Source organism: Giraffa tippelskirchi, chromosome 1 (genome assembly GCF_054371585.1).
Source record: "Giraffa tippelskirchi isolate mGirTip1 chromosome 1, T2T-mGirTip1v1.2.pri, whole genome shotgun sequence".
Classification (NCBI taxonomy): Eukaryota; Metazoa; Chordata; class Mammalia; order Artiodactyla; family Giraffidae; genus Giraffa; species Giraffa tippelskirchi.
In genome coordinates, this window is record NC_137275.1 from 183,062,252 (window position 1) to 183,134,340 (window position 72,089).

Below are 72,089 nucleotides of genomic sequence, written 5' to 3' on the forward strand. Positions count from 1 at the left end.
CCCAGGGTTTACTCTTTGTCTTCCATCACCCTCCTTAGATGCAACCTTGGCAGTGAATGGGTTCTTCTATAGTCACAACTTCAGCTGGGCAAGGGTCTTTCACAGCAGGCTATGGTCAAGCCGCGGGACCTCCCCTACCAGGCCCCTGCAGATCTCGGGTAGAACTGTCTTCTAGTTTTCACTGTCCCCAGGTCCCTGGGTGCCCACATCCCTCAGGGATTCCCTTAAACCTGTCTCTACCCACCATGAGCCCTTTGTTAAAAGTCTCTCAGTAAACACTTGGTATGTATACTCTGTCTCCACACGGATATGATAATCATTTAAATTTTAATAATCTTTCTTTTTCTATGAACCTTGGAAAGGCACCAAATAACAGTCTCTGAGGAAACACTGGCCTTTCTTTCAGACATGGACCATTGTACACTTTCCTGGAACTTTTAAGTTCAATCATGAAGTTTTATCACTACAGAATGAAATGAGTGAGGCTTGCACTCAACATTTTTTATTATGTTCTCCAATTCAATTACATTTATGATGCTATTTCTGCTTCAGAAAAATTTTCTTTGTCAATTAATAAAAATTCCTCTAGGATTCACTTATTCGAAATATTGATGCAATTTTCTCTGACTTTGTAAGAAAGTGAAATCACTATTCTTTGAAGTGTTACCTAATACCAGCATTAATTACGTCCCTGGGGGCTGGAGGTGGGGTGGTTTCAAAAAAGACGTCCATTTTGCAGTATTATACATTATGTGCAAACATCAAGAAGAGGTTAGACTGTTTAATATGTCACTCTACAGTTTTCCCTACTCTTTTTTAAATCACTGATGCATTCAGATGACTCTGGACAATTCAGTTCTCTGTGTGCAACCAGTCAAAAGAAACTGCAAAAAAGCTCTATCTCATTCAAATTGTTTAAAGGAGTTTCCAAATAGTGGAATGTGACATTGTCACTTTGATGACTCTGATATGTTACTATATACCTCATACTCTACTCTGTGCCTGGTTCACTCAGGTAAATTGAAAGATATTATATTTGGATATCTGGATATTTGGAGGAAAATTCTGTACTATGAAATAAAGAGAGCAGTGCAGGTATACAGAGGTGATCGATCACTCAATGGTAACTGCTTTTATGGCCGGGACTATTTTTTGTTGTTCAGTCCCTCAGTCGTGTCTGACTGCGACTCCTTGGACTGTAGCCCACCAGGCTCCTCTGTCCATGGAATTCTCCAGGCAAGAATCCTGGAGTGGGTTGCTATTTCCTTCTCCAGCTGTGTCTATTGCTCTACTCACTTGGTCCCTGCAGCCTAATGTACCACCCACAGCTCCCACACACTACTTAATTCCCGTCCACACTACTTAAGCCTGGAGATTTCATGGATCGCTAGTGTTTTATCCCCTCAGGGTTGTCTATTTCTCAACCAGCTGTCAAAGGCTCCCTGAAGGCCCTGGAGGGACCTCAGGACAGAGAGTATGAGGGATGTGACATAGGACACACTCACAGCCAGCTCTTGGCCATGCTGGCTGCACTGTCTACCCAGTGGCTCCCAGATGCCAGTCCCAGTGCAGCGCAGGTCCAGGTCCCCTGGGAAATGAGAACAGGAAGGAGGATGTGATAGGTATTTTACAAAACCAAATTTGCTCAATTAAAAGGGCTCAGCCTTAATTCTAGGGTTAAGCCCTTCTTACACCTTGCATTAAAATTTACCTTCCTTTAGAAAATCAAAGTCATAAAGAGAGTTTAATGTGCTATATTTTGCTTTTATTTTAAATATTTTTATGTCTTTATTTGGCCAACAACAAGACTGTATCACAGCTTAATTTTGGAACACCAAGTGTTTTGTTTGTTTACTGGTCTAATAAATAGAAAACCTGAGGTCATTCCCCAGGCTGGCTGGGGGCAGAGTGTTAGAATTTGTCTCTGTGCATTCAACAGAGGTGGCATCACTAACTTTTCTCACTGTTAGTGGGCAGAATGGCAGTGGTCCCTTCCCGTGGCCCTTGGCATACCAGTTCCATGTGGCTCACCAGGGTCCCTGGGGACGGTGAGTGCCCCCCAACACAGAGGAGCCGACAGCGGGGTCTCCTTCACTATCCCCTCAGCATGTGGTGACCAGTCTCGGGTGCCTGTCCACATGGACTTACAGATGACACTGTCTGGTTATAACCAAAGGGCTCTCGCAGAATGGACAAGGGGCTTAAATTTCCTGCCAAGAACCAGCTGGCTGAAAAGGCCAATGAAGTACACATAGGGGAAGGGGTGGCAACAAGGGGATGGCAGTGCAGGTAGTGTTTGCTCCCCTACAAGTATTTCAAGTTACCGGTGAAATCAGTGGGTGACGAGGGTTGGCAAAAATTAGACATTGCCAAGAACACCTCTGAAATATGGATTTACAAATAATCCAGAAACTACAAACGTGGCCAAGGGACTGTTGTGCAGCAGGTACACAGCCAGAGTGGTTAGCAGCAGATCCTTTTCATCTGTATCTAGCAAGTACTTAGCATCTCTTTTAGTACATTTTACTGTGGATTACATAACATATACCTCAATAGATGTGCATCTATGAGAGTGTCTTTTGTTTCTGAGATGATAAGCAATCACAGTTTTGGAGATCCCTTCCGGAGAGAAGCCCACAGATCTACTGACTCTCTGGTTCTGGTGATGAGAGAGATGCTTGTGCTCAGTTGCGTTGGACTCTTTGTGACCCCATGGACTAGCCCTCCAGGCTCTTCTCTCCATGGAATTTTCCAGGCAAGAATAGTGGAGTGGGGATCTTCTCCAGGGGATCTTCCTTGGATCTTCCTGACCCAAGGATTGAACCCAGGGCTCTTGTGTCTCCTGCTTTGGAAGGTAGATTCTTTACCACTAGTGCCAAGAATTTATTATTGGTTCTGGAAAAGCCCCTAAAAGGAGTACCATTTCCAGCCCACAGGGGCTGTTATAGTGCAGATCCCATTGCTGCCCTTAGAAGCATCACTGGAATCTTCCTGTTCCATGACCTTTACTATGGGGCATACACACTACTCTGTACATTGAGGTTGGGAGCATCATAGATGGAAACTAAATTCTAAAATCCACTGATGTGCCATCTCAGGCGGTGACACTTGGGATTTTTCCCCCTAACACACCTGGTGTTGGTGTGGGTCTAATTCACACCATCAGTGACAGTAATTTGCTGACTGTGAGCCAGGGGCTGAGGTAATAACAAAGCTAAAAAGCCAGACACTGTCCTGAGTACTGCACGTGAACTAAGTGAATATCTGTGTGCCCAGGACACAGATGTGGAAACTGTCAGGCAAGGTGGGTGAGTGACTTGCTCTGCATTACCTGCCTTGGTGGCCACAGGATTCAAACCTGTCTGACTGCTTGATTCCAGACCCTCTCTTGATTTGTGAGCCCTGGGTAGGTGTGTGTGCGTGAAAGGCCTCCTGGTCCTGCAACCACTACCCCACTCCCAGCTCTTCTTAGTGCCCTACTTCATTCATACACAGCAGAGCCCATTATGTTCCTGGGGACTCCAGGAGCCGAACCTACCCTGATCAGCTGAGCTGCTATCGTCACCCGCTAACAGGTGCTGTCCAGGCCTTTCTGCAGGAGCTGCCCAGGGAAAATTACCAGTCCCCAAGTGTCTTCCCAGGTAATCCCAAGTTCTCTGTTGGAAATGCTGAGGTTTTGTTATTATGGGGAGCACTTTAGCTTCAAATCTGAAAGAAACTCAATTTTCTATTCCTCAAAACAAAAAATCTCCAGTTGTATTCGTCAAATACATTAGTGAACAAAGAGGAATAAGAGATGCATTTCAACAGAACTCTTTGATCAACTGTTAATGCCATCCATGAGAAAAGCCCTCATGTGCAAATGAGAACAGTGTTAAATGATGCCTTACCTCCTCTCCAGAAGAGAGTCGTGAACATCCATGCATGTGCCAATTTCAGGAAGTTGTTCCAAGTGAATGAAGGTTGAGAAGTTCCTTCTTGGAAAGGAAAAAGAGACACTTTTCAATAAATCTGAAATCTGTAGCTTCACTTTAAAAAGGGACAGGGCATAGAGCAAAGTTTCTCAAACATGTTTTCTGAACATTGCAATCAGTTGAAATCGATTTCTGTGGAGGAGATCCAGTTGTTATATTGTTGACTTTACACAGTTCCCCTCCTTTGGTTTGCTTTTATTGCCTTTTTAAACTATTTTAAATAAGTGACCTCCGACTTTACTTCAAGGATCTTCCTTCTGCTCTCCCCTTTCTTATACCTGCACATCTTTCTCTAGGATCAAAGTTGGAAAGGATTTTTGATTTGCAAACAAAAATATTATATGCTTTATAGTCTTTAATACTTCTCATTACATCCTTTGGACAAACTTGAGAGAAAGAGATAAGAACTCTTTGGAATTTATGTTTGAGAAATAAAGAATTAGGCAGAATTTATTATGTGTTCATATATCTTATATTTATATATATTTATATATATTTATTTATATATTATTGTATATATATTATATATATCATATATATTATATATATTGTTATTTCCTATTTATGTCTGTGTTATTCATTTTATTTTTGTAGTTACATTTAGTGTTGATGACCAATTTTTATCAATAGAGAAAAATTGAGCAAACTGATTAGATTTTTAAAAAGCAAGTCTCATTTTATTGTCATTTGAAATATATTAAGTATATAATAGAAAATTAGAAAAAGTTTCTATAATTCAAAGGACTAAGGCTACATGGTAATTACAGAACATGAGGTCCATAGCTGACCATTAATTGGTTGTATAATGTATGTTCACATTCAATGTTAATAAGCTTATTTTTACCTTTGACGAACTAAAATTAATTTTTATTATTCAAGATCTGCTTTCATAAATCTGAATATGAGAATTCAACCTAACTCTAATGAGTGATTTGTAGAAACTACTAAGAATATCTTCTCCATTGCATATATAAAGATGGCAATGAATTATTAGTGTTAAAAGAAAATAAGATGGAGACCAAGACTGAAAATTCCTCAAGTAGTCAAAACCACTTAAGGAATGTTAGTGACTAAATGTAGCTTATTTTGTGAACATAATTGAAACTTAGGTTTTTTGTTGTTAAATGCCTATTATAATCACGAAAGAAACTTAGTCCATCATCCTGAAAATGATAATCAGTTTTAACCAGTCTTTTGCCTTTTAGAAACCCCCAATGTAATAACAGTCATTGTAAAGGTTAAACAGCTTCCTCATTTTCACTTAATAAGTCATCCTGTAATGCCAGGCCATTGAGCTCCATATCAGTTTTGAATTTGAGAGCTCTCAGTTTACTGGTATAGCTTTAGTTTTACAATTTTTGATTTTTGACAGCAATAACTTTTTAGGGAATATTTTGGAAAAATGTATAGTAAGTAGGAGCCAAGATTTGAATTCCATTGACATTTACAGGTAAATATCAATAAAATGGGGTCAAAATATATTTAGACTGTATTTTTCATATTTTCATTTTATTCATGACTTTTTTGGTATGGTTGACAACGAAAGACATCAGAATTTATACTTTGCTCATATTGTTGGTTACGACCATAGCTCAGTAAGTTATAGAATTTTGATAAATATTTTGATTAGTTATGAAAGCATCAGTTAGGTTGTATTATTATCAGACATTAGAAGACATTGTATTTCAGAAAATATTTTCAAAGCTTATTAAAGGTTACTTCAATAGTTTAGTTCTGCTTTTTTCTATTCCAATCAGTTCTTTATGATTACCTAAACTTCATTCTAATTGTTAGCAATTCCATGGAAATTGACTTTACTGTCCTTCATAGTAAGAAATATTGGTATAGCAATTATTTGTGATATTAAATATAAAGACATTGCTCATATCTTTGGATGTCTTTATAATTAATAATCATTGATATTAAACTGTACGTACAGTTTTGGTTCCTAAAAACCAAAAGAATAACCTGCAGAATCACATAATAGGTATACTCAATACCAGTAAAGCTGTTGGACTGATTTTTAAAGTCTTTATCCAGTTAGTCTATCACATAACTAACTTCAAATGGTCACTGCCTTCCTTTGATATTCATTTACTTTGAAGATCAGCATATGTTGTGCCACAACTTTGAAACTCTTTCCGCAATAATACCATAATACTTCTTTTAATGGAGAAGGAAATAGGAAACACATGGTTTTAGTTGAGCACAAACTTCTGATGGTAGTTGTTTTTGTTTTTAATTTTAGTGTGTTGTTTTGAACTATTTGAAGCCTCTGAAATACGCAACCCTGACAAAAGATCAGTGGCCTTTGCACCTGGGGCCTGAGGAGTTCCTTTCTTAGAAATCCCACTCAGCACAGTGGCAAGACAGAACCAGCAGAACCCCTGGGCCTAAGTTACACACTCAGGACACCCAAGTGCCCACATCACTGACCATAGTCTAGGAGCCAAGGACAGAGCTGGGGGAGGACACTGAGAAAATTATGGAGAAAACAATGATTGAAAGAGGTGAGCATTTCTTTAGAAAATGTTAGCAGGCGTCTTTGAGGATGAATCTTTGAAGACATCAGGTTTCTATAGTCACAAAAGTAATTGAGAACTGAATTAGTGTGAAATGATAATAATGAATAGGATTAATAAAAACTCTCAACTAGTATAGATTAAAACAGTATATCAAAAACCCCTTCAGAAGCCAGGAACTCTGTAGGGTAAACTAGGAAAAACCCCAATAAAAACAAACCTTTGCCTACAGGGTTACAAACAAGTATCTGTCTAGCTGTAGTGCCAGTGAGGATGATACAACAGAAAGGCATCACCTTCTGGGGTTGGCCAATCTGCATTCACACTTGTTGTGTGCCTAATTCTCCAGCTGAATAGTAAAGTGGTCCCTCATCTTGAGGAAAAGAATATGGCCAGAAACTGAGCCACTTGTACATATTGTGTCTGAGAACCGAGCTTGCCTTGTAACAAGGGGACAAAGCCTGTGCTGGGACCCTGGAATGTTGAAGAAATAATTACTCATGATACTTGTAAGGCTGAGTTTACTCAAGAAGTGTGGGCTGATACAATGAGGTTTTGTAGTTGGGGAGAGAGACTGGGCTTGACTTCAAATACAACAAGGAAAAGTGGAAATTTATAGGCAAGGAACAAGGTGGGAATCTGTGGATAGAAAACCAGTAAGCAGTAAAGTCAAGAGTGGGGAGTTCTTGCTAAATGAACCTAACAAGTGTCTGCTGAAGGTGAGCCAGGGTGATCAGACATCACCTAGGAGACGGTGGAGAATGAGGAACTCAATCAGATATCACAGGTGATCAGATTTCAAGGATGGGGATTCTGACTAAACTGGCTTAGCAGGATTCTTGCTAGAATTGGACTCTGCAGGGAAGGATGTTGGAGCTCAAGTTTGGGCCTACGTTTTGTCAAGGAACCACAGAGGGTCTGTGGTCCCATTCACTGACCTTGACTGGAGCAGTTCCTAGGATATGCAGGAAGGAAGGAACCAGGGCTGGGCTGGGTCTCTCAGTGTGGCCCTGCCTGGATCTTTGGGGCCCTGGCCTAAGTGCCACCAAAACTGCATACTCCTGGGATATGCATATGATTTCAGAGCAGAGGCCAACCCCTTGGGATGATTTGGGCTCTGAAAGACTCTAGGCTTCCCAAAGGCTCCTCACCTTCATCCCTACTCAGTCAGTCATGTTTCCCTTCTCCCACTCATGCCCCAGGTGTTTGCCCAGCCAGCTACTACATCTGCAAGGGTAGCTTCCAGCCAGAAACCCCCATCCAGTGGCCAGAAGCCCACTGGAAATTCTAGGCTCTACCCTGGGCTCCCTAGACACAAAAAAATCAACTGATGGTCCCAGGAACCTCCACAGACCCAGATGTGGGAAAAGAGGTGATGTAGACGGGGTGGGCTTGTGGGTGGTGGAGTGTCAGCCTGGAGCAGCTGGACCTCATGAGAAAGGACACACTAAGAACACATAGATACTGTATCTAGTGTTGTGTCAGTCGAAGATGAGGGCCAGGAAGGATAATAGAGACAGCCCCCTGGCGGCCACAGGAAGCAATTTTAGAGGTGCACTCAGGAGATCCCACTGAGGTAGGCAATGGAGGCATATGCTGCAGGTGGGAAGAACATTCCAAGTACAGTCTTTTAAGGCAAGGGTAGGATCAGGGGTGTTTGAGGAAAAGCACAGAGCCCAGCATTGATAGAATGGAGTGAGCAAAGGTATGTGGAGGTGCGAGAGAGAGACTAAAAGAGGTCTGGGGCCAGACCATGCAAGACTCCGCAAGGGACACATGCAATACTTTTGGATTTATTATGTAATCAGATGGGATGCCCTAATTTGAGGAGGAGTGACATAGTCAGACTCACATTTGAAAGGATCTCTTTGGCAGCTCTGTGAACAGGCCAGGGAATGGGGATGGACACACAGCAGTTGGTTAAGTTATTGGAGCAGAGAGAGAGAGAGACTGGTGGGTTGAGGGTCTGGATGGGTTGTCTCCCTAACTTTGTTCTTGACATTCCAAAAACTGCACAACTTCAGATGTAGGAGACTCAACGATATCCTCTGTCTCCCCAGCAGACTAAAATTTGTTCCCAGGACTTTCCCTGTAACACACTTTTCTGAGGATTGAGAGAGAACAAATGTATATCTCACTGGGAAGTTATCTGACAATAGCTTCATTTTTTCCATAGTTATAGCCACTAGTTGTGGTTGCAATTTTATAGCTGTGAGGTTATTTGTTGTGTGTATGGTTTTTGTCTTGGACTATATGTTTCACGGAAGTAAAAGAATTAGAGTGGGGTTACCACTGTAACCCCAGTTTTAGCACAGTGCCTGACACACCAGTTCCTCAAATTGCAATGGGTTCCTATATGTGTGGTAGTGAGAGAGAGAACACCACAAAGAGAAAGACATTGAATACATTCTATAAGTAGAAACTTTGTTGTATTATCCCCATTTTTCCCTTTAGACTTTTGATTTTCTTATTTCTTTTTATCTACTCTGTAGTGATCTTTTCCTTACATCCAAAAGAATGAGAAAAGATTTCTAACTAGCATCAATTCAAGTTCTAAAGAGCCTCTTGATGAAGGTGAAAGAGGAGAGTGAAAAAGCTGGCTTAAAACTCAACATTTAAAAAACTAAGATCATGGCAAATAGATGGTGACAAAATGGAAACAGTGGCAGAATTGATGGTGAACTGTAGTGTTGGAGAAGACTCTTGAAAGTCCCTTGGATAGCAAGGAGATCAAACCAGTCAATCCTAAAGGAAATCAACCCTGAATATTCATTGGAAGGACCGATGCTGATGCTGAAGCTCCAATACTTTGGCCACCTGATGTGAAAGCCAACTCACTGTAAAAAACCCTGATGCTGGGAAAGATTGAGGGCAGGAGAAGAAAAGGGCTATGGAGGATGAGATGGTTGGGTGGCATCACCGACTCAATGGATATGAGTTTGAGCAAACTCAGGGAGATAGTGAAGGACAGGGCAGTCTGGCATGCTGCAGTCCATGGGGTCACAAAATCAGACAGGACTTAGTGACTGAACAACAACAACAAACTCAATACCCTGGTGGGGAATTGATAGTGAGGGAGGCTATGTGTGTGTGTGTGTGTGCAATGGGTGTATGGGTGTCTTCTTAATTTTGCTCTGAATCTTAGACTTCTCCTAAAAGATAAAAAATATTTAATCACAATTTATTCCTGAGAACATACTAGATACTTTCTCCTTCACAAAAACATGAGACTGACACTAGGGCAGGGACACGACTTTTTCTGAGTGTCTCCAAGTAAAGGTCAATCACTTACATCTAGTTACTGAGTAGAAAACTATTTTACACTTGTTAAAATGCAAATTTACTTTGGTGTAATTTATGTCACCAAAAGACATTGGAAGATTCTTTAATTTTGGATTAAACCTTATTCAGTTTAGTAAACATAGCTAGTATGTGTGGTCTTCTTTAGAAACTTTCAAGCATTTCTTACACAGTGACCCCAAAGTTCCTGAAGTTTTTCTATGAAAAAGCAAAGAAAAATAAGTGTTGTAATTTAGATAGATCTTGGATATAGTCTGACTCTCCTATGTCTTCCTTTGCATATGGTGGTAAAGTCACTGAGAAGTGACAGCCCCCCACACCCCCTCTCCACACACACAAATTGAAAGGATGACAACTCTTTTTTGTTTGACCCAAATTTCCAACTTCTTTGGCCACAGAATCTTTTTATAAATCAGGATTCTTTATCGTCTACTTTGAGAGCTTTTGCTCTACCATATATAACACAGCATTGCTGAATTACTGCAGCCTCCCCAGTAGAAGGTGATTCTAAAATGGAAGATTCACAGGAAAGTGAAGAGTGAATGACATTATAAGAATTGTTTTTTTTTCTTTTTGCATTAGAAATGGTTTTCAAATTATATTAGACCTAAATAAGCATATTTGACCTTCTTACTGCTTTAGTAGAACAATTGCACTTTGAAGTCATTTTGGATGAGATATTTGTTACTAAGAAGATGTCATCAAAGGACATGAGCACTACTAGTGTGTGGCTGCCAACCTTCCCCCCTCAGCTCACTCCTTTCAGGGCTCTTCCAGCCTGGACAAGATGATCTTTAGTTCTGTGACTCTACGAGATTACGTGAATCTATGGAGAGTGACTTCTGCATGTTACCAACTCTCAGAGGCTTTGGTCCTTAAGATAAAATGGTATCTAATACCGTCATTGCTTCATCTTGGGTCCCTGGGACCTCTGGTCAGATTGAGTTGGCTATAAAACTAAGACCAAAGTTACAGAAAAAAAAATTAATGTACTTTGTTATTTGAGCAAGATGATTTTCACATTGGTTATCTACTTCTATGCTGAGATTGTAAGAGGCACTGATAAATATGACTTCAGCATGTGTGTACTGTGTCCTATCAAACAGAGCTGGTTCACAATATAAAACCCCTCAGTTAGAGATGATGTCATGTGTCTATCTGGATAGCACGAGACAGCAGCTCCCCACATTGTCCTGAGCCTGAGAAAGAGATCCATGGCTTGAGGGCCTACATGGCAGAAACACACAAGGCTGGGGGACCCACAACAAAATACGAAGGAGGAATACTACTCATCAGGCCCAGATGCATTGTGTCCTTCATTCACTGTTCGTTAGTGAAAATTCTTTTAGACAAATACAAATTGTTGTTCCAAAATAAATATAGTGTTGGACCCTCTCCGTACTAGAAAGTTAGCAGGACCAATATTTTTCTGGCATCTCTGTTGGATGAAATTTTATCATTGAAAAGTCTCAGAAAAGAATTTCTTGTGCCAATGCCTTCCCTGAACTAGTCAAAATGTCATCTGGTCCCCAATATTGAAGAACTCACCGGCAGGTAAACAGGTGGTTGAATGTGATTTAATACCCATGTAAATAAAACTGATCATATTTATTATCTGAAGGAAAATACAGCTAAGCCTCACAGCAGTGATAACAGACATTGTTGTCTCTCTGTGAGATCCCGTCTCCTCTCAGCCTTAAAGCACCTTAGTGGAAAGGTGGGGTGTGTGGGGTGTGTTAGTCACTCAGTTGTGCCTGACTCTTTGCAACTCCATGTACTGTAGCCCACAAGGTTCCTCTGTCTGGGGAATTCTCCAGGCAAGAATACTGGAGCGGGCAGTCATTCCCTTCTCAGGGCATCTTCCCGACCCAGGGATTGAACCAGGGTCTCCTGCATTGCAGGCAGATTCTTTACCATCTGAACCACCGGAAGGACAAAAGTCTCAATTCTGGGAATGTCCTGTGCTTCTGCTGCTTCTTCTCTGAAGTACCCAAAGCCTTGCTCTCCACACAGAAACAGTTTCCACTTATCAGAGGTATAGGAGGGAATCATGATCTTGTCAGATGACTCTTAATTCCAATGATGTGGCTTTTAATTTTCAACATTCTTTCTGTTCCTAAGGTTTTAGAGCTTTTCACTAACCCATGAGGAACATCTAGAAAAGGTCAGGTGACTTTGAATGGTGATCCTGAAATATAAATACTTCAGCTAAGTATGTCCTTAAGGCTGATTTTTTTTTTTCCTTAAGGAACTTTCTCTCTCCTTTGTGATATCAAAATAGAGAGCTTAACTTAAAAATACACAAGCGAAGTCCTTTCTAAATATTGGCATTTTCACAGCTGATTCTTAATATTTTCTGGTTTTTGTAAAGAAGGAAGAAAAAGTGGTAAATATCCTTTTAGGTAAGTGCCAATATTACATAAATAAATAGAGCCAAGCCTAAGTCTCTAAATTTCCAAGTTATATAAAATTTTATAAGCTTGTATCATAACTCTTTCTCCTGGGGATGAGAAATTATCTTTCAAATGAACTGATAAAAGTTGGTATTAAACTTAGCTGCAAATTAAAAGAAAAATCGTAAATTCAAATGACTTTGTTGTTGTTGTTCAGTCACTAGGTCACATCCGACTCTTTGCAACCCCATGGACTGCAGCACATCAGGCCTCCCTGTCTCTCACTATCTCCCGGAGTTTACTCTAACTCATGTTCATTGAGTCAGTGACGCTACCCAACCATCTCATCCTCTGCCACCTTCTTCTCCTTTTGTCTTCAATCTTTTCCAGCCTTAGGGTTTTTTTTCCAGTGAGTCAACTCTTTATATCAGGTGGCCAAAGTGTTGGAGCTTCAGCTTCAGCATCAGTCCTTCCAATGAGTATTCAGGATTTCCTTCCGATGCCTTTACCATAACTCAAAGGCCTATCACCAACCCTAGGAGGTGAGGGATCCTAATAAGAGAAAAAAGTCTTCACTCACCCAAGCAGCACCTGGAAAGAGGGACCTGTAGAATGTGCCACTCAGTTGACCATCCTCTCCTTCAGCCCCTGCAAACTTATAGGAACCTGAGGAAGTTTCAGAGAGGTGGAGATGGAGTAGGAGTTTTAGAGAGTGCTTTCAAGGTTCTGTAAGTGCACCTCCAACAGGGAGCATCTAGGAACCAACTTTGAGAACCTGACTGAGTCTTCTCAGCATTTGAGGAACCCAAGGCATGACTGTCTGACTATCCTGGAGATGTGGGGGAGAAGCTGGCTGAAGTGCCAGGAGAAACCATGTAATAAGGAAATCTGACTCCACATTAAACCTGCATCTTTAACCTTTGTATTCTGTGGTTTTTGCTTCAGGTTAAGAATGTTGCCTATAGCCTGAAATATACAGGATAGCCCATCCTCAAGACTCTGACCCTTAAAGGGTGTAACACTTTCCCATTTATATAGAGATAACATGTTGCAGAATAGAAAATAACATTTGTGTTGTTTATTGAAACAAATGAAAATAACATTTGGAGGTTTACAAGAACATCAGTAACCTGACAGTAAAGAATTCCAACATCAAGAAGTTTGCAACCCCCAGCCATACTCCCTCCCCCTTTTTAGTATACAAGAAACCTGAATTCTGACTGGAGGAAGATGGTTCTCTAGCACAGTAGTCTGCGATCTTCTTGGTCTGCTAGCCTTCCAGATAAAGCCTTTATTCCTTGCCGCAACAACTCTTCTCTCAATTGATCAGCTTGTCACCTGGCGAGCAGCACGAGCTTAGACTTGGTAACAAGTGCTCGCCCAGTCTTGGGACTGAAGGTGTTTCCCTGCTGACTTAACGTGGCCCAGCTCGAGAGAGAGGAGGAGAGGGCAACCACACGAGTGCTGCCCAGTGATGGGGAACTGTGGGGATCGACCAGAGGAGATGCTTCCCCAGGACAATGCCCTGTGAGTATGAGGCCCCTGGAAATGACGTAAAAGGCTCACAAGAGAAAGTCCACTCTCAACCTCTGACAAGTGCAGGTGGTACAATGGTGGGCTTCCAGCAGAGCACTGCAGGTAACATGAGCCTTTCTTGCTCGTTTACTCTTCCTTCCTTCCCTCCCTCCCATTTCTGGATGAAGAGAGGTCAGAATTCAGGATGAGTAATCTAGGGAGCAGCTGAGCCTAGCGGACAGGGCTGGGAAGAAGAGGAAGCAACTGCAAGTGCAAAAGGAGAAGTTCAGGTGCTCCTGGCCCAGCTCTGCACTGCAGCATCTCCACCTAAGGTGGGCTCTTCTCCTGGAGGACAGGCTCTGCCTTGCACTGAAATGCAGCGTGGCATTTTGACTGTTACTCTGGCCTGTGAGATTTAATTGCTGAAATTAGACTTCCTCTTGTTACTGAAAATAACTAGAGGACCCCTGGATTTTACCTGAGACCTGGGGGTTCAGCACCAAGGAGCATGTATGAACAGGTAGAGAGAACAGAGTTGGCTTTGAAGCACCCAGTGCGTACAGCTTGTTCAAAGTGAAAGAAGCAATGGCTTTGGGGTTGCAGAAAGAGACATTTAAAATTAACCTACTTAATATTTAGTATTTGGAAATCTACTAAATACTGTGTGGCAAAAAAATGATTTGAAAATTATTTGAAAGAATATTCAGTTTATTTTCTCAGACAGGATTTTTAATTTTTAATACATATAAGACAGTAGGCTTTTGTGATAGAAAATTTTCATTGCTTAATTCTATAAAAATAGTTAATCGTGTATACTTTAACAAATAACAAGCAACTTGGTAATAATAATATGAAAAAATAAAAACAACAAAAGTAACAAAATGATTCAATATTAGCCATACAGTATTTTAATATTCTAACTCATTTTCCCTTCGCTGCAACTCTGTTAACTTCGAGCCCCATTTTCCAAAGAAAGGAAATGAAATTTGGAGGCTCTGAGTGACTTGCCCAAGTCGTAGAACTGGTAGGTGAAAAGTTTATCTAACTCCAGGGACCATTCTCTGCAAAATAAATTTGCACACTCTATGAAATATTTATTGACACTGGAAATAGGCATGTGATGTGTCACCAGCATAAAACTGTGGCAGGAATGAAAAGAAAAGATGGTGGTCTTACTTCTGAAGTTTAAGGGCAATATGTGAGCTGGGAGAGGTCTGTTTGGTTGCAGTGTTCATTGGAAACAAAGAGCAGAAATTGTGAAGCCACATGGAGCAGGTTGTACTGAGTGCAATTTCAGGATTCAGGGGAGAAAAGAAGAGCTGCAGACATCGTTACAGGGAGTGAGGGTGAGAAACTGGAAAGCAAAAAAATGCTTCAAGTCAGAGAGCTGTGTCACCCATGTTTGCTATGAAAGAGAGGGCATGTTCTACATCTTCATCTAATGGGTCTGGCACAGCATGATATTGTAGCTACCTGAAAGTTATTTTCTTAGGTGCCACTTGCCTATCTGTGGTACAGTGTGGTGGTGGAGAGCACAGATTGCTTATCCCTGGAGAAATTGCTCTACTGGTCATCACGGTGTGTGGACACAGCCTGACTACAGGATGAGGGAGGGTGCCACAGTAAACCTGGGTGATGGAGACGTGCTGTGCTAAGTCACTTCAGCCGGGTCCGACTCCATGCAACCCTATGGACTGTAGCCTGCCAGGCTGCTCTGTCCATGGGACAGTGGGTTTCCATGCCCTCCTCCAGGGGATCTTTCAGAGTAATACGACCTTATGCCTTCTTGGGAAATGGAACCATTCACATGGATAGAGACCAGAGGCATAATGATAAAGAAGAATCCTGTTCCAGGAATAATTATGAATCTAACTGATCTCAGAAAGGCAGTGTCAGTTATGAAGATGTTGGATCATTCAGACCTTGATGTTCCCTGCTCAGTCCGTGGTGTTAGTATGGCAGAAAGTGTAACTGTATATATGCGGGAACACTGCCAACACACTTCCTGTGGGAGCTCCTTATAAAGTAAAAGTGAACACAGCATTTTAACCTATCGAGGGGAGCTCTTCAGAATTAACATTGTAGATGACTTTTTGTATTTCTTTTCTTGTTTATTCATTTGGAAAAAAAAGTTACCCCCTGGAGTATTAAGAAGTCATCACATAATTGCACCCTCTGCTTTTTTTTTTTTCCCTAGAATGCCTGGTTCATTATAATCAGTGTGAGAACTATTTTAAATATACATCGATTCAAACCAAACTGACAATAGATCCTGAATATCATGGAGACAATCTTTTATCTGTAGATTAAAAACCACTTCATTTTCAGTAAAATGTTTTCATGTGAAAAATGCCAAAAGAAAAGGATTTCCTTTTGTTACTTTCTCCATTATCTTATTTTTTCTATTTGGTATATATACATGGTAAAAAGTTTACAGATTTTCTGTAGGTGAATCTTGTTAACAATAAACAAGTGACCATAAAGCCTGACAATACTGACAATGTTTTTATAATAGAATCCCCTTGATTGTTTCATCCAGGGTAAAGGTGCAAGTTTATGCCATGAAAATTGGACACACAACTCATTTGAGGTAACATGTGATAGATGCAGGTGCAATGATGGATGAGAATGTTGCTTTAATGTACATTATTCATTGCAGTTTTGCACAGTTTATTAAACTATGCATTGCTTCTGAGGGACAATCACATACACATGTTATCACAATAAACTATGATGGACATTTGTCTATGTTTTCAGTTTTAAGTTTGTTCAACTTAAATTCAAAGGACTGAACAATAATCAATATAATACCGTTAAGACAGTCAACTTGAAAAGCACATTTGGTACTCGCTAGGGTTATTTCTCTGGTAATATAAGGTCTTGGAGTCAGTGCTCCCACTCCAAAAGCTTAGGGCTTGAGCTCTTTATCTAGGACTGATGAGATGAAAACAACCACTTTGTTTTTCAGAACTCCTGTTGTAGTTATTTCCAAAATCTGGTGGACTACATCTTCAGTTTCTCTGCATCCAGCGTGCCTCGGGAGCCACAGTTCCTCTATATTGGCCTTATTTGTCATTTTGATGGATGTGAAGTGTAGCTCATTGTTGTTGCTATTCTTGCATTTGCTTTATTTAACATTTTCCCTTTTTAAACTGTAGATTCAGATCTGACTATAAGATTGCAGAGTTTTAGGTATTTTTTTCTCTGCAGAATTATAAATCCTTCATCAGGTGTAGGTATGAAATATAAATTGCAAAAAAGTAAATTATTCCATTTTCATTGCAAATTTAACTTTAATCCTGTTTCTATCACAGAATGACTTTCATGAACATAAACTATTATATAAAAGGTTAATTTGGTCCTCTTGCTTTAGAAGTTGGTGAACCCTCCACAAAATTTTAGTCAATAGAAAATTATATAGCAAGCTTGTGTTTTTAGTATAAAGCTAAACTGGGGCTTTCCTGGTGACTCAGTGGTGAAGAATCCGCCTGCCAATGTAGAAGACCAGATTCGATCCCTGAGTTGGGAAGATCCCCTGGAAAAGGAAATGGCTACTTATTTCAGTATTCTTGCCTGGAGAATCACATGGAGAGAGGAGCCTGGAGGGCCACAGTCCACGGGGTCATAAGAGTCAGACACAACCTAGCAACTAAACAACAGCAATGATTTTAATTATTATTTGGGAATTCTACTTTGACTAGAGTCTATATAAAAGGACAAGAAGTAAAAAAGCATAAGAAAATAGACCCTTTTTCTGCTTAAATTAACAGATTCACAGTGAGCTGGAATAGAAACAGTAGTGCTCCTCAGAAACTCCAGAGTTTTGGATTGAGATCACTGGGTGTTCTTCCACAAGCCATTCATCAGTGCCCCAAATCCTGAGCTGAAGGATCAGGGTGAGCCAGTGTGGCATTTCTCATGCCTGTTCAACTTTCTGATGATTAAGCTCTCTGTAAAGGCTAAAAGCATTCATATTTCATAAAATCCTTGAGTGAGACCTCTCATTCTCTGTGGTTCCTTCTGTTCTAGGTAGGATGATGTCATCTTTGAAGTTGTTCCTAAAGACAGAAGGTGGATGACCAGGACTAGAACATGAGCCACAACAGATTTGTGTGAAGAGAATGTACATAAGATATGTAAGGCAGAGGCTTTCTACCTCTGGGGCAGGGGGCATCAAAAACACCTGTGCAACTTTCTAAAGGGCTTAGACCCCTTTCCCTTCCTCCAAAGATGGTGTTGCCGGCAAGTGTGTCTGGGCAAAATTTCATTGGCTTTCAGATGTGTGCTGGAGAACAAATTATAGGTATAAAGTTTTTGCCAGAAGCATTCGCAGCCTGTATTTTGCAGAGCTGGAGATGACTGACCAGTGGTGCATTTTACAAGACTGCTGTTTTAAGAATTACTTCTTTGGCCATCCTGGGGGAAGACTGCACAGAAAACGGTATGCATAGAATGTTAGTTCTCTTCATCACTGAAGTTAGGATCTTAAATGCGCCCTTGCTTGTCACTCTGCTTCTCTTATGTGGTAAAGCCAGGATGTTCATTTTGAATTCTTTTTGTAGTTAGTTTGATGAAATATTCTTCTGGTTTTAGTGCTGCTGATCCCTTGTTTTAAAGCTAAAGCAATAGTAATCACTTTGTAATATATAAAAGTACTGAATCATTGTATTGTGTACAGTGTTGTGGGTCAATTAGACTTCAAAAACCAAACAGAAAAATTCCTAGAAAAAGAGATCAGATTTGAGGTTACCAGAGATGGGGGAATTGGATGAAGGGAATCAAAGGGTACAAACTTCCAGTTATAAGATAAAAAGTACAAGGGTTGTAATACGACAGGATCGATATAATTAACACTGCTGTGTGTTATATATGACAGTTGCTAAGAGAGTAATTCCTAGAGTTCACATCACAAGGAAACATTTTTTTTTCTATTTTTTTTTTGTATCTATATGAGAAAATGATGCTCACTAAACTTTTTGCGGTAATTGTTTCATGACACATTTAAATTAAATAACTATACTGTAAGCTTAGGCAGTGCTACATGTCAATTATATCTCAACAAAGCTGGAAAGACAAAAATAAAGATAAAAGGATTTGTACGTCCTGAAAAAGAGAGACCATATTGAAAACATTCACCTTAGCAACTACTGATAGAGAGACAAAACTGATTTTAATTTACTACTGATTTTTATCAAACTTTTAAGTTTTAGTTTAACAGGATCACAATTCCTTTCCCCAGTTACTAACACTTTGATTGTCTCAAATTCCCAAAAAGAAGTCCAAAATATCATGCTGTAGAATTTTTTATGACTTAGAATCTGCACTGTTTTTCTGCAAAGAAGACAGTATCACCCCAAAATGCCTCTCTTCACTCTTGGAGTCATAAATATTATGCTTTTCAGTATACTCTTGGACAAGATCTAGTACCAAGTAGTGAAGGCTCTAACTCCTTCTGAGGGCTTGCTGTGTCTTTGTGAATAAGTTGTCATTGGTGATCCATTCATTCACCAGAAGAATGTTGTTCTGATGTTTTCACAGAACATCTGATTCACAGATGAATTTCTGAACAACAGTTCCAGCCTGGGTAATACCTATGAGCTCATACTTTCTTACAATTTGGGTGAAATCCTCATTCTTCCAAAGGTTGGGATCACTGAAGGACCGCAATAAATCTGCCCTACACAGCAATGCTACCTTTGGCACACCTTTTGCTTCTGACCCCACGGATTTCTTTTGACCAAAATCTTGACTTTGTTCGGCCAACTTCCTCCTCCATTCAGGTCTGGCATAGGTGAGTCCTTCTGGTGATCACAGCTACTAGCCTCCAATTTCTCTCGATGGTGTCTGAGCACTTTAGCAGTCTCTAGCCACTCCTTCTGAAGGCTTTCCCATGCACCCACTTCCACCTACTTTGAATTCTTGGTGGCAAGATATGCAATGACAACTCGGCAATGGTCAAGGAAGAGTTTGGTGCTTCTTATATACCTTGCTGATGGGATAAATTGTGCCTTGTCTAACTATATTTTCCTATTGCATTGATGTAGTCCTTGACCAGTTCAAACAACCTGAGGAGCATGTTGATGACTGGAATAAAAAACCACAAGCAAGGAGAACCACAGCTGTCTTCTCAGAATTTTCTAGGCTAACAATGTTAAGTTGTTGGTCTAAGTGGAAAACCTTGACACGTCCTTTGTCATTCTTACGAAGGAAATTCTGTCATTCTGAAGCGTTTTTCAAGGTTGGCTATCGGAATCATTCCAACTTGTGTGTTAAAAGTCTTCTCCAAGTTGAGCTAGAACAGAGGATCTGCATCCATATTGTAACTCACACCCTCAAGGTTGACTGACGAGAATTCTTGTATCTCATTGCTTTAATTTACTTATCTTAGTTTATCAAATGGAATTTTAAAGTTGTTTTCTGGCAGTTGCCCATCCATATCCTTTGTTGATTTTTTAAAATAGGAGCTCCTTAACTTTATTGCTTTTGTGTTGTTATTTGTTGTCATCTTGTTGTTGTTGTCATCATCTTAGTAGTTCATTTGTAAGAATTTTTGGATATGCTAGACTTCGATTTATTGTCTTTTACATATGTCTCAAAAACTTACAGTGTGCTTCATATATGTTGTTCCCTGTCTGTTAAAGTGTTTTAAAACGCACTGTGGGTATCAACTGTTGTTTAAAAATGTTAATTGTCTTTAATGTTTTTGGTGTATTTATATTGTTTTCCCTATCCTTAGGTTAGCTTTGTATTTTTTTCTTACTTTTACTTTTCAGTCTATTTAGAGTTCAATTCTGTCTCCAATAACTAAATAAATAAAGAAGTGAAAAGGGAAAAAGCTTCCTTACCAGAAGACTTCCAATTAATAAATGTGGGCAGAATGAGGAAAACAGAAAATTACCATTAGAACATCACAGTTACATTGTTGCAAGCAATATCCATGGATGAATGCCAAATATTTATTAATTACTATGGTGATTGTAACATATGTCTGCAAGTTCCTTGTTATTTCTCTCCAGGAGGTGAAGGTTAATTCCCTTCTGCTAAGTGTGGGCTGGACTGTGACTGTCTTCTAATAAATAGAGAACAGAAAGGAAAAAATAATAACTTTATAGCAGAAAATGTGGGCAGACACCAATTAACCTAGTGACCTAATTAAGGTTACCAGTAATAAGTCATTTTGACATCATACATCTTCTGATAAAATGTGATGAGACAGGCAAATCACCCTTACGGTATTTTTATAAAAATAGATTCTCCCTCTAATTTTTCTAAACTCCATCTAATCAAGGGAAAACAATAGACAAACCCAAACTGAAGGACGTTTTACAAGATACCTGACCAGTATTCTTCAAAAGCATCAGGAGAAATAGGACAGATTGATAAACTGTCTGATTAAAGAAAATTTGGAAATGTGATGACTAAATGCAGTGTGTGGTCTTGAGAAATCGTGGAAAAATGGGTTACATTCATATAAACTTTAGTTGATAGTAGTGTATCAATGTTAATTTCTTAGTATTGATAAATGTCCAATGGTTATGTAAGGTAACACTAGGGGAATCTGAATGAAGGATATAAAGAAACTCTTTGTGCTCCTGGAAACTCTTCTGCAAATCTAAGTGAAATTTGTCCAAATAAAAATGTATTTCCAATTAAAAAAAATTGTTTTATAAAACCTTGCAAGTAGTATAAAAATCTCAGGGAACTTTTCATAGCATTGTGGTGTGGGAGGCATTTTGGAGACTGACAAACTTGACGAAAAAATGGTCTTTCAGTAAAAACAACAGGGCAAAGAGACATACTTTACTTAAAACCAATAGTTAATAAAACAAACAGGAGATTGTACAATACCATGCATAGAAAGGGATCTTGGATTCATAGTATCCTGGACACTCGGGATCCTGGGCACTTCCATAGGTAGAAAGGTGCTTTCAATGAGCTTGAAACAACTTCATTTCAAAGTTGTTGTGAGCATGTCTCACAGCTTTGTGCTGTCCCTGAGTGCTGGGGGTGCAAGTCAGAGTGACTCTAGTCATTGTCCACGTCTTGTCTTGAATCCTTGATTCTAAGACAATGGTCATGAAGACTGAATAGACAGCAAAGTGGCACATTAGTTTTCAGAATTTTGAGTGTTGCTGATTCCTGTATCTGTGGTGTTGCCTGTTTCCCTTTCCGGCAGCTGGGGTACTCAGAGCAGAGAAAACCACTTGAAGACAAAGTGTTGCACCTCACTTGGTTCTAAAGACCTTGTGATTCTCTGAGAGGGATGAGAAGACTAGGCAGGTGCTGTTCTGATGAAGTCAGAGGAGTATGCAGGGAGGAAGAGCTACTCTCCACCATTGTGTTCAGGCCTTACCCATCCCTCCCAATCCTGTCACAAAGGTGTTTGGGACCTTCCAGAGGGAAAGACCAGATGAGCCTTATCCCTCAGTGAAAGAGCAGGAAAATGGAACTTAGGTCACCTCTACCACACCGAAGATTGTGTGTCCCAGGTATACACTTTCTGTCTAGCTTCTACTGGGTTCTCTCCTTCTGTTGGCAGTAAACACTGCAAATGTTTTTGGAGTAAAAATCATTGTCATTTCTGAAAGCAACTGCCCCTGCAGGCTTCTTTCTCCTATTTTCTCAATCTCTAAACTGTAGGGTCATTCTTCAGATGCCTTTCAGTTATTGCAGACTTTGAGTACTCCCTTGTTAATCTATTTCCTCATAAATCCTTCTTGTAAAATCAATTTCTTCTTTTGCCCTCCTACTGTCTGCTCATATTCTTTAATTCAAACACTCATAATAATTTATTAATTCATCATACTACTTTTAGCTTCTTCAGCGTATCCTAGAAATAGCTGAAAAAAACAATTTTTTTGTATAAGCTATGGCTTGATAGGCATATTTTTCTGGTCAAATATGTGCACTCTTTATTATCTACAAGTACCCTCCTAAAAGTCTTAGTCTAGATGTCCAGCCTTGCTGTCCATTGTCTATAATATTTTTCAATATGATGTCCATTGTTTCTCAGCCTGCTTTTTATGGTTACCTGCAGGATTCACAGTAGGTAGTAAGGAGGCATAATTACCACAAACTGTATTTGTTGTTCAGTTACTAAGTCATGTCTGACTCTTTGCAACTCCATGGACTGAAGCACGGGCTTCCCTGTCCTTCACTATCCCCAAAAGTTTGCTCAAACTCATGTCCATTGAGTGAGTGATGCCATCCAAACATCTCATCCTCTGTCACCCCTTCTTCTCTTGCCCTCAGTCTTTCCCAGCATCAGGGTCTTTTCCAAAGAGTCAGCTCTTCAAATCATGTGGCCAAAATACTGGAGCTTCAGCTTCAGCATCAGTTCTTCCAATGAATATTCAGGGTTGACTTCCTTCAGGATTGACTGGTATGATCTCCTTGCTGTCCAAGGGACTCTTAACAGTCTTCTCCAGCACCACAGTTCAAAAACATCAATTCTTCAACCTTCTTCATGGCCCAGCTCTCACATCCATACATGGCTACAGGGGAAAACCATAGCTTTCACTATATGGGCCTTTATAGGTAAAGTGATGTCTCTGCTTTTTGATATGTTTGTCATAGCTTTTCTTCCAGGGAGCTAGTATCTTTTGATTTCACGACTGGAGTCACTATCCAGAGTGATTTTGGAGCCCGAAAAAGTAAAGTCTGTCACTGTTTCCATTTTTTCACTGTCTGTTTGCCATGAAGTAAGGGGACTGGATGCTATGATCTTAGTTTTTTGAATGTTGGTTTTAGGCCAGCTTTTTCATTCTCTTCTTTCACCTTCATCAAGAGGCTCTTTAGTTCCTCTTTGCTTTCTGCCATTAGAGTGGTATCATCTGCAAATCTGAGATTGCTGATATTTCTCCAAGCTGTCTTGATTCCAGCAGCTTGTGACTCATCCAGTCTGTTTCACATGATATTCTCTGCATATAAGTTAAATAAACAGGGTGACAATATACAGCCGTGATGTATTCCTTTCCCAATTTGGAACCAGTCTGTTGTTCCAAGTCCGGTTCTAACTGTTGCTACTTGACCCACATATAGGTTTCTGAAGAGACAGGTAAGGTGGTCTGGTAGTGCCATCCGTTTAAGAATTTTCCAAAATTGTTGTGATCCACGCAGTCAAAGACTTTAACATAATCAGTGAAGCAGAAGTAGGCATTTTTCTGGAATTCCCTTGCTTTCTCTATGATCCAATGAATGTTGGCAATTTGCCCCTGGTTCCTCTGCCTTTTCTAAACTCCCCTTGTATGTTTGGAAGTTCTCAGTTCATATACTGCTAACACTTAACTTGAAGGATTTTGAGCAAAACCTTACCAGCCTGTGAAATGAGTGCAACTGTTTGGTAATCGGAGCATTCTTTGACATTGCCCTTCTTTAGGACTGGAATACTGACCTTTTCCAGTCCTGTGGCCACTCTTGCGTTTCCCAAATTTGCTGACATATTGAGTGCAGCACTTTAACTGCATAAATCTTTCAGGATTTGAAATAATTCAACTGGAATTCCATCACCTCCCAGCAATCTTAGTAGTAAAATGCATTAAACTTTATCCATTTATTTTATCTATGTTGTCACATGAAGCAATGGTTTGTTCCTTTTGTTAAAGAATAGTACTCTACTGTATGGAGGTACCATACTTTGTTAATCCACTCACCTGTTGAAGTACTTCTGGATTGTTTCCACTTTTGGGTGGTTGTGAAAGAAGCTAGGTTGGAACCAATGAAGGTTGGTTATCCCTGCACATTCACCTTCCCTACTGGCCCTCCTGGCCACCAGCTGTATCTGAAGGACGAAAGATAAAGGGAAATACGGTTTTACCCTATCTGCTTCCTTGCCCCTGAGGGGAAAAGCAAATGGGCTGGGAAAAAAAAACCTTAGAGGATAGCATCAAAATCATTTACTGCTCATATAATGAAAGCCATGGCAAAATGTGAAGGTTGAATTCTCCTTCATAAGGTGAGAAAAATCAGTCAGAAAATAGAGACATATTGTAAATTAAGACTTAGAGATTATTGACTGAGGTATATTGGAGGAATGCCTCGGTCATACTTTGCTGTATTTCTATCCTTTGGAAAAATTCTCATTAAAAATGTCCCTCAAGTCCTCAAATTCTCACAAACTGTCCAAGAAGTTAGTTCTGGTTATATTTCCTTGAGTTAAGTGTGGATACAGGGTAATGAGAAATAAAACGTTAAAGTTAAGAAATAGCATAGGTAAAAAAGCAATAATGTAGGACAACAGAGGATAGTTACATATAGGTCTTGAACTAGAAAGTAATCCAAGTTCTTAACTCATTTATTCTGATGCAATTTAATAAAGGACTGAGAACTCTTCAAAAAGTTATAGAGAAATGAGATACTGCAAATTAAATTTACATTGGAAATGTTAGCACATTTATCCAATATATATCCACAGGATATTCTGCACTGAGTAAATCTTAAGGATGGATTTTTGATTTTGTAAATTAAAACACTGATTCCCACTTAAACTGGATAGTTGGCCTTAAAAGTTGAAATCTGTGACTCAAATGAAATTGTCTCCAAATCTCCTCCTCCTCCTTGTCTTCTAGTGTCCACTATATATTCCCCAGTGCCACCTCTGATCTTTGTTTTCTCTCATATGTTGACCTTGCCTTCTATCTCTCCCGTTCATTCACAACACATCAGTTATTATTACAGTGGGCAGTTAGATGTATGGTTCTTGGCCCATAATTCTATCATGTCTTCATTCATTTTGAAAACCTCCACTGACTCCCTTTTACCTGGGCAATGAACCTGGATGTACTTGACATGCAAGGCCCTCTACACTCCAATCCCAGATATTTCCTAAATGCACATTGTACCCCACACTCCAAGCAAATCAGTTATTGAACTCGACCAGCAGTCATCAAAAGTCACTGCAGGAAGCACTCTGCCACTGTTTCTATGACTGGTTATAACATCTGCTTAGAATGGCTCTTTCCTACCTGTACATATTCAAATCCTCTATATATTTCAAAATGCAGTTTGCCATAAAGGCTATTGTTATGGACTGTAGGAAATAAAACTGTACAATATGAGCCAAAGCAGTAGTTCTTATACATGTACCACCTTGTGAACTCCATCTCCAGAATCAGATCATGCACATCTGTGTCTTTTAAATATCTTTCTTAAGCGATCCTATTAACCCCAAATTCAGCCCTGTGCAGGCTCTGTCGGTGTTTGGGAGGCACTGGGTTAAAAATAAGAGGATTTGATCGATGGCACAGGTGTTCACATCAAAACTTTTGGGACTGAGTACTTTCATGAGTATATAGGGAACAGAGTAAGCTGACTTATTTACTTTGTATTGAAGCTCCAATACTTCGGTAACCTGATGAGAAGAGCTGACTCATTGGAAAAGACCCTGATGCTGGGAAAGATTGAGGGTAAGAAGAGAAGGGGACGACAAAGGATGAGATGGTTGGATGGCATCACTGACTCAATGGACATGAGTTTGAGTAAACTCCAGGAGATGGTGAAGGACAGGGAAGCCTGGCAGGCTGCAGTCCATGGTGTTACAAAAAGTTGGACATGACTTGGCGACTGAACAACAGCAAGTAAATTTCATATCAAAGTAGGAATATAAAAGCGCTGATAAAGGTAACAAGAAAACCCTGCAGCTTAAACTGTACTTAATAATGAAAAACTGAAAGGTAAGGAAACAGGCAAGGATACCTGCCCTCCTGATTCTTATTCCATATTGTACTGGAAGTTTAGCAGTTTCAATAAGTCAAGGAAAAAATTTTTGAAAAAGGAGGAAATAAAATATTCTGTTTGTGGACAACATGATTGTCTATGTAGAAAATTATTATTGTTTAGTTGCTGAGTCATGTCTGATTCTTTTGTGACCCCATGGACTGTAGCCCACAAGACTCTTCTGTTAATGAGATTTTCCAGGCAGGAATACTGGAGTGGGTTGCTGTTTTCTTCTCCAAGGGATCTTCCCAACCTTAGGATTGAATCCACATCTCTTGCACTGGCAGGCAAATTCCTCACCACTGAGCCACCAGGGAAGACAGAAAGTTCCTAGGACTCTACAAAAAAGTTCCTAGAATGCAAAAATGAGTGAGCAATATTGCAAGTTAAAAGTCAACTTGAAAAAATGAATTATGCTTCTATATTTGAAAGAGTATTATTTAAAGTATTATATATATAATATAGTATTATATTATATTAAAGTATTATATTATATATATAAGTGATTTATATATATATATATATAATTCTTAACCAGAGGTTCATAATGTCTGAAGGCATTTTTGATTGTCACAATTGGGGGTATGCATACTGCTGCTGCTGCTGCTGCTGCTGCTAAGTATGCATACTACTGACACCTAATAGGTAATGCCAAGGATGACACTAAGCATTTTGTAATGCTACAGGGTAAGCACTCATAACATAGAATTATCAAGCCCAAAATGTCAATTGTGTTGGGGCTGACTAACCATAGCAAAAACCTAATGAAATATGCATAGGATCTATATGCTAAAAACTGTAAACACAGATGAAAGCAATCAAAGAAGGTCTATAAATAGAGACACATACTGTGTTCATGTATTGGAATATTCAATACAGTTAAGATGTCATTTATCCTCAAATTCATCAATAGGTTTAATGCAATCCCAAACAAAATAGTGACATAAATTTTTATAGATAAGACAAGTTGATTCTAAAATCCGTGTGAAAATTTAAAGCAGGGGTCACCACACTACAGCCCTCCAGTCTAATTGGCCCTGCAATCTGTTCTTATATGGCACATAAATGAAGAATAGATTTTATGTTTTACAATGTTAGGAAAAAATCAAAAGGAGTATATTTTATAAGTTAAAATTATTTGATATTCATATTTCAATGATCATAAACAAACTTTTATTTGAACACAATCAATCATACTCATTTATTATGAATTGTCTATGGCTATGCCAGGCAGCTATGCCCTGATAGCTGCACTAGGTTTTGGCCTCACCTTTTGAAACTGAAGTCAAGTGGACCTGTTCCCCCACCCCATCCCTGCTCTCTGGTCCTTGGGTGGGTATGGCAGCCCTGATGATCTCTGAAGTATCTTCAGAGTCCTTCCTCCCTTGTCTTAAAGAGTTATGCGTATTCATAGCTGAATATGGTCAACCATGTAGGGTCTAAGAAGCCTGGCAGTTTTCCTTCATTTTGTCTTATTTCCCCAGCTTGCAGTACTTCCATTGGCATAATTCCGTATCTACTCCTGGTTTTTATTAAGATGATTAAGTCCCTGGTTCTCACCCACTCTATTCTCCTTATCAAAAAGTTGGTTTGCCACATTGTTAGTGTCCCTTCCCAAACAAAAATTTTTGTGATATGAACAGACTGATAATTTCTGGTTCCTTTTTGCTTAACAATTCCATCTGCAATTTATCTGTCTCCTATCCATTTTACTATAAGCAGCCAGAAAGACCCAAATGACTCATTCAACACTTCGCTTAAAAATCTTTTCAGCTAAACATCCAAGTTCATTGCTTGAAAGTTCTACTTTCTACAAAATGCTAGAGCACAAACACAGTTCAACCAATTTATTTGCCATTTTATAACAGGGATAAAAGTTGTAATCATTGTCCAATAACATGTTTCTCACATCCATCTGAGACTTCATCAGAATGGCCTTTACTGTCATGTTTCTACCAATATTCTATTCACAGTAATTTAGGCATTTGATTGGATGGCATCACTGACTCAATGGTCATAAGTTTGGGTGAACTCTGGGAGTTGGTGATGGACAGGGAGGCCTGGCATGCTGCGGTTCATGGGATCTCAACGAGTTGGACACGACTGAGCGACTGAACTGAACTGAAGAAGATGAAAACTTTCTCTACAGCTCTCTTTTATTTCTGAGCTTTTACCAGAATCATCTTTGGAAGTCTGTTCCCAGCAATCTTGACTTTGCTAGCATGCACTTCAAAAGTCTTCCAGTCTCCACCCATTCTCCAGTTCCAAAGTCATTTCTACATTTTTTACGGTATTTTGTTACAGCAAGACCCTTACCTCTTGGTAAACAATTTCTGTCTTATACAATTTAGGCTGCTATAGTGGAATACCGTAGAGTGAGAAACTTATAAGAAACACACATCTTTCATTGCTCTCTGTAGTCTCAGTACATGGGCATAATCTCTGTGCTCCAAGAGTGTGTCTTTGACCCAGATGCTCAGGTCAGGCAAGATTGGGATGGATGGTCTCCTGAGACCCCTTAGTTTCTTTAGTGAACACAGAGACCCATCTACAAAAAATTAAATCACCAATTCCCACTTTCCAAATGCTGTCATATTCAGACATTGGCACTGTTGATTATGAGTATGCCAAATGCAGAAAGCTGTGCTAAAATGGTAAAGAAATGAACTGGAAGCATTTTGGAAGTAAACATACCAAAATAACTCATCTACTTTAAGAGGGTTAGAATGTCAAAGGACTTATATTTTCTCCTACACACATTTTTAAAATTCCATAATTTTTATAACATACATTACTTTTGAAAATAAAAAAGTTAATTTAAAAAATTAACAGTGGATTCCTATACAAAATCAGACTTCCAATGTTCAACATACTTTTTGTTTGAGTATGTAATTGTCATTTTCATGTGGGTTGTGGCCCATGCTCTATTACAAGATTTGATTTATCCCATGGGGTCAAAGAGAAAATAGAAATTCCATCTGTGGGCAGCCAAGAATCCTAGGAATGTCCCTTTTCTTTTGGAGCCTCTGCCATGCACAATGTCATACCCACGTCATCATTCTCTTATTAACTAACATTTGTGCAATGTTGCACAGATCTTGACAGCACTTTCTGTGACTCACTCATGCCAAAACAAACCTGGTTCTGCACTAATTCTACAAAAGGCTGTCCTGTTGGCAAGCACATTCATATTATTAATTCATTCAACATCAGTGGTTATCTAATTTAGGCAATAAATAAATGAGAAAAGATAAAACCAATTTCTTGGCTCAGGGCAAGGAATGAGAAACATACTCCATTAGAGTAAGCATAAATATAAATATGGATACATATTTGTTATATTTATGCTGCATACCAATAAATAATACTCTGCATCTGCAGTGGTTAATGACTCCTAATTTGTAGTATCACTGTTGGTTTCTCTCCACTGAGAAACCAGAAAAGACCTTCCTCACAGTGGTTTTAAGATTCATTTTTGTTCTAGAGTTCACACTCGCTCTGCTGTACCACTCACCCTTGTGTGTAGAAGGTGTTGTTGGCACCTGCATTTCCATAATGCTAAGGGTTTATTGCTACAACTCCCAGGGCTCTGAAACTTTCTCTGCCTATGAAAGAGCCTGTCTAGCTTATATATATATGGAAGATCAGAAGTGCCAGGAAATTAATGTCCCTGGGTTGCTGTCTCATTTCTCAGTCAATGACACAACTAGTGGTGCAATACTCCAGCTACTTCATCCTTCAGCTGGGACAACTCAGGTGTGTTGTCCTTCAGGGACCCCTGTGTGACCGAGCCATTTCTCATAGTAGCCACCTGCTCATCTGTGCATCCTGAGTTGCCTTCCTTTCTTCCCTCTCAATTCGTTACATCCCCTTCTCATGCTTCTTTGGAACTATCTCCCTAATATTCCACCCACCCTCATATGCTGATCTCGTACTGCTTGGGAGAACATAGGCCTCTCTGGTCCCAAGCAGGTCTGGTTACTGTGGCTGCCATGGGTATTCAAGACTTTAACACCCATTTCAGAGATGGCTTTGTCTCTGTTTCTGTGGATCCTCAAAGTTTAGTCTTTAGCTTTAGCCACCTGATGTGAAGAGCTGACTCATTGGCAAAGACCCCGAAGCTGTGGAAGACTGGAGGCAAAAGGATAAAGGGGCAGTAGAGGATGGAGATGATTAGATAGCATCACTGACTCAGTGAACATGAATTTCAGCAAACTCCAGGAGATAGAGGAGGATAGAGGAGCCAGGTGTGCTACAGTCCATGAGGTCACAAAGAGTCAGACATAACTTAGTGACTGAAAAACAACAACAACAACAAGAGAACTTTATTTTATTGACATTTAAAACTCCATTTTGCCGCTATATCTAAAATAGATAAGCAAGAGGGACCTACTGTATGGCACAAGGAACTTTGCTCAATGTTATGTGGCAACTCGGACGGTAGTGAATTTGGGGGTGAATGGATACCTGTATAGGTGTGGCTGGGTCCCTTCGCTATTCACCTGAAACTATCACAACATTGTTAATCAGCCATACTCTAATAAAAAAAAAAGTTTAATAAAAAATTAAAAATAAATAAACTCTGATTTACTCAATAAAGTTTCAAAATACCTGTTGGTGGTCTTAGTCCAGCAGCGGAATCCTTGGTGGTCAAGCATGCAGTGTTTTCTTTCACTCCCTCAACTTCCCCTGAGTCCATAGTTCAGTGGTGGAACTTCTAGCACAAAGAGATGGCCAGATTAGGTCCACATGACCAAGCTCCCACCCAGGATTGAACTGGAGGTGTGTTTTGATGTTTGCAGTAGTTTGCTATCAATAGTTCCCCAAGTGAATGCTGTTCAGTATCTAGAATTTGATAGAGGAACCCCAGATCTTCTGACTCCTTAATCCTATTTGGTGGACATGGTTTTAAAAGTCTTTCTGGAGTTAATGTTTGAATCATGACCCAAATATATATCACTCATATGCAGGAATAGGCTGAATAAGACTGCTGCTATTGATGGGACTTTGTTATCACCTAGCAACACGCAAGTATCTGTGACCACAGGCATTATCGAGTCAGGAATAACTGAAAGTCAGGTGATGCTGGTGTTATATGAAGAATATAAGGATGTAAGGAAATTACTCTGTATTGGTTGCATCTTGGGGAGACACAGCCTGCTTCACTACTTCAAATCTCATTCACATTTACTGTTGCTAAAACAAGACTCCAGTTCATTAATGCCCTACTGTTTGCTAGATTTCTTCTAACCAAGGACTATTCAAACATCTCACAGGCAGGACTCCCCGCTGCTGCAGTTTTAAATAATGAACACACAAATGGTTTTATCTTCCCATTTGCTAAAGATTTTATAGTCTTTTCCATGGTAAATAAAAAGACTTCTAATTTTTTCATACTTTATAGCATAAAAATACATCACTATGGAGTTGACAGCAAGAGATTGGTATTATTGACCAAAATTTCTGTTATTTATACTATTTTCTTTTAACTGAACAGTCCTTTACTAATCAATGTCTATGATACATGAAGGGGATAAACTATTTTTGGCCCATATCAATTTTTTGTTAGCACTTTAGTGAAGATACTTGGGAGTTTTGAACATCTCATATTTTGCTGTTCATATCCTCTTTTGGTAATCTTTTAATATCTCCCTTGATATCTAATTTTCCAGCACTTTAATCAATGTCTGTCATCTTCCAAATCCATTTACAAGTGATTAATCACTTTCTTTACCAGCTAGAATTCTAAACAGCCACCAGTCAGTGGTCACTGAAGCTTTTAATAAAGGACTTGATCAATATTTGTTGTATCAATGAATAAGTCAATTGATAACTCAGAGCACTACTTTTCTCTAAAGTGACCTCTGACTCATTAAGGACATATTATTTTCTTTATTCTTCAGGGTGAATATTTCTTGCATTGTACTCTTCATTTAATCTGTGCATGCATGCATGCTAAGTTGCTTCAGTCATGTCTGACTCTTTGCCGCCCCATGGACTGTAGCCCATCAGACTCCTCTCTCCATGGAATTCTCTATGCAAGAATACTGGAGTGGGTAGCCATCCCCTTCTCCAGGGATCTTCCTAACCTGGGGATCAAACCCGAATCTCCTGCATTGCAGTCAGGTTCTTTACCATCTGAGCTACCAGGGAAGCTGTGCGTATAATTTAACTATTAAATTTTCTAAGTCATTATAGATAATGTACTGAACTTGCACTCTACTCTAAAATAACTATGCAAACATAACAAGCCAATTAATGAGTTATTCAGTTCAGTTCAGTTCAGTTGCTCAGTCGTGTCCGACTCTTTGCGACCCCATGAATCACAGCACGCCAGGCCTCCCTGTCCATCACCAACTCCTGGAGTTTATCCAAACCCATGTCCATCGAGTCGGTGATGCCATCCAGCCATCTCATCCTCTGTCGTCCCCTTCTCCTCCTGCCCCCAATCCTTCCCAGCATCAGGGTCTTTTCCAATGAGTCAGCTCTTCGCATGAGGTGGCCAAAGTATTGGAGTTTCAGCTTCAACATCAGTCCTTCAAATGAACACCCAGGATTGATTTCCTTTAGGATGGACTGGTTGGATCTCCTTGCAGTCCAAGGGACTCTCAAGTGTCTTCTCCAACACCACACTTCAAAAGCATCAACTCTTCAGCGCTCAGCTTTCTTCACAGTCCAACTCTCACATCCATACATGACCACTGGAAAAACCATAGCCTTGACTAGATGGACCTTTGTTGGCAAAGTAATGTCTCTGCTTTTAAATATGCTATCTAGATTGGTCATAACCTTCCTTCCAAGGAGTAAGCGTTTTTAATTTCATGGCTGCAATCACCATCAGCAGTGATTTTGGAGCCCAGAAAAATAAAGTCTGACACTGTTTCCACTGTTTCCCCATCTACTTCCCATGAAGTGATGGGACCAGATGCCATGACCTTAGTTTTCTGAACGTTGAGCTTTAAGCTGCTTTTTCACTCTCCTTTTCACCTTCATCAAGAGGCTCTTTAGTTCTTCTTCACTTTCTGCCATAAGGGTGGTGTCATCTGCATATCTGAGGTTATTGATACTTCTCCCGGCAATCTTGATTCCAGCTTGTGTTTCTTTCAGCCCAGAGTTTCTCATGATGTACTCTGCATATAGGTTAAATAAGCAGGGTGACAATATACAGCCTTGATGTACTCCTTTTCCTATTTGGAACCAGTCTATTGTTCCATGTCCAGTTCTAACTGTTGCTTCCTGACCTGCATACAGGTTTATCAAGAGACAGGTCAAATGGTTTGGTATTCCCATCTCTTTCAGAATTTTCCAGTTTATTGTGATCCACACAGTCAAAGGCTTTGGCATAGTCAAGAAAGCAGAAATAGATGATTTTCTGGAACTCTCTTGCTTTTTTGATGATCCAGCGGATGTTGGCAATTTGATCTCTGGTTCCTCTGCCTTTTCTAAAACCAGCTTGAACATCTGGAAGTTCACGGTTCACGTATTGCTGAAGCCTGGCTTGGAGAATTTTGAGCATTACTTTACTAGCGTGTGAGATGAGTGCAATTGTGCGATAGTTTATTCACATTAAAATATTCCTCTATTTTGCTAAGCAAATGAAAGCAATCCTGCTTTGTTTATAGCTCATAGAAACAAATTAATAGTTTATTTTTAAACCAGTTAGATGTCAGATTACAAAGATGAGAGAAAGATGGTGTAGAGGGACTTTTGCAATAATGTGTCTGTGCCTAGGGTGGAAGTACTACGATTTAAAAAAAATGTGAGAGGTCAAGAAAAAGAAACAAAACAGGAAGTGATTCATTACAGGGACAGAGGCATTTGAAAAACTCGAATGTTATTTGTTTAACTTGTGCTTTGGGAGAATTAATAGTTACAAATTATTGGGAAAATGTAGATGATATCGTTATTTAAATTTTTTCCATTTTTATTGAGATATAATTAACATATAGCACTGTATAACTTAAGGTGTATAGCATGTAGATTTCATTTACATACATCATGAAGTGACTATCACACTGAGTTTAGTGAACATCCGTTATCTCATATAGATAGAAAAATTTTTCTTGTGCTGGGAATTCTTCAGATTTACTCTCTTAACAACTTTTATATATAACATATAGCAGTCTCAATTATATCTATCATGTTGTATATAATGTTCCTAGTATTTAAATATCTTATAACTGGAAGTTTGTACCTTTTGAACACCTGTTTCAATCCTTCTCCCCCACCAACTCTGGTAATCATAAATCTTATCTCTTTTTCTAGGAGTTGGTGTGTTTGTTTATTTGTTTGAAGTATAATTGACCTATGACACTATGTTAGTTCCTGTTATACAACATAGTTATTCAATATTCCTATATACATTTCAATAAGCCTAGCTACAATATGTCACACTAAAAAGATATTACATAGTTTTATTGACTTTATTGACTATACTCCCATACATACATTTCATATTTGTGAATCATCTATTTTGCACCTGGAATTTTGTACCTCATAATTCTCTCATCTATTTCCTTCCTCTCTCATCCCTCTCTGGTCTGTAACCTCCTGTTTGTTCTCTGTATTTAAAACTCTGGATTTTATTACTTCTTGGTTTTTTTTTTTTTGGTTCCATACATAATTGAAACCATACCTTATTTGTTTTTCTTTGACTTATTTCACTTAGCATAATACCTTCTAGGTCCATCCATGTTGTCACACATGGCAAGATTTCATTCTTTTTATGGATGAGTAATATTCCACTGTGTGTATGTACACCACGTATTCTTTATCTACTCATCTCCTGGTGGGCACTTAGGTTGCTCCCATATCTTGGCTATTGTAAATAATGCTGTAATGAACATAAGGGTGCACATATTTTTTCTAATTTGTGTTTTTGTTTTCTTCAGACAAACACCCAGTGGGCTTCCCCAGTGGCTCAGCAGTAAAGAATCCACCTGCAATGCATGAGCACAGGAGATACAGGTTCAATCCCTGCGTCAGGAAGATGCCCTGGAGAAGAGCATGGCAACCCTCTCCAGTATTTTCGCCTGGAAAATCCCATGGACAGAGGAGCCTGGCAGGCTACAGTCCATGGGGTCACAAAGAGTTGGACACGACTGATGCGACTTAGCACCCACAGGCAAATACCAAGGAGAGGAGTTGCTGGATTATATGGTAGTTCTATTTTTCTATTTTTATTTTTTTAAGGTATCACCACACTGTTCTCCATTGTAGCTGCACTAATTTACATTCTTACCCTTAGTGCATGAGTGTTCCCTTTCTTCCACATCTTGACTAACATTTGTTATTTATTGTTATTTATAACAGCCATTCTGACAGGTATGAGGTGATATTCCACTGTGGTTTTGATTTGCATTTCTCTGATGATTGATGGTGTTGAACATCTGTTTAATGCACCTATTGGCCATATGTACATCTTCTTTGGAAAAATGTACATTCAGATACTCTGCTCAATTTTTTTAATTGGGTTGTTTAGTTTTTTAATGTTCAGTTTTATGAGTTCTTTGTAGGTTTTGGATATTATTTTAATTAGGAAACAAGGGTCAGTGTTTTGTCCTTAGAGTGAAACCTCAAGGAATAACATGAGAACATTCTAATCTTCCAATATAGACCAATATGCACCATCAATCTTGCTAACAATACCTAGAAAAATACAAAGATTTTATTTTTAATGACATTGGAGCGCTATAGAAAGCATGAGAACCAGGTGAAGTACAATTGTCAAGAAAGGATGACAATTCCAGGCAAGCTGAGAGTTTCCCTACCCCTAAGGGGTATTTGCTAGTTCTGGGCATTGGCTGAGAAACCGGGCTTGGCCAAAGTCAAGGACTACCTCTGGGAAAAAGAGAAAGTGGCAAAGCTCTTGGCAGTTACATGGAGTCATACAATGGGAGTCTTCAAGGGTTTTAAGCACATTCTGGCTTTCCTCAGAAGACATTACCTGAATTTTCCATGCAAGGTGAAAGAGCTATGCCAAAACTTCTGAGAAACAGAGTAGGACTTCTGTAGCCTCAGGGTCTTTAGGAAACAAAGACCTATAGTAGTCAGGGCCTGGAAATAAGATATCCTGAGATGAGACCTCTAGGGGGAGGAGTGAGTTGACCCTGAGGCTCTATCCTTGCTTCTAGCCTGAGACTCTGTGCTACATTTGGCAGAAGACTTTGCTGGGGGACAGTTGCAGGGACTAAAGTGACAGAGTTGGGGACTTGAGGGACCTGTAACATATAGTGGGTTCTTCACTCAAGACATTTGTGAGATTTTGAAGCTGTTGTCTGGCTGGCTCAAGAGTAAGCTGTAAAGAGGATATGGATCTTCTGCAACCACTAGATACATTGGACTCTCAATTGAAAGGAACTGAGGTAAACTGAACAAAAGTAGAAAGCTCACTAAAACTGCTACCCAATCCTGATGGAGTACAACTCTGACATGTGTACAGGTGACCATCATTTAAAAAAAAGGTAAGTTTAAAATTTACCTTGCTGTCCAAGATCAAAATAACTTCATCTTCCTCACTCCTCTTTTGCATTTTCTTTAGAAAATTTGAAATTGTAAGTGCTTTTTCTACCTCTATGAGATGTATACACATTTTTTAACTTTATTTTTTAATTGGAGGAAAATTGCTTTACAGTGTTGTGTTGGTTTCTGCCATGTAGCGTTAGTCACTCAGTTATGTCCGACTTTTTGCAACCCCATGGACTGTAGCCCACCAGGCTTCTCTGTCCATGGGATTCTCCAGGCAAGAATACTGGAGTGGGTTGCCATTTCCTCTGCAGGGGATCATCCTGACTCAGGGATTGAACCCAGGTATTCCACATTGCAGGCAGCTCTAATTATATGCGTATCACCTCTTTCTAAAGCCTCACTCCTCCTGGCTACCCACCCTTTTAGGTCATCACAGAGCACTAAGCTGGGCTCCCTGTGTATACACATCTTTTTGAAAGTTAAATGAGACTCTTGCTGTTCTTACATGCTAGAAATGCCTTTCTTGGAGATTTTGGAGCTATCTCTTTGAAATACAAATAACAAGAAGCAAGTCCTCCTTGTTGTTTGTATTTCAAAGAGATGTCCTCCTCTCTTGTCCTCCTGTCTCTGGGATCTCAGGCTTAGACACTTAGCTTCAAGTTGTGACTTCTTGCTTATTGAAAAGATGACAGAAGTTCATTTTTCTTTTTGATAGATAAAGACAATTTACATGTATGCAATGGGTAGTGTCTGCCTGGTTATATAAAAGGCCTCTTTTACATATACCTCTGTGGAGCTGTTTTCTGGGTTGGCAGATTTTATTTTTAAGTATTTTTCCAGAACCTGACATAGGGAATCAACCCTCATGCTTTGTGTATAGCAAAGGAAAGCATCTTCAATAGTGGAAGATGTCACTGGGTCCTCCAATGATGGGCCAGGCACACTCTCAAATTCCAGACATGTAAAGAAGCAAGATGGTGTAACTGGTAATCATGAGAAAAAAGCAACAATAGAAACGGAATCACAGATAGTCCAGCTCTTACCTGTGGTTGACAAGGACTTTAAAATAACTAATTGAATTATGGATTTCTCTAGATATATGCCCAGGAGGAAGATTGAGATCATATTCAAAAAGATACATGTACTCCAGTGTTCACTGGAGCACTATTTACAATAGCCAAGACCTGGAAACAACCTAAATGTCCACAGGCAGATGAATGGATAAAAAGGATGTGGTACATATGTACAATAGAATATTACTCAGCCATATAGAGGAACAAAATTGGGTCATTCATAGAGATATGGGTGGACCTAGAGTCTGTCATACAAAGTGAAATAAGTCAGAAATAGAAAGACAAATATTGCATATTAATGCATATATGTGGAGCCTAGAAAAATGGTACAGATGAGCATTTTTGCAGGGTAGGAATAGAGAAGCAGAGGTAGAGAAGGCACATGTGGACATGGAGGGATGGTGAAGGTGGGACGAATTGAGAGAATATATACTGCCATGTGTAAGATAGATAGCTAATGGGAAGATGCTGTGTAGCATAGGGAGCTCAGCTTGGTGCTCTGGTGATCTAGATGGGTGATTGGCGGGGATGATGGGAGGCACATCTGTTTTGCCAAAAGTTTTCACTTTCATCTCAGATTCAAAGGATTTGTTAACAAACTAAGCCGTTTGTTATATACAGATAAACAATACAAATATTTATCAGAGAACTATCTAGTCTACTTTCAACACACTAACGTTAAAAGCAAAAAGAGAAATAAAAACAGCAGAGGAGAGCAATAGTACATAGATCATCAAATTGGATTTGCCAACATCCAGACTTAAACAGCGCTTTGAAGCTCTGGTAATAACAGTCCAGAGTTCCGACTGGGAAAACGTCCCAGGCAGTGCGTCCACTCCATGGGTGAGACTTCAGATTGCTGTCTCTCAGGCCCTTGCTTATAATCCCCATGTCACAAACCTATATCATTATTAGTTTGTGAGCAAAACTGCAGCTCTGGTATTATGTTAATTTTTTACAATCCTGTTTGCTTTGTCCTGCAAATCTTGGAATGTTGCTAAGTCCAGGGAGTAGTTGGCCAGACCTCCTTTAGGCACTTAACAAATTCCAAGATCCTCTCCTTATCTATCATGTTTTTCTTAGGACACTCACAGCAGGTATGGCTGACACCCACAACAGTATTCTGCTCTTTTGCCTCTGAAGCCTGAATAAGACAATTTAATTTTACTGACAACATCCAAGAGGGAGGGGATATATATATATATATATATACATATAACTGATTCACTTCATTGTACAGAAGAAACTAAAGTAGAATTGTTAAGCAATTATACTCAAATAAAAAAGAATAAGTATATTCATATATATGTTTAACTGAGTCACTTTGCTGTATACCGGAAACTAAAACAACACTGTAAATCAATTATATTTCAATTAAAAAATAAAAAGTGAAGTAACTGATTCATTTAAGAAATAAATGAAGAAGAGAAAAATGGAAGGTTTCTCAGAAAATTTCAGTCTATAAAAAAATCAAATGGTCATTCTAGAACTGAAAAATACAGTATCTGAAATTATGACAATGGTGAGCTTAAGAGCAGTTTGAACAGGATTGTTGAACTAGAAAGCAAATCAATAGAAAATGTCTAAAATGGATAAGAGAGTGTTGGGGCCAGTGTGAGGAAAGCAGGAGAGACTCCATCTTGAAGCCTGTCATCCATCTTAAAGACAGGATGATGTGAACTGGGCCTGAACCCTGCCCAAGAGTGAGGAAACTGTTGCTAGTGAAAACCAGGTCTCTTGGAGACTTCCCTCCCTACAGATGACAAACGGAGATTGTAGTTGAGGTCAGGCTGCCCCTGTTAGATTAACCATGGAGACATCCCCCTTGATGTATAATCATTGTCGTCCCCCCGCCCCCCCTGCCTTTAACCTTAATTGTTTGTTATCTTGGCACCTATTTGTTGTAAAACTCAATCATATACAACAAAGAGGTTGCTCACATGTAACCAGTAATGGAGTTAAGGGTATAGAACTAGGCCTCTCAGAAACATCAGAGTCCTTGTTGGGAACTGATTCCCCTTGGACCCGCTGGTGTAATAAACTGTACTCCAATGTCTTGAGCGTCCTCCTCCGAGGTGTGTTTTGAGACTCCAGATTCCACAAGAGAAAATAGGAATCAAGGAAAATAAAATCATAAGAGACATTTAAGACAGTCTCAAAATTTATAAGATGTGTATAGAACTAGGCCTCTCAGAAACATCAGAGTCCTTGTTGGGAACTGATTCCCCTTGGACCCGCTGGTGTAATAAACTGTACTCCAATGTCTTGAGGGTCCTCCTCCGAGGTGTGTTTTGAGACTCCAGATTCCACAAGAGAAAATAGGAATCAAGGAAAATAAAATCATAAGAGACATTTAAGACAGTCTCAAAATTTCTAAGATGTGTGTAATTGGTCTCAACAGAAGAAAAAATAATAAAACAAAGGCAAAATTCAAAGTATTTAAAGAGATACTAGCTGAGAATTTTCTATGATGAAAAATTTTAATACAGAGATTTTTGTTAAGTCTTAAACAGGATAAGGAAAACAATACATTGGTACTTCCTAGTCAAACTATTAAAAGTTAGTGACAAGGAGAAAATATTATATGCAGCTAGAAAATAGTCAAAGCATTGAAACATGCCTTCCATTTCTGATTGCTTTACCAAATCATTTAAAATATAATTACAAATGAAACTGCCACATAAAGAATAATCAATATTCTATTTGAAAATCATAAATATAGACTTTTAGAGGTATTTGTTCCTAATGAGTAAGATTTTTAAATTAAATTTTGAGTTTATTTTGCTCATGTAAGTATGGCTCTGAGTGCAGGATCTACAACAAAAATGGTTCCTTTGAACAAGAAGGTAAGAATCATAAAGCACAGATATTGTCAGGTGGAAAATCATAAATATGAACCTCCAAATGGAAATGTTCAGCATAAAAAGAAATATGATGCAAAATCAAAAGTGGAGGTAGAAACTGGGACTCCAGATGAATTGGAGAGTTGGAGCTATACATTTTATTTCTCTGATTTATTGTGCAAGGCATTGCTGTGATTTAAGCATTTAAAAATTTCACTGAAAAAATATATATCTCCTTAAATTGAGTTATTTATGGATGTGAATACACTTTCAAGGAAAAGCATACTATATGGCAAGAAAGGATGTGTCAATTGAATTTATGCAAATACTAATATCCTGAAGTTCATTGACTGATGTCTTTCGTATATCAGGTGTCCTCTCAAGTGATGACTACATAGGAAAACCGATGCCATTGATTCTGCCACCATCTTCCATAAAACCAAAAAGTAGGCTTCATAATGTATGGCAATTCCTCATTATTGTATTGCAACAGACACTCCCTGTAGATCAGAAAAACAGGCTGAGAAGGCTCAAGTTGGAAAGTGACCTAAATGGTGATATTGGAGAGAATTGTAACCAGGCATGTGGACTGTTTTCATCATTTCTATTGGACTGAATCTCAGGAACTTGAATGACGGAGGCATTGTTACACAAAGATCCTCAGGACCTTGTAATATCAAAGCTTCATTTCAATGCTCCCCAAAGTATTAGTGCATATATTTAAAATTTTCATTTATCACAGGGAAATTTAAAATTGATTCATAAAAAATCACAATTTTCAAGATTTCAAAGGATATGTAAAATTTGAAGTATAACATTTTACTTCTTAAATGCTGTTTTTCCTCCTCCGATTCTGCCACCTCTGTCTATGTTATCTACTATTAATGAAGTTTGTGCACATCCTGTTGGGTTTATTGATCAGTTAATACTCAAGGCATTTTGGGGGATCTGTATACACTAGCTACAGATTTTTCTATGCAGTAAACATTGTTTATATATAAATTGTAAATTTATCCAACTAATTTGTTGAAATAATTCCAATGAAACTGTGAAGGCTAAGGATACCCAAAATTTATAGTTTCGAGTCCAAAGTAAAATAGATTTTCTCCTATTATAGAGATAGGGTTTCATCAATCTTACCTACAGGTGTTTCAGTTCAGTTCAGTCACTCAGTCGTGTCCGACTCTTTGTGACCCCATGAATTGCAGCAAGCCAGGCCTCTCTGTCCATCACCAACTCCCGGAGTCTACCCAAACCCATGTCCATCGAGTCAGTGATGCCATCCAACCATCTCATCCTCTGTCGTCCCCTTCTCCTCACGCCCCCAATCCTACCCAGCAACAGGGTATTTTCCAATAAGTCAACTCTTCGCATGAGCTGGCCAAAGTATTGGAGTTTCAGCTTCAACATCAGACCTTCCAATGAACACCCAGGATTGATCTCTTCTAGGATGGACTGGCTGGATCTTCTTGCAGTCCAAGGGACTCTCAAGAGTCTTCTCCAACACCACACTTCAAAAGCATCAATTCTTCAGCGCTCAGCTTTCTTCACAGTCCAACTCTCACATCCATACATGACCACTGGAAAAACCATAGCCTTGACTAGATGGACCTTTGTTGGCAAAGTAATGTCTCTGCTTTTAAATATGCTATCTAGATTGGTCATAACCTTCCTTCCAAGGAGTAAGCGTCTTTTAATTTCATGGCTGCAGTCACCATCAGCAATGATTCTGGAGCCCAAAAAAAATAAAGTCTGACACTGTTTCCACTGTTTCCCCATCTATTTCCCACGAAGTGATGGGACCAGATGCCATGATCTTAGTTTTCTGAACGTTGAGCTTTAAGCCTTAGGAAGCATCACTACGAACAAAGCTAGTGGAGGCGATGGAATTCCAGTTGAGCTATTTCACATCCTCAAAGATGATGCTGTGAAAGTGCTGCACTCGATATGCCAGCAAATTTGGAAAACTCAGCAGTGGCCACAGGACTGGAAAAGGTCAGTTTTCGTTCCAATCCCAAAGAAAGGCAATGCCAAAGAATGCTCAAACTACCGCACAATTACACTCATCTCACATGCTAGTAAAGTAATGCTCAAAATTCTCTAAGCCAGGCCTCAGCAATACGTGAACTGTGAACTTCCAGATGTTCAAGCTGGTTTTAGAAAAGGCAGAGGAAACAGAGATCAAATTGCCAATATCTGCTGGATCATTGAAAAAGCAAGAAAGTTCCAGAAAAACCTCTATTTCTGCTTTCTTGACTATGCCAAAGCCTTTGACTGTGTGGATCACAATAAACTGTGGAAATTCTACAGGTGTTTATGAGGATATATTTCCTAAAACTGTATAAACGTTACATTTTTATTCTTTGGCAATATGATGTTACAAAGAAATTGCATTTTCTTCTGTTACTGTTCAATTCTGTCATCTTTATATATGCTTAGTCCTTACCAGTCTCTTGCATTATTTCATTTTGCTCTTTTTTTTCTTTCATTTTCCTTGATATATCAAAGTCTTAGTGTAGTGTAAATGAAATACCATATTTTACTGCTGTCAATTTACTGTGGTGTTTTGTATTTTGGTTGTGTATATTAATTACTCAGATTCAACTGCACCTCCCTTTTCATTCTTTTACAATTTGGCATCAACATTTTAAAAACTTTTTTCTACATTAAATTTTTTTTCACAAAAATGTGATTTGACACAATTCAATTTAAATCACTTTTATGAGTCACATATATTCTCACCAAGTTGGTCTAATATACATTTTTTTAAAAAAATCAATAGACTATACTAATTTAGCTAAAACAATATGATAACTCAAGTCTTTGTGGTCAATTCTGAGCCTCCTGATAAAAACTGATCAAAAAAGAAGGATACTCAATGTATTCTTCTTCTATCACTGAAGACAGAAAACATTACAACTCTCCTTTGTCTTGCTTATTGATAACTTTGTAATTTCTTTCTGGCTCATCTTCTCTGGCTCTGGTCAGTGGGAGAGCTGGATACATGAGTTCTAATGAGAACAACACTATACACAGATCTAGTGAAGGCTCAGGATTCTGCCCAGCTAAGCCTGCAGTTCATGGTGATAGAAACACTGAATCTAAAGGCAATACATAGAATCAATAAAAATATTTATGGTGGATGTAAATATCATATTTTATTATAGGAAATCTTTGAAAAGTAATACAAATAATCATATCATTTGACTATGAAGATACAGTCTCCATGTCCATGGAAACCTGGTATAGTAGAAAGAATATAAAACCAACAGGAATTCAAAACCAGTTCATTTCTTCCTGGGTGTGTTATCCCTGCAAAGATGGGTCAGATTTTCCAAGTATTAATTTTGTTGTAAATAAAATCAATTGAATAATATTTACTTCCAGGGGATGCTCTGAGAACTAATAAAGAGAAATAATGAGAAATCTTTTAATACAACACCTGACACATAGGTTATAACCAAATGTCATTCATTCTTTTATTCCCCATCCTGCCTCATTCGTAAAGATACACATACATAGAAAATAAAGTCATCACTGGAGAAAGGTAGCATTAAGACAAATGATCATATTTATATTGTTTATTAACTAAAAGATCTGAGAAGCACAGAGGTAAACTTCTCCCTTAGTTTGAGTTTTATTCCTAAATCTTGTCCTCTTGTCAGAAGACCTGCTTGGATTTCAGTTCAGTTCAGTTCATTTCAGTTGCTCAGTCATGTTCGACTCTTTGCAACCCCATGAATTGCAGCATGCCAGGCCTCCCTGTCCATCACCAACTCCCAGAGTTTACCCAAACCCATGTCCATCGAGTTGGTGATGCCATCCATCCATCTCATCCTCTGTCGTCCCCTTCTCCTCCTGCCCCCAATCCTACCCAGCATTAGGGTCTTTTCCAATGAGTCAACTCTTCGCATGAGGTGCCCCAAGTATTGGAGTTTCAGCTTCAACATTAATCCTTCCAATGAACACCCAGGACTGATCTCTTTTAGGATGGACTGGTTGGATCTTCTTGCAGTCCAAGGGACTCTCAAGAGTCTTCTCCAGCACCACAGTTCAGAAGCATCAATTCTTTGGTGCTCAGCTTTCTTTATAGTCCAACTCTCACATCCATACACGACTACTGGAAAAACCATAGCTTTGACTAGATGGACCTTTGCTGGCAAAGTAATGTCTCTGCTTTTAAATATGCTGTCTAGGTTGGTCATAACCTTCCTCCCAAGGAGTAAGTGTCTTTTAATTTCATGACTGCAATCACCATCAGTGGTGATTTTGGAGCCCAAAGAAATAAAGTCTGACACTGTTTCCACTGTTTCCCCATCTATTTCCCATGAAAGACCTGCTTAGGATTTAGGTAACTGGAAAAGAGAAAAATATCTATTGATAGAATTCAATAGAAAAAATTCAGTCCAGAGTTGAGCTCTTACTTTTAAATTTAGGCTTTCCTCATGGAAAAAAGCTAAGTCACTAACAGCTACTGTGTATAGATGATTTAATTTGTTGTTGTTATTTAGTCGCTAAGTTGTGTCAGACTCTTTTGCGACCCCATGGACTGTAGCCCGCCAGGCTCCTCTCTCCATGGGATTTCCCAGGCAAAAATACTGGGTGGGTTGCCATTTCCTTCTCCAGGGGATCTTTCCAACCCAGGGATTGAACCCATGTGCCCTGTGTCTCCTGCATTGGAAAGTGGATTCTTTATCACTGAGCCACCAGGGAAGCCCAGTGGTGATGATCTAATATATGCCAGTAACTCTGAGTGTGAATGCAGACTCATTAGTTCATTTAGTCTGCACACAGTTCTGTGATAAATGTATCATCAACTTCATTTTACAGGTGAGGAAACTAAAGCCTAGTGTGATTAGATAAATGTGTTAAAATCACATTGTCAGCCTTAACCTTTTGAATTACAGAGCTTGATTTTTTTTTTACAGCGTTTTTTTGATAGAGAACACAAAAATACCAATATGTGGTTCAAAGGTTTCATAATTAAAAATTATAGTCAAGGAAATACTTTCATTAGAAAGGAAGAAAGGAAGGAAGGAGGGAAGAAAGGAATGAAGAAACGTTTTTTTTTGAAGAAGAAGAAATTTTTTTTTATGGCTTAGAATTTTTTGGTTTTGATTTAATGATTTTCAATTTATAGATATTTCTTAGATTCTCAAAAATATAGGACATTCCTTCTACTAAATCCAAGGCAAAATTAATATTATGCTTATTTAACTGAACAGTCTTGTGTGGCAGGTCAAATAAAGCTGGAGTCTTGTCATTATTGTCAAGTAAGCAGGGGAGGATACCCCTGCTGCAGGATCCCACCACCAGGAGCAATAGTCCCAGGGTGTCAGCCCCTTGCAGGGCTTACAGATGTTGGGGTTGCCAGAAAAGGAACAATTTATACAATCACGGGATGGAACAATGTTTTACTCACCTGAAGAAGAGACAGATCAAGATTTGCCTCAACAGTGAATGATCTCTATGGCCATTGGGTCTCATCCACAGCCCATGTAAGGTGATGCTGTGCACACACCCCTCTTGATTTCAGGGGAACCACTTCCTCCCTGGTGGGAACAGATAAAGCAGTGGGGCTGGCCAGATGACATGTGATGTACACGTTTAAACAGAACAAAGAAGAACATGCTAAATTTAGAACAGGTGAAGATATTCACAAACCAAGTAATAAGTCCAATACAGGCTATAAGGAAGGAAATCTTCCAAGCTTGAGGACACGCTTATTAGATTATACAAGAGATGGCAGGTTATGCACTATCATCTTTCCCAACAATACTATTTATTGAAATAATACCTCTATTTTGGTATTTTATAGGATGAAAAAGATTATATTTTTCCTCTGAAGAGTATATGTAGGGTGATTTTTTATTGGGTCAAGTAATCATTTATAAACAGTTTAAAATATATATCATAAAAACATGATGGTAGGCACATCTAAAACTACCTAATTTGTAGTGATTTGTCTGGTAAAAGGAATCAAGATAAATTAGAGTTGACAATACTAATTGATTGCAGGTAAAAATATTGCTGAATCACATAGTTTGACAGTATTGAAAATGGCAATATAAACATGCAAAATTTTATAATTGGTAGAAATAACTGGTCCAAAGTAATACTGACAAAAGATAAAACTGCACATGGTAAAACATTTTGGGTAAAAGTTGACAAATTTTAAATCTGTAAGACCTTGGATAATTGCAACTGATTAACTAAAGTAATGTCCACACACACAAAAATGCACTATGAGAAAAACTAGATGAGTAAAATATTATATGATGTTACAAAAGGAAGAATTAATAAATCAATGATTTCTCTACAATTAACATAGAAAGAAAGGAATGGAAATTATTGAAACAGAATGAAATAAAAATAGTAATTAAAAAAATTCAAAACTGCACTGCAAAATCTTTGATCAAAGAATTAATAGGCTATAAACAAAATTTTATTGGGAAAATAATCTTTTGAGATCATTGCAATTGAACATTCTGTTTACAGTATCCTCAGAGAGGAAATAGCAAGGTCAAAACCTGAATTAAATGAAAATGGCAGGGACTAAAAAGTGAAATCAAGGCAGCTTGTAACAGCAGGTTTCCTACCCTTTGCCTTACATTTTAGAGGCTTTCATCTTTCCCTGATAAAGTAAACAAACTTCAAAAGAACCAGAGCCCTTGACTTGTCTCTGAAGATATGGAGATGACTTTTTTTTCCTACCAAACCCAACACACTGTAATTTCTTCTCTTTTAAAATGACTTTCAAATTTTGACATCCTTTTAAAAGATTTTTTCCATATTCAACTTGTTACTGTGAATTGGCCTCAATTCCTAACTCCTGAATATTTTTCAAAAACATCTGAGGAAACCTAGAAGTATAAATTTACATTTTGAAAATGGCAAGGATAAGTCAGACTTGATTGAAAATCTGGCTGTACATCTTGCTAGCTATATGACTTTAGAGAATTATTTTCATTTCTTGATCCTCAATTTCTAAATTTGTAATAAGGAGACCACTCGACATATGTGATAAGGATTAAGTAAGACAGTTCTTATAAAATGCTTTATGTGCAATTAATATTCAATGAATGAGCATTTTTTCTTTCTTCCCATAAGACCAATTGTGAAGCAGACCCCATTCATTAGTTCTTTACTTAAACATACCTTCATCCATCTTTACATTCCAAATGGCTTGCTATTCATATTATAGTTTCAATATTTTAACTTACAAATCTCATTGTTAAATTCATGAACTCTTTTACATGTGTGACTCTGGGTTCCATGCACTCTTTGGATTAAGAGTATCATTATTTCAATGAATATTTGTTGTAGAGAGGTGTATGCTTTAATAGATTTTATTACTATTTAATTTGGGGAAGGCCAATAGATCAGCAGATGATGGTCATTGAAAAGATAGTTTATTATATTCACAGATTACAACAGGAGGGAACATGCCACACCATGGAGAGCCACATGAGAATCACCAGAATGAGGGCAGGAGGCAGAGTGAGTGAATGGAAATTATGGACAAGAGATTTTATTGTGGTTTCCTTGGGAAAGAGCAGGCATTTCATGGTAAGCAGGCTTAGGACTGGCTGCTTGAAATAATTCCAGTGGGCTCTGAGGCAGAGGAGTTGTTCTTAATTTTCAGCTACCAGGCCCTGGAGCAATTAAGGCAGGGGACTAATGGGCAAACATGTGAAAGCCCTGTAAGGGAAATGATTGGATGTGGAGTTAATAAGCTGTTCAAGAATGGGAACTGATTGGCCTCTAGCTAGAGCTGTCTATGCTGGATCAAGATAGCATTTTAAAAAGTACATCACAGTGTGATGGCATCATTGACTCAATGGACACGAGTTTGAGTAAACTCTGGGAGATACGAACAAAGCTAGTGGAGATGATGGAATTCCAGTTGAGCTATTTCAAATCCTCAAAGGTGATGCTGTGAAAGTGCTGCACTCGATATGCCAGCAAATTTGGAAAACTCAGCAGTGGCCACAGGACTGGAAAAGGTCAGTTTTCGTTCCAATCCCAAAGAAAGGCAATGCCAAAGAACGCTCAAACTACTGCACAATTGCACTCATCTCACATGCTCGTAAAGTAATGCTCAAAATTCTCCAAGCCAGGCTTCAGCAATACGTGAACCGTGAACTTCCAGATGTTCAAGCCGGTTTTAGAAAAGGCAGAGGAACCAGAGATCAAATTGCCAACATCTGCTGGATCATCGAAAAAGCAAGAGAGTTCCAGAAAAACATCTATTTCTGCTTTATTGACTATGCCAAAGCCTTTGACTGTGTGGATCACAATAAACTGTGGAAAATTCTGAAAGAGATGGGAATACCAGACCATCTGACCCGTCTCTTGAGAAACCTGTATGCAGGTCAGGAAGCAACAGTTAGAACTGGACATGGAACAAAAGACTGGTTCCAAATAGGAAAAGGAGTACGTCAAGGCTGTATATTGTCACCCTGCTTATTTAACTTCTATGCAGAGTACATCATGAGAAATACTGGGCTGGAAGAAGCACAAGCTGGAATCAAGATTGCTGGGGGGAAATATCAATAACCTCAGATATGCAGATGACACCACCCTTATGGCAGAAAGTGAAGAAGAACTAAAGAGCCTCTTGATGAAAGTGAAAGAGGAGAGTGAAAAAGTTGGCTTAAAGCTCAACATTCAGAAAACTAAGGTCATGGCATCTGGTCCCATCACTTCATGGGAAGTAGATGGGGAAACAGTGGAAACAGTGTCAGACTATTTTTTTGGGCTCCAAAATCACTGCTGATGGTGATTGCAGCCATGAAATTAAAAGACACTTACTCCTTGGAAGAAAGGTTATGGCCAACCTAGATAGCATATTTAAAAGCAGAGACATTACTTTGCCAACAAAAGTCCATCTAGTCAAGGCTATGGTTTTTCCAGTGGTCATGTATGGAAGTGAGAGTTGGACGGTGAAGAAAGCCGAGTGCCGAAGAATTGATGCTTTTGAACTGTGGTGTCGGAGAAGACTCTTGAGAGTCCTTGGACTGCAAGGAGATCCTATCAATCCATCCTAAAAGAGATCAGTCCTGGGTGTTCATTTGAAGGACTGATGTTGAAGCTGAAACTCCAATACTTTGGCCACCTTACGCGAAGAGTTGACTCATTGGAAAAGACCCTGTTGCTGGGTAGGATTGGGGGCAGGAGGAGAAGGGAACGACAGAGGATGAGATGGTTGGATGGCATCACTGACTCGATGGACATGGGTTTGGGTAGACTCCGGGAGTTGGTGATGGACAGAGAGGCCTGGCATGCTGCAATTCATGGGGTGGCAAAGAGTCGGACATGACTGAGCGACTGAACTGTACTGAACTTGGAGATAGTGGAGGGCAGGGAAGCCTGGCGTACTGCAGTCCATGGGGTTGTAGAGTCAGACATGACTGAGTAACTGAACAACAGTGTAGTAATCATGAAGACAAGACTCTCATGCTTTCAGAATTATAGCTTGTCCCCATGGAGGCTGGTTCTTAAATCAAGGAGCTCAGATGACTTTAGGCTGTACTGCAAAGCTGCAGTAATCAAAACAGTATGGTACTGACACAACAGCAGACAGATAGATCACTAGAACAGAATACAAAGCCCAGAACTGAACTCACACACCTTGGTCATTTAATCTATAATGAAGGAGGAAAGAATGTACAATTGAGAGTCTCTTCAATAAGTGGTGCTGGGTAAAATGGAAAGCTACATGTAAAAGAATGAAATTAGAACATTTTCTAACACTGCAGATAACAATAAATACAAAATTGATTAAAGACCTAAATGTAAAACTGGATATCATAAAACTGCTAGGTGAAATACAGGCAGAATACATTTTGATATAAATAAAAGCATTATTTTTTGGATTCGTCTTCTAAGGCAAAAAAATAAAAATAAAAACAAAAGTAAATAGAATTTAATTAAACTTAAAAGTTTTTGCACAGTAAAGGAATCCATAAGCAAAATGAAAAGACTATGTATAGAATAAGAGAAAATAGTTTCAAGTAGTATGACCAATAAGGGATTAATAGCTAACATAAACAGGTCATACAATTCAGTATTTTCAAAAAAAGAAAACCAAGTAACTTGATTAGAAAATGGGCGGAAGAACTGAATAGACATTTTTTTTCAAAAAAGAGATGCCTATGACCAATAGGCACATGGAAAGATCCTCAACATTGCTAATCATCAGGGAAATGCAAATCAAAACCACAGCGAGATATCATCTCACACCTGTCAGAATGGCCAAAAGAGACCTCTGTACACTGTTGGTGGGAATATCGATTGGTGCAGCCCTATGGGAAATAGTATGGAGGTATCTCAAAAAATTAAAAACAGAACTACACTATGACTCAACAATTCTACTTCTAGCTATATATCTGATAAAAACAAGAAGAGTAATTTGAAAAGGTACACGCACCCCAGTGTTCATAGTTGCATTGTTTTTAATAGCCAGACATGAGAACATCCTAGGTGTCCATCAACACATGAATGAATAAAGAAGTGATTTATATATATATATATATATATATATATATATATACACACATACATACACAATGAACTACTACTCAGTCATAAGAAAGGAAGAAATTTTTGCCATTTTCAGCAACATTGATGGACTTGGAGGGCATTATGTTAAATGAAATAAGTCAGAAAAAGATAAATATTTTATGTTATCACTTATATGTGGAATCTAAAAACACAGTAAACCCTAGTGAATAGAACAATAAAGAAGCAGACTCACAGATATAGAAAACAAACCAGTGGTTATGGGAGACAGGGGCAAGAGGTGTGCAGGAGTGGAAAGTACAAACTATTGGGTGGAAGAGGAGTTCAAGGATATAGTCTGCAACATGGGAAACATAGATAATATTTTGTAATAATTGTAAAAGGAAAGGAAATTTTAAACATTGTATAATTAAGGAAAAAAAAACCCAGAAACTAAATCAGGGAGCTCAGGAGACCCAGTGCAACCTGAGAATTTGGGCTGTCTTATTGCCCCTTCACTGGAGAAAGATACTGACACCAATGTGCCATTCTTAATAGTTGAAAAGTCACAGAATAAATCGTCAACTCTTCTTTCATGCCATGTGCTAAAGACTGCACCAACAATTTGGAGAAGGAACGTAGGTAGATTTGTACTTCAGAGGAAAATACATTTCTTCCTGGATCTTTGACTAAGCTAGAATGCACGAAAGAATATGGGATGCAGGAAATTAAGTAGTGCACCTCTTGGGAAAAGCATTTTCTGCTGAGAAAAGAATTATGTAGCTGTGATGTCTGTCTTTCCCGTGTGGCTGCTGGATTTTGTCTAAAACAGTCTAATGACAACAGGCATTGGCCAAAACATTGTATTGCTCAGTGAACACTTGAATCAAGTTAAAGGTAGCCATAAGTGGTAGCACATTTCAAAACAGTGTGCAATTAACAACAGTTTCATCTGAAACTCCAAATTAGGCCTGAAATTTTAGTGTAAAGATGAAGAAAATGAAAATTCACAAACCTGTGTTGCATTTTTACCTTTTTCATCCAGGGCCTACTTATCTATGAGGTATGACAGGCCATTGAACTGGTTTAATTTTCATTTCTTTTAAAATTAGGAGAAAGCATGAATATAATAATAATGTGTTTCATAAAAAGTTGAACCTATATTATATTTGTCTTTAGACTAAGACAGTCGTACAGTGTATCTGTTAATACTTTGCAATGGAGGAAGTAGCCCACCAGACAAAAGTGCTCACTATGTTAGAGAGAACAATGACCCTAAAGATGCCCACAGCCTAATCCCTAGAACCTGTGAGTGTGTTACCTCCAACGGCAAAAGGGACCTTGCACATTAAGGATCCTGAGATGGTAAGAAAATCCTGGACTACCCCAGGGGCCTCAGTGTGATCACCAGGGTACTTACAAGACAGAGCAGATGTAAGAGAAAGAGGGAGGAGATATGATGACAGGAGTAGAGGTGGGAGCAATGTGTTTCATAGTTTGAGGATGTGGCCATGAGCCAAGGAATGTGGGCTTTCACTAAAAGCTGGAAAAAGCAAGAGAATAGATTCTCCCAGAGCCTCCTGCTGACAGCTTGAATTTAGTTCAGAAGACTCGCTTCAGACATCTGAACTCCAAAACTCTAAGATAATTGTTTTCTGTTGTTTTAAGGTACTAAATTTGTGGGAATTAGTGATAGCAGTCATAGGAAAGGAGTAAACCAATGAAAGTCATAAAATAGTCCTACTATCAGGATTTAGGCAAATCCCTCAAACAATCTGGTTTTAATTTTCTCTTTTGTCAAATAAGAGGACTGAAGCAAAGCTCATTTCAAACTCAGATTATTTCAGGGGCCAGACATGCAGCATAAATTGGTAACATTAGACCTATATTAGGAGAATAAATTTGTGGGCCTCTGGCAACACTGTACTTGCCTGGCCAAAAGACACTCAGAAAAATATGTGGAAAAGAATAATATAGAGTTCCTCTTAAATCCTTACAGACTTTTAAAGGGGACAGGTCAAACCCTCAAAACTGTAAATAAACTTGGAGCATTTTCACATTGTGTGTGTGCTCAGTCACTCGGTTGTGTCTGAATTTTTGCAACCCTTTGGACTGTAGCCCAACAGGCTCCTCTGTCCATGGGATTTTTCGGGCAAGAATACTGAAGTGGGTTGCCATTTCCTTCTCCAGGGAATCTTCCTGACCCAGATTGAACCTGCATCTCCTGCATTGCAGGTAGCTTCTTTACACCTGAGCCATAAGGGAAGCCCTTTTTCACATCATATTAAATAATAATGTATACCAATGCAAGATTTTACAGTGTAATTGTTATCTATATATAGAAAGTGAGTTCTGAGATCCGGCAGAATATTTGGCATAATGTGTGTACTACTGAAGAAATTGCTTTGAAAAGAGAAAACTGTCTTTAGATTAAAGTCCTGATTTACCACAAAATTAGACCCCTTCCCATGTGCATTTGCAGCCCATCTAGTTTCATTTTGTAAAATGAGAAGTGCTTGCTTTATTTGCTTTTACAAATGATTGGAATCAACATATATATATATATATGTGTGTGTGTATATATATACATATTTTTTTTTTTTTTTCTTCCTTTAGGGAGAAGTAAGGATTCACTCAGCCCAATTTTTTTCTGGACTCTCCCTTTCTTCTCAGAATCAAGGTTGTATTCAAATTTGCATCCTGATACCACCAAAAATGACCCAGTCAGTATTGGCAAGTTGTGCTTCCTGCAAAATGGGAGGTCTGCATTGCAGATGAATGCAGCTTTTTTCATCTGAGTGTAGTACATTTGATGAGGAATTTAAATTTCACTTCATAACAGTTAAATGAAATAAAACACATAATTGTTGCCTAAAATCAAGCAATCTTCTACGTCAAAATAATTCTGAAGTTGTGTAGTTCACCATTTTGAAAAAATTTTTTTTCATTTTAAGGATTTACTCTCTTCAGAAAAATCAGCAAAAAACTTATATGGCTATCAGAGCTAAAAAAGAATTAATACAGGTGACTTATTAAGTACCTACAAAATATTTTCTCATGAATTAAATTGTGTTAAATGTGTAATTTTGAATCCCTATCCTCCTAACCTAGTTGCACTTAAATTATAACAATAATAACAATAGACATTTAAGCCAAGTTGACTTTTCAGAAATATATAAAAAAGTTGATTTCTAGTATACATTAACACCTAAAATTAAATAAATTTAATAATTATAGAAATATTTTGTTAAGAACAATACCACAGTTAAACCAGAAGATTTCTTCTTAAATTTTAAAGCTTCAATTGCAATTGTTTTCATTGATTTGAGAATTTCTTTACTAAGGCTTTCAGCACTAAGTCTTTTTTATCAGTTTCAGAAAAAAGGGGAACATGTATTATTAGTGTTTAATATCAAAATAACTTTGGGAAAAAATAGTTCTGCACTTATCAAAATTATTTCAACACATGATACTGAAAAATCAGTAGTAGATGAGTGGAAAACCAACAGAACCTAACATATAAAATTAGACTTTCAGCCAATTATTATTGGTGATGGTGGTGGTTTAGTCACTAAGTCGTGTCCAACTCTTGTGACCCCATGGACAAAGGAGCCTTACAAGCTACAGTCCATGGGATTCTCCAGGCAAGAATACTGGAGTGGGTTGCCATTTCCTTCTCCGGGGAAGAAAGCAGAACACAAATAACACAAATTATTATTGAACACAAATCCATAAATATGCTGCTGTTATAAATCAAACAGTAGAGAGCAATAGTTGATAGAGGTGCAATAGTTGATGGAGGCAGACTTCTAATCAGTGATCAGCTCAAAGATCGATATTTAAACAGATATTCCCAAATATTTTCTTAACCAAAACATGAAGGATCAGTGGTAAGGAAAAAATTAGAGTTTCTGTCCCCATGTAGTCACCAACTCCTAGGTAAGGTAGCCTCAGAAAGCAAAACTTTAAATAACACATCAGCAAGTTTTTTTTTTTAATAAATTTATTTATTTTAGTTGGGGTAATTACTTTACAATATTATAGTGGTTTTGCCATACATTGACATAAATCAGCCATGGTTTACATGTATTCCCCATCCTGAACCCCCCTCCCATCTCCCTCCCCATCCCATCCCTCCGAGTCATCCCATTGCCCCGGCCCTGAGCATTTGTCTCATGCATCGAACCTGGAATGGTGTTCTGTTTCACATATGATAATATACATGTTTCAATGCTATTCTCCCAGAACGTCCCACCCTCACCTTCTCCCTCAGAGTCCATAAGACTGTTCTATGCATCTGTGTCTCTTATTCTGTCTCGCACATAGGGTTATCATTACCATCTTTCAAATTCCATATATATGCATTAGTATACTGTATTGGTGTTTTTCTTTCTGGCTTACTTCACTCTGTATAATGGGCTCCAGTTTCATCCATCTCAATAGAACTGATTCAAATGTATTCTTTTTAATGGCTGAGTAATATTCCATTGTGTATATGTACCACAGCTTCCTTATCCATTAGTCTGCTGATGGACATCTAGGTTGCTTCCATGTCCTGGCTATTGTAAACAGTGCTGCGATGAAGCAAGTTTTTTTTTTAATCACAAATGATTTGAAGGTAAGAAGCAAGTTTAGGAGAAAATTAGGGAATCTTATTTGCATAAGGAAAAGTGCTGTTCCTGTTCAGAGTTGAATACCATTTTGGAGCCAGTCAAGCCAGGCTGAGGAAGCACATTCTAGGTGGAGGGAATAAATACTGTATCATTCTATCTATTTGATAATTAAAATCCTCCTCTGCTGAGATCACCCTTTGAGGAACATTCACACAAGACACAAATATCTTCATGTCTTTCAACTATTCAAAGAAGTCTGTCCACATACCTCTTCCCCGATTTTCTTTGTGACCAATTTACCAATCATGACTTTTTCAAGTCCTTGATCATTCGGCATGTCTGACCATTTCTCCTCCCAAGTGTTTTTCCCTCAGCCAAGCTCACTGCCTCAAGTTCTGTCCCCAGGGAGGATTTCCCTTCACCATTGTCCTTCAGAGATGTCCCAAACATAGGCTGAGGGCAGCAGCTGTCCACTTTTAGGTAGTGCCTGCATATTGTGCAGAACCATTCATAAACCAGGCTTGCCTGAGTCTTCCCCTGTCAGTTCTCCACCATAGTGGGGAAGACCCCCATGGTCACAGGTACAGGATGGGAGAGAAAAGGTAGTGTAGCAGAAATGAGGACTGTGGGCTTTTGAGCTACTTCCTCATGTAACTAATTGTGCCTTTTGGACCTGCTCTGGCCTGATCACATACATACCACTTCCATTTAATGCTGGAGTGTTGTTATGCAAATCCTGTATTGCAGCTAGGTGGTTAAGATACCACTTATTTCTTGATGGGCAGCTCAGGTCACATGGTAACTTGATGGCCCAAGGTTAAGCATTCAGTTTCTACAAAGGTTGCAGATGTTTTATTTCTCTAAAGCAGACTGGTTACCTAGATGATAGAGGGACCTTGCTCCATAATTCTTAAGTCCTGTGCATCAATTCACTTTTAAGGGCCTTCGGAAGGCTCCAAAGGACGTCCATAGCTGCCTCAGACACATCAAGCACCATTGGATCTTCTGAATCTTATGGACCAAAGCAGCCAGCATGGCAACCTGGACCTATTACACAGTCCTCTCTTGTTCTGAGTTCCATTCTAAACTAGCAGCTTTTGGAGTCACTTCATAAAAAAGCACCCCACTCCAGTACTCTTGCCTGGAGAATCCCATGGACGAAGGAGCCTGGTGGGCTACAGTCCATGGGGTCGCTAAGAGTCGGACACGACTGAGCGACTTCACTTTCACTTTTCACTCTCATGCACTGGAGAAGGAAATGGCAACCCACTCCAGTATTCTTGCCTGGAGAATCCCAGGGACGGTGGAGCCTGGTGGGCTGCCGTCTATGGGGTCGCACAGAGTCGGACACGACTGACACGACTTAGCAGCAGCAGCAGCATAAAAAAGCCTGGAATTATACATCCAAAATGAGGAATATGCTGCTTCCAAAACCCAAAGAAGTCACTAGGTGCTGTGCCAGTTTCTTGGTTGGGGCCAGATGTCACAACTTATCCTTTACATTAGAAGGGAGATCTTGACATGGCTCACACCACTGGGCCCCTGGAAATCTCACCGATATAGAAGGCCACTGCCTTTTGTATGATCTATTTTCCATCCTTTGACACATAAATGCCTTACCAAAAATCTAGAGCAGTTGCTATTTCTTGTTTGCTAGAGCCAACCAGCATAGAGACAGCAGTGTAACAGACTTGTGTGATATCTTCTGAAAGGGAGAGTCAATCAATTTTAGACCAAAGTAAACTATGGTGTCAGGCTGGAAAGTTGATATACCCATGAGGTAGAGCAGTGAAAGTATATTACTGACCTTTTCAGCTGAAAACAAACTGCTTCTAGTGGGCCTATGGACAAGGATAGATAAAAAGGTGTTTTTCAGATTAAATACATAAACTCACATACCATTTACCAGGGTGAGTGTTCACTTGCTCAAGCAATGAAACCACATCTGGAACAGCAGCTACAACTGGAGTCACCAGCTGGTTAAGATTATGATAATTCACTGTCATTCTCCAAGATCCATCTGTCTTCTGCACAGGCCAAACAGGATGTGGTAGGAATTGCCACCCCTGCATCTTTCAAGTCCTTGGTGGTGGAAGTAAACTCTGCAATCCCTCCATGAATGTGTTGTTAAATTTTATTTACTATTTTTCTAGGTAGTTCTCATAGCTTTTACTTGGCCCTCCCCTCCATAATAACCCTCCCTCCACAGGTCAAGGAACAAATGTGAAGAATCTGATGCTGTGAAATATGTCTATTCCAAGTATACCTTCCAGAACTGCAGAGATAGCCACATGACTGGTTCGGAGACCCCCTGGGCTCACTGTGAGGCAGAACAGAGCTATAACTCCATTGATCAGTTGACTTCCATAAGGCTCTATGCTGACTTTAGGGCCACTGCAACATTTTAGGTCTGCTAGAATTAGTATTAGTTCAAAGCCAGTCAGTAGTTCCCAAAAGGTCTAATATTTCCTTTTCCCCAATGCATAGTTACCCTGGTAAAAGGCCAAAAGTCATCTTGGGGAAGGCTGAGATAAGGATTGATAGTACAAACTTTAAATAGTGCACGAGGGTCCTTCCTCAAGCAGACCCAGCCTCACCTTCATTCCAGGAATTCTGGGTGCATAAACTGGCTTGTTTTGGGGAATGGATTGAAGGGATGTAATGATCTGTTTTTATGATTTAGGCTAGACTTTTTCTCCCTTGACCTGGAACTCTTCTGCTCATACACATAAATATAAATTTAGTAGGCTCCCCATCTATTTCACTTCCAGGAACACTGTGATCAACATTCTGATTGCTGCTTTGACCCTACTGTTCATTAAGGTAACCAGACCCACTTTGCTTTTGATAATTGAATATTGCCACTTGGCTTCTATCACCCCAGGATTCAATTACCTTCATTGCATTTAGGTTTCCCAATGCAATGATGGAGTGAAGCAACAACCGAGTCTTCAAGGTGTCAACTGAAAAAAAAAGCACAACCTAAAAGTGCAGAATTATGTCTTATTTGGAATATCACTGAGGACTTCCTGGGCTACATCTTCTCTGAGGATTGTTTCAAAGAGAAATAGGATATATAGGGGTTTCTGAAAAAAGAAAAAAAAAAGAAAACAAAAAACCCAGGTAGTAAAATAACAAATGCCAATAAAAAGAAAACAAACAAGCAATAAAACAAATATCTCAAGTTAATGAATTTAGCACTTTTCTATGTATGAGAAGCTGTAAGAGTCTGGGCTTAATAAAATTATTCCTTTGATATACATCTTAACCATCTAGGGCCAGGGCTTCCCAGGTGGCGGTAGTGGTAAAGAACCCATATGCCAATGCAGGAGACATAAGAGATGCAGTTTCCATCCCTAGGTCAGAAAGATCCCCTGGAGGAGGGCATGGCAACCCACTCCAGTGTTCTTGTCTGGAGGATCCCCTGAACAAAGGAGGCTGGTGGGCTATAGTCCATAGGGTCACAGAGTCAGACACAGCTGAAACTACTTAGCACAGATGACCATCTAAGGTCAATATCCTGTTTTTCTACGTCTTGAATCCCCTCAGTGTACACTATCAGTGGTGGCTCCAGTGGCTGATGGCTTGATAGCTGCAACATCCTTTGTCTAATGGTATGGCAGGGGACATTCTTTGTCTACAAAGGATATTGATGGTCTTCTCATAAATTTATTCCTCATAGTATTGGTGGAAGGTAAAACTTCTGGATTCCACTCTCCCCCCACCACCGTCAGGTGTGTATGTCTTAAATGATAAATCCACTCTAACATTCCTCTCTCATTAAGCTTTTGCAGTTCTTCTCTCCATTAAAACAATGCAAGTCCAGCATTTCCAGTGTATTTATGCTGGTAGGGGGTGGGGGGTGGGTGGCCAAGAGGCCACCTTTTGGCCTATTGTATCAGCTAACCAACCAGCCAAATTTTATAGAGTGCTTTCTAAGCTGCAAATTAAATGCAGTCTTATTTAGTGAACCCATAAATTCAGCCTCATCCAATCTTATAAGGCATTCTTTCTTCCATCATCCCACACCTTTAGTACCTATTTCCACACATTTCCCAATATTTTTTCTGTGTAACATAGAAAGTCATTATTTTGGAATTTAGCACACTTCCTCATGAGTCAGAGTGTGTATTCCACCTTTTGGGACCTGCTGGAGCTAAGTCTAGTAAAAGTTCTGCAAGTAAAGAGATGTGGATGGGATGGGTCCTGAGGAGAATAAGCATTGTCTTACATGACACTTGTGTCAGGGGAGGCTACTTCGATTAGGGTTGAAGAGGCCATCTACATTGGGGATGGGGCCACTGGTAAGAAATATTTATTACAATTTAGGGGCTCAGTGTCCCCAGCTTCATCAGGATGTTCCCACAGATCCCCATCCTAACTTAGAGGGTCCAGTTCTTTCTCAATCAAAGTCCTCATGTTAATTCAACATGAGATGCCCTTTCAGGCAGCAAGTTCAACTTGCATTGCAATTCAACTAGATGTGTGTTGAGGTTCTGTGCTTGATTTTCAACCCTGTACTGCAGGAAATAGTAGTGTCCTTTAGGGCACACATAGAAGCTCTCACGTCATTTATGTGGCACTTGAGCTGGGAATTCAGGTTCATCCATTTCTTTCAGTGACATAAGGAGCAACAGAACAACATAACTACATACATTAGTTTCCCAAAAATGTTCAAAAATGTCATTACATTCATCCCAGAGAAACTAAATCTATGTCCATGAAAACATTGTACATGATTGTTTCTAGCAACTTCATTTGTAATAGCTCCAAGCTAGAAACAACAAAAATGTTCTAGAATAAGTGAATGGTTAAACAAATTGTGGTGCATGAATACCATGAAACACTGCTGCTGCTACTGCTGCTGCTAAATCGCTTCAGTCGTGTCCAACTCTGTGCAACCCTGGAGACGGTAGCCCACCAGGCTCCCCCATCCCTGGGATTCTCCAGGCAAGAACATTGGAGTGGGCTGCCATTTCCTTCTCCAATGCATGAAAGTGAAAAGTGAAAGTGAAGTCGCTCAGTCATGTCCGACCCTTAGCTACCCCATGGACTGCAGCCTACTGGGCTCCTCTGTACATGGGAGCTTCCAGGCAAGAGTACTGGAGTGGGTTGCCATTTCCTTCTCCACCATGAAACCCTGCTTAACAATAAAAAAGACTAACTACTAATATATGAGAGTAACTGGATGGCTCTTGTAAAACACTGTGCCAACCTTAGAGATTGGTATTTGAAGGCTATATATTATATGAATACAATATATAACATTCTCAAGAAGACAAAAAAGGAGATTGATAAGTGGATGCCAAAAGTTTAGGGATGGTGCATGGGGGCCAGGGTGGGAGGATGGTAAATGTACCTATATAAGAGCAACAGGAAGACCTTTGTGGTGATGGAACAGGTGTGTATCTTGATTGTGGTGGTGCCAACACATGTGATAAAATGATACCTCTACATTGTAGCAATGTCCATTTCCCAGCTTTGATAGAGTCCTATTTTTATACAAAATGTAAGCAATTAGGAAAACTGGACCAAGATTCCTTGAAGTCTCTGTCCTACTTTTGCACATTCCTGTCAGTCTATAATTATTGCAAAACAAATCACTAAAAAAAGGTAATGTGCTCAAATAAGAAAAAAAATCTATATAAAAGTTTTTTCTTGAGGATGCTAAACTGTTCAAGACAACTTCACCTCTGAGGCAGTCATTTTATCATTGGTAACATAATAAAAGAAGAAAAAATTGTATTAGGGGATTATATTTGGAAATTTTAATGTAATTTTTGACACACTATATTAGAAACATTACTTTCTGCTGAATAATATTTTCCAACTTTTGAGGTAGGTTAACCACAGGTAGATAAATCTAGTAATCAATGAACAACATTAGGATAGAAAGGCAGTCTCTTAAGATAAATGATATCATGCTATATGGAATTTTTCATTAATTTAAGCAACTCTGTAGATCTCTGATGTTAAGATAAGTGACAAGTCCAAAGTTGCTGAAAACTAATGACGATTACAAGAGGGTTACATGGTAAATTGTGGCAAGCTGATTAATTGATGAAAACAAAGATTTACAGAGCTGGTACAGAATTTAAAGGCTTCATGTATAGCTTGAGAAACTCTGAAATTATATTTCCAAGTTTGCTCAGGACTGGGGACCAGGCCAAATCCAGACTATTTGGCCCCTAAAATGTGATTGTCCCCGAGATCCATACTCTGTTGCATTCCTGCACATGCCTCTCTCCTCACAAGTTGCCTTCATAGAACTGTGTAGCTTTGGCCAGATTTCAGGGTACAGAGGGGCCTTCACAAGTGGCTCAGTGGTAAAGAATCTGCCTGCCAACGCAGGAGACATTGTTGTGGCCCTTTAAATGGGCCGGAACTTGGGGGTACAGAGTCGACCAATAAGAAAGTGAAAGAAGGAAGAAAAGAGGCTGAGCCGCATGAAGGGGACAGAGAGAGAGAGAGAGAGAGAGAGAGAGACACAGGGACCAGTACCCTGATGAAACAAAGGCATTTATTTAACATATTGTGGGCATATATATACTCTCTTACGAGATAGCCTTTTTTAGCAGAGACAGGGATCAAAAATCTAACAAGTCATCCAGAAAGCCAGAGGCTAGAATCATTCTCAATAGAAGGGGTTGTAAAAGTTATTTTGCATATCAGAAAGGAAGAGAGTTGTAAATGGCTGCTGTTCACCGTATGGAATTTCCATACGAATGAGATACATGAATTTCTATTATCCCCCGAAAGCTGGCTTGCCAGCTCTCTGGGACCAGTATTCAGGTGCTGTTAAGGAACATACAATTTATGCAAGGCTGAAAACAGCACACAGGAAGCCTCCTGTTAAATGTATCCTGACACATAGCACTGTGCTGCTTTGGCCAGATTTCAGGGTACAGAGGAGCCTTCGCAGGTGGCTCAGTGGTAAAGAGATATCTGCCTGCCAGTGCAGGAGACATGTTAAGACATGGGTTTGATTCCAGGGTCGGAAAAGATCCCCTGGAGGAAGGACTGGCAACCCAATACTCTTGCTTGAAAATCTCATATGCAGAAGAGCCTGGCAGGCTACAGTTCATGGGATCACAAAGAGTTGGACACGACTGACCACACACGCACAGGGCCCAGAGAGTCTGCCTTGAACTGAGAGCATCTCTCGCACACAGGCACCTGAGGGCTGGCAGGGCTCTGCTTATCTCTAAAGAATCCATCTTCAATGAGCTCTATTACAGTTAACGAGCTTCTCTGTAGCTTAAAATACCTTAGAAAGAAAATTATTTTAGAAAGTATCTAATTGGAACTATCCCAATCACATAGTTTTCATCATCAGCCTTTGTGATTCCAGGCTTTTATAAGCCCAATTATTCTGACATATTTTTAGGGAGAAAGGAGAGTGGGTTTTTTTCCTACTTTAATTATACTCCTTAAGTCATCATAGTTTCATATCATTGAGTGTACAGACAAAAAACATCCACACATTCACATTTGGAAAGATTTACTTTAGAAATGCTCTTTGAATGCATTTTCACTACCAAAAGCACAAAAATATCTTCTGTAATAGGGAGGAAAATGTGACTTGTTTCTCTGTAAAACCAAATATGATATTGACCAAGTGGTAGGCACTCAATGAACATGACCCCTGAGACCATGTATGGTGGGGACAAAGACCTGGGATAGGAGTGCTGGACAGGTCCTTGGTCTCTGATTGAGTTCCCTTCAGCTTTTCCATTGCCCTTCATGGATTATAGCATTGTCATGGTGAAGGGCCTTGCATAACTCAATAAAGCCATGAACCATGCCTTGCAGGATCCCCAAGATGGATGGGTCATAGTGAAGAGTTCTGACAAAATGTGGTCCCCTGGAGGAGGGAATGGCAAACCTCTTCAGTATTCTTGCTGAGAAAACACCATGAACGGTATGAAAAGGCAAAAAGATATGACACCAGAAGATGAGCCCCTCAGGTTGGAAGGAGTCCAATATGCTACCGGGGAAGAGCAGAGAGCAATTACTAATAGCTCCAAAAAGAATGAAGCAACTGGGCCAAAGCAAAAACAACACTCAGTTGTGGCTGTGTCTGTGGTGAAAGTAAAGTCTGTCTGGTGTAGAAGTTAAAGTTCAATGCTGTAAAGAACAATATTGCATAGGAACCTGGAATGTTAGGTCCATGAATCAAGGCAAATTAGATGTGGTCAGGCACAAGATGACCAGAGTGAATATAGACATTTAAGGAATCAGTGGACTAAAATGGACAGGAATGGGCAGATTTAATTCAGATGACCAGTATACCTACCACTGTGGGCAAGAACTTCTTAAAAGAAATGGAGTACCCTTCATAGTCAACAAAAGAATCTGAAATGCAGTACTTGGGTGCAATCTCAAAAACAACAGAATGATCTTGGTTTGTTCCAAGGAAAATCATTCAACATCATAGTAATCTTAGTCTATGCCCCAATCACTCATGCCAAAGAAGCCAAAGTTGACCAGTTCTATGAAGATCTATAATAACTTCTAGAACTAGCACCAAAAAAAGATATCCTTTTCATTATAGTGGATTGGAATGCAAAAGTAGGAAGTCAAGAGATTCCTGGAGTAATAGGCAAGTTTGGCTGTGGAGTACAAAATGAAACAGGGAAAAGGCTAACCGAGTTTTTCCAGAGAACACATTGGTTATAGCAAACACCCTCTTCCAACAACACAAGAGACAACTCCATACACGGATATCACCAGATGGCCAATTCTGAAATCAGATTAATTATATTCTTTGCAGCAGAAGATGGAGAAGTTCTATACGGTCTGCAAAAACAAGACTTGGAACTGACTGGCTCAGATCATGAGTTCCTTATTGTAAAAATCAGGCTTAAATTGAAGGAAGTAGGGAAAACCACTAGGCCACTCAGGTATAACCTAAATCAAATCCCTTATGATTTTTTTTTTATTCTTTTTCTTTCAAATTTTAAATTAGGAAATCACTTATGATTATACAGTGGAAGTAATGAATAGATTCAAGGGATTAGATTTGGTAGACAGAGTGCCTGAAGAACTAGGGATAGAGAGAGGTTCATAACACTGTGTAGGAGGCAGTGACCAGAATCGTCCCCAAGAAGAAGAAATGCAAGAAGGCAAAGTGGTTGTCTGAGGAGTCTTTACATATAGCTGAGAAAAGAAGAGAAGTGAAAGGCAAGGGGGAAAGGGAAAGGTTAAACCCAACTCAATGCAGAGTTCCAGAGAATAAAAAGGAGAGATAAGAAAGCCTTCTTAAATGAATAATGCAAAGAGGAAAACAATAGAATAGGAAAGACTAGAGATCTCTTCAATAAATTGGAGATATCAAGGGAATATTTCGTGCAAATATGGATTTGATAAAGGACAAAAACAGTAAGGACTTAACAGAAGCAGAAGATATTAAGAAGAGGTGACAAGAATACACAGATGTACAAAAAGTCTTAATGACCCAGATAACCATGGTTGTGTGGTTATTCACCCAGAGCCAGACATTCTAGAATGTGAAGTCAAGTGGGCCTTAGGAAGCACTACTAGGAATGAAGCTAGTGGAGGTGATGCAATTCCAGCTGAGCTATTTCACATCCTAAATAATGCTGTGAAAGTGCTGCACTCAATATGTCAGCAAATTTGGAAAACTCAACTGTGGCTATAGGACTGGATAAGGTCAATTTTCATTCCAATCCCACAGAAGCTTAATATATTAGAAAGTGTGAGGATTCTGTCATTCAGTAAAAAAATATTTGGAGCTTACTTTGTGACAGTCACAATGAATGTATAAGGCTTGGATGGTGTTCCTAGGTAGCTCAATATTTAGTGTGGCATCTTCATTCTAGTTCTGCTATTAATTAACCATGTGAGCACTTGGAGTCTGTTTCATTGGCACTAAAAAGGAAAATGAGAGCACACGGTCTGATTCCCTCAATAAATGTGTTATTTATTTATTTAACTTAATTTTTTAAATTTGATTCTTCAATTACATTCTAATTCTAATAGAGTTTGTTTACAGTAGGCAGTCCTGTAGACAGCTCTCTTCTGGGAAGACATGAAAATACAGCAAGAGTAACATTAGCCCCAAGCCAGGCATTATTTCAAAAGCTTTAAATATATCATTTCATTCAGCCCGATGATGAATGAAGGAGGCAGATTTTCTTTCTTGGTGTTCCTTGCAGCCAATGTGAGGGCATGAACCTTCAGCTCTGCCAATGGGATCCTGCAACCCAAGACTAGAGTTGGGAACAAATGGAGCAAAGCTAAAGGAGCATGGGATTTTGCTGTGGTGATGGAGGTTATGGAGTCCTTTGAGGGGGCAGGGTGCAGCCAGCAGGAGCCATGGCCTATTCAGGTATACAGATAAATCCAGGAATCAGACTCGTGTCTCCTGCTTTGCAGGTGGATTCTTTACCCACTGAGCCACTGGAGAAGAAAAGTGTGTATATGAATAGATGTAAATTTGGGAAAACTGTGCTTATTATTTTTTGACTGTCTGACACCCACCGTCCTCTGGCTCCGGGGAATTTCCCCAGATATTATTTTCTATTGAGAGGCAATATGCTTCCTGCTACTATGGAAACCACTTCATTCTCCTTGGAGATAAGAGTAGGGTTGTGACCTGCCCTCTGTGTTAAGCAGGTTGTTGGCTTTTTCTTCCACCATTATTACTTGGGGATAAGAACACAATATAAGATCTATCTCCTTAGCAAATTTTTAACAGCACAACACGGTGTCATTAAAACTAAAAAGCACTATGCTGTACAGATGACACCACCCTAATGGCAGAAAGTGCGGAGGAACTAAAGAGCCTCTGGATGAAGGTGAAAAAGGAGAGTGAAAAAGCTAGCTTAAAACTCAATATTCAAAAAACTAAGATCATGGCATCTGGTCCCATCACTTCATGGCAAATAGATGGGGAAACAGTGACAGACTTTATTTTCTTGGACTCCAAAATCACTGCAGACTGTGACTGTAGCCATGAAATTAAAAAGTGCTTGCTCCTTGGAAGAATAGCTATGACAAACCTAGACAACGTATTAAAAAGCCAAGACATCACTTTACCAACAAAAGTCCGTAGAGTCAAAGCTATGGTTTTTCCAGTAGTCATATACAGATGTGAGAGTTGGACCATAAAGAAAGCTGAGCACCAAAGAATTGATGCTGTCAAGCTGTGGTGTTGGAGAAGACTCTTGAGAGTCCCTTGGACTGCAAGGAGATCCAACCAGTCAATCCTCAAGGAAATCAGTCCTGAATATTCATTGGAAGGACTGATGGTGAAGCTGATGCTCCAGTACTTTGGCCACCTGATGCGAAGAGCTGATTCAAGGGAGAAGACCCTGATGCTGGGAAAGATTAAGGGCAGGTGAACGAGACAGAGGATGACATGGTTGGATGGCATCATGAACTCAGTGGATATGAGTTTGAGCAAACTCTGGGAAATACTGAAGGACAGGGAAGCCTGGCATGTTGCAGTCCATGGAGTCACAAAGAGTTGGACATGACTGAACAACTGAACAACAACAATGCTGTGCAGAAGATCTCTAGGACTTATCCATCTTGCATAACTGAAACTTCCTTCCCTTTAACTAACACTTTGACTTTTCTGCCTCCCTTCAGCCCCTGGCAATCACTATTCTACTCTATGCTTCTGTGAGTTTGACTATTTTTAGAATTCTCACATAGGCAATATCATGCATTATTTGTCTTTCTGTGTCTAACTTATTTCATTGAGCTTAATGTTTATCACCAACTCAATGGACATGAATTTGAGCAAGTTTCAGAAGTTGATGATGGACAGGGAAGCCTGGCATGCTGCAGTCCTTGGGGTTGCAAAGAGTCGAACATGACTGAGCAACTGAACTGATTGAATGTCCTCCAGGTTCATTCATATTGTCACGAATGGCAGAATTTTCTTCCTTTAAAAGACTGAATAATACCCCACTGTGTATACCTCACATCTCTTTTATTCATTCATCTGTTGATGGACATTTAGGTTACTTCCATATCTTGGCTATTGTGAATAATCTTGTTGCAGTGAATATAGGTGTGGAAATGTCTTTATGAGATTCTTATTTCGACTCCTTTAAGTATATGCCCCGAAGCAGGGGAGGTTCCTCAAAAAACTAAAAAGAAGAGGATTGTTGGCTTTTGGTTGGTTCCAAACAGACAAAAATAAAGAGTGCAGCAGAGTCCCACCAAAAGGCAAATATGCTTCTGCCCCTGTACCCACTCCCACCTTTTATCCAGGGTGTTTGGTTTCTACTTATTTCCCAAATTCAGTCCTTCAGCCTCTCGTTGATTCTGCAAACTCATATTTTGATAAATTCTCCTTTTCTTAAGAAAAATTGTCAAATTATGTTGCTCCCAACAAAGAATTGTATTGCTCCTTACTGTCAAAAGGAATTATAACATTTATAATTGAGTTTACTGAACTGCAGTATAGTACAGTCAGGCCTTGTAGTTTCACTATTAAGGAAATCCTGGTTTAGTCCTTTAAAAACTTGTGACCTAAAGTAGGAGTTGATTCAAATAATTATTAGCAACAAAGATGAGTTTTTTTTCTGTGAAGTTTTGATAAATGCCTTAAGAAACTTAAGGATATCAAAGTGATTTAGAGAATTTCAGTAAATTCCCCAAACACATTTATAATGGTATTCATATTCTAAATTGAGAGATGTGTAATACAGTTGTATTATTCTGTGTTGAAATTAGTAACATAGAGAGGTTTGTCCCATATTTTTTGATCATGAAACTCCATCCCCAGGAATTCTGGTCTCTCAATGAAACCAAAATATCCCATAAAAAAAAAGCCTTGGGGTGGGACCTGGGGATCCCATTCCAGTGTATGTCTTTATTTGATATTGTTACTTGTGTTGTCCTCCATGCCTTTAGTTGCCTACAATAAAAAACTTCAAATGTTCCTTATGAGACTGAAATTCCAATTATTTAAATCAGATGAGAATTTCAGTCTATTATGAGTCTTTATGCATAGGCAATTATGCCACATGGTATTTCCATGCAAACTAGAGCAAAGCATAAGCATATAAGTGATGACAAAAACTGAAACTATGACTTACCTTTATAAAATACCTTTTGAGATAGAAAGATATATGTATAAATCCAGTTGTAAATTCAGGATGAATTCTGAAAGGTGGTTATTATTCAGACATTAAAAGTAGTTTTTTTTCCCTTAATTTATTTGCTTATAATTGATTTACAATGTTGTGTTAATTTCTGTTGTACAGCTAAGTAATTCAGTTATACATGTACATGCTTTCTTTTTCATATTCTTTTCCATTATAGTTTATCACAGGATATTGAATATAGTTCCCTGTGTGATATAGTAAGACCTTGTTGTCTATCCATTCTGTATATAATAGTTTGCATCTGCTAATCCCAAACTCTCAGTCCATCTCTCTCTCACCTTCTTTCACCCTTGGCAACCACAAGTCTATTCTCTACATTGAAAATGTTTTGAATATTTTGGATTAAATAAACAGAAAAACAAGAATTCCATACTCTATCAATAAGAATCAGAAAAAGGAATCATGTAGATGTGTTCCAAATTTTGAAATTTTAACTTCAATCAAATGTGAATACATATCCTGAGCTTCCCCTCTAACAGATTTACTTTTAATTGAGAGTAGGAACAAAAAGTATGTTCCAAAAGAGACAGTTTATGGAAATTGAAGTGATTACTTCTGAGGGTGAGAACAGTATTTACAATAGATGAATGCATTAGGATTCTGCCATGACCAGGCATTGTATTAAGTCTTTTATATATATTGATTCATTTAATGCTCACAGCATCTCTGTGAATCAGGTATATTATTATCCCCATTTTACAAATGAGGAAACTGAAGCACAGACAGGTAAATGACTTGCCAAAAGTTGCATGGCTGCTATGAAAAGCTAATTTTCAAAGTAAACATTTTAGTGCTATTTGACTTTTTTAAACCATGTGCCTCTATTATTTTTAACTAAAATTTAAAAATTCCAGTTGAATAGAGATTTCTTGCTTCCATTATATTTTTTTATGGAAAAAATACTATTAACTTTGCCTGCAAATATCACTGAATTGTAAAGTTGTTTTTTTACTTATACATTCAATACTTAATGCAACACTGAGATCTAAAAAGAATAGGCAATATTTTATTTATTTTTTAAAATTTATTTATTTAATTGGAGGATAATTACTTTACAATATTATAATGTTTTTTGCTATACATCAACATGAATTGGCCATAGGCATACATGTGTCCTCTCCTTCCTAAACACCTCTCCCACCTCCCTTCCCATTTCATCCCTCCAGGTTGTTACAGAACACCAGCTTTGGGTTTCCTGTGTCATACATCAAACTCCCGCTAGCTATCTATTTTACATCTGGTAATGTATGTGTCACAATGCTATTCTCTCAAATCATCCCACCCTCTCTTTCTCCCACTGAGTCCAGAAGTTTGTTCTTTATGTCTGTATCTCCTTTGCTGTCTTGCATGCAGTATTGTTGATACCATCTTTCTAGATCCCATATATATGAGTTAATATAAGATATTTGTCCTTCTCTTTCTGACTTGCTTCACTTCTGTATAATAGGCTCTAGATTCACCCACCTAATTAGAATGAATTCAAATGTGTTCCTTTTTATAGCTGAGAAATATTCCATGTGTATACATACCACTATCTCCTCATCCATTCATCTACTGATGGACATCTAGGAAAATAGGAAATATTTTATATTGGTATTTGTAATATCAAGGTGCAAACTTTTAGAAGTTAACTTTTTGTTACCCAGTCATCCTTTAAGTAAATTCTATTCTGAAATCTCCTGTACAGTGTCACGAACCTCCATCCATAGTTCATCAGACACTCTGTCTATCAGATATAGCCCCTTAAATCTATTTCTCACTTCTACTGTATAGTCACAAGGGATTTGATTTAGGTCACACCTGAATGGTCTAGTGGTTTTCCCAACTTTCTTCAATTTCAGTCTGAATTTGCTGACGAAGTTTCCTGACATTGTACAGGAAACAGGAATCAAGACCATCTCCATGGAAAAGAAATGCAAAAAAGAAAAATGGCTGTCTGAGGAGACCTTACAAATAGCTGTGAAAAGAAGAGAAGCCAAAAGCAAAGGAGAAAAGGAAAGATATATACCCATTTGAATGCAGACTTCCAAAGAATAGCAAGGAGAGAGAAGAAAGCTTTCCTCAGTGATCAATGCAAAGAAATCTCTATTTCCCAATAGAATGGGAAAGACTAGAGATCTCTTCAAGAAAAGTAGAGATATCAAGGGAACATTTCATGCAAAGATGGGCTCAATAAAGGACAAAAATGGTATGGACCTAACAGAAGCAGAAGATATTAAGAAGAGGTGGCAAGAATACACAGAAAAACTGTACAAAAAAGATCTTCACGAACAAGATAATCATGATGGTGTGATCACTCACCTAGAGCCAGACATCCTGGAATGTGAAGTCAAGTGGGCCTTAGAAAGCATCACTACGAACAAAACTAGTGGAGGTGATGGAATTCCAGTTGAGCTATTTCAAATCCTGAAAGATGACGCTGTGAAAGTGCTGACCTCAATATGTCAGCAAATTTGGAAAACTCAGCAGTGGCCACAGGACTGGAAAAGGTCAGTCTTCATTCCAACCACAAAGAAAGGCAATGCCAAAGATTGTTCAAACTACTGCACAATGGCACTCATCTCACACGCCAGCAAAGTCATGCTCAAAATTCTCCAAGCCAATTTTCAGCAATACGTGAATGGTGAACTTCCAGATATTCAAGCTGGTTTTAGAAAAGGCAGAGGAACCAGAGATCAAATTGCCAACATCCTCTGGATTATCCAAAAAGCAAGAGAGTTCCAGAAAAACATCTATTTCTGCTTTATTGACTATGCCAAAGCCTTTGACTGTGTGGATCACAATAAACTGTGGACAATTCTGAAAGAGATGGGAATACCAGACCATCTGGCCTGTCTCTTGAGAAACCTGTATGCAGGTCAGGAAGCAACAATTAGAACTGGGCATGGAACAACAGAATGGTTCCAAATAGGAAAAGGAGTACGTCAAGGCTGTATATTGTCACCCTGCTTATTTAACTTATATGCAGAGTACATCATGAGAAACGCTGGGCTGGAGGAAGCACAAGCTGGAATCAAGATTGCCAAC

General features: G+C 39.0%; 1 pseudogene; it reads right to left on the reverse strand.

The window, feature by feature from the left end:
• Window positions 1–19,008: 19,008 nt before the first annotated feature.
• Window positions 19,009–56,254, reverse strand: LOC145516395 (nicotinamide/nicotinic acid mononucleotide adenylyltransferase 1-like; annotated as a pseudogene).
• Window positions 56,255–72,089: the final 15,835 nt, after the last annotated feature.